At 36.6% G+C, this 72,089-nt stretch overlaps 1 long non-coding RNA gene across 1 annotated transcript; it reads right to left on the bottom strand.

Annotated features, from left to right (window-relative positions):
* LOC110260264 lies at positions 17,816 to 57,447 on the bottom strand. Its single transcript, XR_002343228.1, has 3 exons — positions 55,350 to 57,447; positions 54,348 to 54,546; positions 17,816 to 18,074 (listed from the first exon to the last, which is right to left on the bottom strand). It is a non-coding gene; the product is annotated as an uncharacterized LOC110260264 (long non-coding RNA).

Raw genomic sequence — 72,089 nt, 5'->3', positions numbered from 1 at the left:
TGATCAAAGGAGATATCAGAATCAGAGAGAGGTGGTTATGAATGAAGGAGAAGAATTTGAAAGGTGGAGCAAGAAGAATAGAGGGGAAGGTCTGGAGCAAAGGGTAAAGAAGGCCTGAATGTAAGGAATTTTGAACGACTTCCCATTACAGTGACAAAATTATTGAGGTCACACAAGATATTAAAATCAAAAGTGCCATTTTGGGGTGATTGAGAGCCATTATACAATGTGTATTGTGTCCAGTGGTATTATAAATTTAAAACACTTGGACCTATGTCTCCTCTTAGTCCAAGAGTATCTATTATTATTATTATTATTACTATTATTGATTTTTAGGGCCACAACTGCAGCATATGGATGTTCCCAGGCTAGGGGTCAAATCAGAGCTATAGCTGCCAGCCTACTCCACAGCCACAGCAACACAGGATCTGAGTCACATCTGCAACCTGCACCACAGCTCAGAGCAATGCTGGATCCTTAACCCACTGAGTGAGGCCAGAGATTGAAGCCATGTCCTCATGGATCCTAGTCAGGTTCATTAACCACTGAACCATGAAGAAAACTCCTGAGTATCTAATGTTTGTAAGAGGCAGCCAAGAGTTGTGTTCCCAGAGGAGAGGAGGAAGTGTTTTCCATGATGAGAAGGAAAGAAAGGACTAAGAGGGGATGGAGCATAAGTAAGGGGCCACCTTTAGGAGTGCCTCTCCTCAGTCAGGGCATCCCCAAGGTCTGAGAAGTAGACCTGAGAAGAGAGAGGTATGTCTCCATGTGGGTGTCCCCATGGAGTCTTCTGACCTAGTGCTAGGATTTGTCTGAGAGGGTTATGGTCTGATGTGTCAGAGGAATTGGGGCTTAGTGGTCATGCTGAAGAGACCCGGAAAAGTGATGATTACTCACCCAAGAATTAGGAGGCTGGTGTTGGATGTGGAGTGGGTAATGGAAAGGTGAAATTCCTGGTGTGGCATTCCTCCCTGGCTGGGCTCAAAAGCATTGGCTGGGAGGTGCCTAGATCAGAGGTCCAAACCTGGGTGGGATCCTGAGATTAGCCCAGGATGAGCTGCCCTGGCCTGCTGCTTTCTGAGTTGCAAACCCAGGAGCTTGTGGCACTACTGACTTGCTTCCTGTTCCTTCACCATTCCCTCCTGGATTTCAGCACCAAATGCTAGGTTTGCCAAGGGAGGAATGCACAAGGCCTAGTTGGTAAAGCAAAAGAGATTTATTAAGGCATCAGAGAGGCACAGGCTGAGCTCAATATGGCAGCAGCCTCCTCCTTTGTTTCTATAAAAATTATCAATGTATGAAGAAAACCAAAGAATTTTAGAGTAAATATTTATACACATGTTAATGTTAGGAGAGAGTAATTTATTTTCCATTTGGATAGATTAGTATTACATTTGATTCCATAAAAAAAGAAACTTGTTCACAGTAATATGAGAAAATAGAAGTTTTATGCTTCTGATGCTGCAAAAATTCCAGAGGTATGCAGTCTGGAACAATTGTAGCTATTTAAGAAAGTCATTAACTTTCCAGGCTCCACTTTCTTCTTGCTTTGCAACTTTTGGCATACAGTTTTGGGCTTTATGTTTGTAAATAAAAAGTATTGCCTGCCATATCAGTAAACAAAGGGATTTGCACTCATGAACTATCACATTGCAGTTGTCCAATACTGAGTACAGAGGAAACTGGATAGAAGCATAATGTCTGCTGCCTCTGCAGCCACTCCTGACCATGCACTCTGAGGAGACACAGGGTGAAAATCCACTGGCCCAAGAGAGCTGAGGTGCATATCAAAGGAATAATTTCTGTGAGCCCAGACATTGCATCTTCCCATACATAGAAAAACACTAAATTCCTTAACTTGAGATAGCTAGCTTTTTAAAATTAACTGTAAATCTTTTGATGTTCTGACTACCTGGCCTGTGGTGCAAAACTCCTATACATCCTGGCTTCCCTTTTGCCTAATTGGAGCAGACTCTCAGAGTTATCTCAAATGCTCTGTCCTGGGCTTAATTCCTCAGTTTTATCTACAAAATAAAATATAACTCGACTTTCATGTTGTGTATTTTTTCCCAGTTGACTTGTTCAAGATATGGCCATTCTAACTCTAGGCACTGCATCCAAGTTCCAAATAAGATGATAAGGAGAATAATGAAAGGCAAATGGTTGCTTCTAGCACTTTGATCAAAACAATAGTTGTTGTAAGATCTACTCATTTGACTTCAGCATATATGATCTATATAGCTCATTGGCCTGACTGAGTCAGATATTTGCTACCAGCTACATAGGAGACTGGGAGTTATTTTGACCTAGCATGTGTACATTCCATACAAAAATCAACATTAGAGAAAAGGGGGGATAGGTTGTGAGTACTCCCTAGTAGGGTCTACCTCATGATGAAGGCAATAAAATATATAGATTGGACAAGAATAGAATAAAAGGGGAGGGAATATTATGGAAGATTTAAAAAGAGGAAAGTAAAAAGATTGGGGAGGTATTGGCTGATGATGTCATTGTTTTATGGTAGAAACAAAGGTGGGACCTGTATGACTGATATAAAACCTAACAAAATATTAACCATACACTATTGTGCTTTGTTTATTTCATAATTTATCCTTCAAGAATGGGCGTATCACATTTTTAATAAAATAGTATAGAAAGACAAAGATTCATATACTACTGACTTGAATCATAATTGACTTTTAATACTTTGGAAAAAGATTCTAAAGTTTTTGAACATGAATTTTTCCCCACCTAGGGCATGTACAGTGTGGGTTTTATATATACACAAAAGGTGGGTATATATAACACTTGATTTTAAAAATATTTTGACTCATCATAGTAGATTTTACTCCCTGAATGCTCTGACCCAGTTAATGCTCTGACTTGTAGCAGAATTTTGTAAAAGTGTTGGGTTTCTCGTTAACTTTTAGAAAACATGGTCAATCAAGCATCAAATATAGAGTATTTCTGTAAGTCTTTTTTTTCTCATAGTCTGTTTTTTTTAGTGATTTTTATTTCTTCCATTATAACTGGTTTACAGTGTTCTGCCAATTTTCTCTTGTACAGGAATGTGATCCAGCCATACATACATATACACATTTGTTTTTCTCACATTATCATGATCCATTATAAGCAACCAGATTTAGTTCACAGTGTGATACAGCAGGATTTCATTGCTTATCCATTCCAAAGGCAATAGTTTGCATGTATTGCAAACCATCCCATGCCCTCCCCCTTGCCCTTGGCAAACACAGGTCTGTTCCCCATGTCCATGATTTTCTTTTCTGTAGAAATGTTAATTTGTGTCATATATTAGATTCAAGATATAAGTGATATCATACAGTATTTGTCTTTTTCTGACTACCATACTTAGTATAAGAGTCTCTAGTTCTATCCATGTTGCTAAAAATGGCATTATTTTGTTCTTTTTTATGGCTGAGTAGTATTCAGTGGTGTATATACACCACATCTTCCTAATCCAATCATCTGTCGATGGACATTTAGGTTGTTTCCATGTCTTGGCTATTGTGGATAGTGCTGCAATGAACATGCGAGTGCATGTGTCTCTTTTAAGTAGAGTTTTGTCCGGATATATGCCCAAGAGTGGGATTGCGGGGTCCTATGGAAGTTCTATGTATAGATTTCTAAGGTATCTCCAAACTGTTCTCCATAGTGACTGTACCAGTTTACATTCCCACCAGCAGTGCAGAAGGGTTCCCTTTTCTCCACACCCTCTCCAGCATTTGTTATTTGTGGCCTTATTAATGATGGCCATCCTGAGTGGTGTGAGGTGGTATCTCGTGGTAGTTTTGATTTGCATTTCTTGAATAATCAGGGATGTTGAGCATTTTTTCATGTGCTTATTGGCCATCTGTATGTCTTCCTTGGAGAAATGTCTATTCAGGTCTTTGGCCCATTTTTTCAATTGTGTTGTTGGCTTTTTTGCTGCTGAGTTGTACAAATTGCTTGTATATTTTAGAGATTAAGCCCTTGTCCATTGCATCACTTGAAACTATTTTCTCCCATTCTGTAAGTTGTCTTTTTGTTTTCTTTTTGGTTTCCTTTGTTGTGCAAAAGCTTGTCAGTTTGAGTAGGTCCCATTGGTTTGTTTTTGCCTTTATTTCTGTTGTTTTGGGAGACTGACCTGAGAAAACATTGGTAGGGTTGATGTCAGGGTATGTTTTGCCTATGTTCTCTTCCAGGAGTTTGATGGTGTCCTGTCTTATATTTAAGTCTTTCAGCCATTTTGAGTTTATTTTCATACATGGTGTGAGGGTGTATTCTAGTTTCATTGACTTGCATGCAGCTGTCCAGGTTTCCCAGCAATACTTGCTGAAAAGATTTTCTTTATTCCAATTTTATGTTCTTGCCTCCCTTGTCGAAGATTAATTGACCATAGGTGTCTGGGTTTATTTCTGGGTTTTCTAGTCTATTCCATTTGTGTGTATGTCTGTTTTGTACCAGTGCCACACTGTCTTGATTATTGTGGCTTTGTAATATTGTCTGAAGTCTGGGAGAGTTATGTCTTCAGCTTGGTTTTTGTTGCTCAGGATTGCTTTGGCAATTCTGGGTCTTTTGTGCTTCCATATAAATTTTTGGGTTGGTTTGTTCTAGTTCTGTGAAAAATGTCATGGGTAATTTGATAGGGATTGCATTGAATATGCAGATTACCTTGGGTAGTATGGCCGTTTTTACAATAATAATTTTTCCAACCCAGGAGCATGAATAACTTTCCATTTCTTTACTTCTTCTTTAATTTCCTTGATTGATGTTTTATAGTTATCAGCCTATAAGCACTTTACCTCCTTGGTCAGGTGTATTCCCAGGTATTCGTTTTGGGGTGGGGGTGAATTTTAAAAAGTATTTTATTTTTGTATTCCTTTTCTAATATTTCATTGTTGGTATACAGAAATGTGACTGATTTCTGAATGTTAATCTTATATCCTGCTACTTTGCTGAATTTGTTGCTCAATTCAAGTATTTTTTGGGTTGAGTCCTTAGGGTTTTCTATATATAGTACCATGTCATCTGCATACAGTGGCAATTTTACCTCTTCTCTTCCAATTTGGATAAGTTTTTTTCCTTTTGTTTGTTTGATTGCTGTGGCTAGGACTTTCAGTACTATGTTGAATAACAGTGGTGAGAGTAGGCATCCTTGTCTTGTTCCAGGTTTTAGTGGGAAGGCTTTCAGCTTTTCTCCATTGAGTGTTATATTTGCTGTGGGTTTTTCATAAATGACTTTGATTGTGTTAAGGGATGTTCCCTCTATACCCACTTCGGTAAGAGTTTTGATCATGAATGGATGTTGGACTTTGTCAAAGTCTTTCGCTGCATCTATTGTGATGATCATGTAGTTTTTGACTTTTATTAATGTGGTGTATGACATTGATTTTTGTATTTTGAACCATCCTTGTGAATCTGTGATGAATCACACTTGGTTTTGTTGTATGTTCTTTTTAATATATTGTTGGATTTGAATGGCTAAAATTTTGTTGAGAATTTTTGCATCTATTGTCATCAAAGATATTGGCCTATAGTATTCTTTTTTGGTGGTATCTTAGTCTCATTTTGGAATTAGGGTGAGGTTGGCATCATAGAATAGAAGAAGTGTTCCTTCTTCTTCACTCTTTTGAAAAATTTTAAGGAGGGTGGCTATAATTCCTCTTTGTATGTTTGGTAGAATTTGCCTGTGGAACCATCTGTCGTGGACTTTTGTATGTTGGGAGTGTTTTTGTGACATATTCAATTTCGTTTCTAATGATCAGTCTGTTCAGTTGATCTTTTTTTTTCTTGATTCAGCTTTCATAGTCTGTAAGTCTCTAGAAAGTTGTCCATTTCTTCCAGGTTGTCAAATTTGTTAGTGTACAATTTTTGATATTTTCTGTCATGGTTTTTTGTATTTCTGTAGTATCCCTAGAATTTCTCCTTTTTCATTTCTTATTTTGTTTATTTGGGTTTTTCTTTCTCCTCTTCTTGGTGAGTCTAACCAGAGGATTGTCAATTTTGTTTACATTTTCATAGAAAAAGCTCTTGGTTTATTGATTTCTTCTATTGTTTTTTGAATCTCTATTTTATTGATTTCCTCTTTGATCTTTATGATTTCCTTCCTTCTGCTGACTTTAGGTTTTGTTTGTTCTTTTTTCTAATTCATTTTTGTGGTGGGTTAAGTTGTTGATTTGAGATTTTTCTTCTCTTTTGAGGAAGGCCTGTATTGAAATGAATTTCCCTCTGAGCACTGTTTTGGCAGCATCCCAACGATTCTGAGTCTTATTTATCATTTGTCTCAAGGTATTTTTTAATTCCCTTCTTCATTTCCTCATTGACCCATTGGTTTTTTTAGTACTATGTTTATTAGTCTCCCTGTAGTCAGTTTATTCTCATTTATTTTTGTGTGGTTGATTTCTAATTTCATGCCATTGTGGTCAGAGATGATACTTGGAGTAATTTGTACACTCTTAAATTTTTTTGAGCTTAGCTTTGTGCCCCATGATGTGATCATTTCTTGGGAATGTTTCATGTGCACTTGACAAGAATGTATATTGTTTTTTGTTTTATGTTTTTTGGATGTAATGTCCTGAAAATGTCAGTTAAGTCTAACTTTTCTACTGTGTACTTTAGGATCTCTTTTGCTTTATTGAATTTCTGTCTGGAGGATCTGTCCATGGATGTGAGTGGGGTGTTAAATTCTCCTACTATGATTGTATTCCCATTGATTTCTCCTTTTCTGTCTTTTAGTTTTTGTTGTAGGTGTCTGGGTGCTCGTATATCACAGGCATATATATTGATGATTGTAATATCCTCTTCTCGAGTGGATCCTTTAACCATTAAATAGTGTCCTTCTTTGTCTTTCCTTATGGCCTACATTTTAAAGACAATTTGGTCTGATATGACTATTGCAACTCCTTTTCTGTATTGTCCATTGACCTGAAATATCTTTTCCCATCCCCTCCCTTTCAATCTATTTGTGTCCTTTGCCCCAAGTTGAGTCTCTTGTAAAGGGCAGATTGTAGGTTTTTGCTTTTTATCCAATCTGCCACTCCGTGTCTTTAGATCGGAGCCTTCAGTCCATTAACATTTAAGGTGATTATTGATAGATATGTATTTATTGCCATTTTAAACCTGTTTTCCAGTTGATTCTACATTTCCCTTTTCTTCCTTTCTTTTTTTTTGGGGGGGAGGGGTTGGATGATTTCCATTTATTTTATGCTTGAATACATTTCTTTTCAGTTTTTGTGAATGTAATGTTAGATTTTGATTTGTGGTGGCCCTGTTTTTTAAGTGTGTTAACCCATTCCTATATCTGCTTGCTTTAGCCTGATAGTCATATAGGCTCAAACACATCATAAAAAAATAAAAAATAATCTATATTTTCTTATTTTTTTCCCTACATTGTATAATTTTGATTTTTTTTGACATCTTCATGTTTAGATCTGTATGCTGGTTTATTTAAATGATTGCTTTCCAATTGTGGTTTCCTCCCTCCCTTTTCTTCTTACTTCTTTTTTTATTTAGAGAAGCCCTTTCAGTATTTCTTTTAGAATGGTTTTTGTATTGCTGTACTCTTTTAGCTTTTATTTGTTGAAGAAATTCTTTATTTCCCCTTCTATTTTAAATGATACTCTTGGTGGATAGAGTATTCCAGGTTACAAATTTTTTCCTTTCAGCTCTTTAAATATATCTTGCCACTCTCTCGTGGCCTGTAGTGTTTCTGTAGAGAAATCAACTGATAACCTTATGGGGGTTCCCTTATAATTAACACTTTGCTTTTCTCTTGCTGCTGTTAGAATCCTCTCTTTATCTTTAACTTTTGCCATTTTTATTATAATATGTCTTGGTGTGGGCCTATTTGGGTTCAACTTGTTTGGGGCCCTCTGTGCTCTCTGTATCTTAATATCAGTATCCTTTAGATTTGGAAGGTTTTCAGCCATAATTTCTTCCAATATATTTTCAATCCCCTTTCTTTTTCTTTTCCTTCTGAATTCCTATTATGCATAGATTGGCCTGCTTTATAATATTCAATAGGTCTCTTACAATTGCTTTCATGTTTTTTCATTTGGTTTTCTGTCTGCTGTCTTGATTGAGTGATTTCCATTATTCTGTCATCCATGTCACTAATTTGTTCCTCTGCATTATTCATTCTGGTTTTTATTGCCTTTAGCTCAGTTTGTATCTCTGCAAGTGAATTTTCTACTTTTTCTTGGCTCCTCCTTATATTTTCTGGTTTCTTTCTAAAGGAATCTGCATTACTGTTCATATCCCTTACTTAATTCCTTCAGTATTTTGCTATATCCCTTTTGAACTCAATGTCTGTCAGACTGCAGGGGTCTGTTTCATTTTTGACTGCTTTAAGTGAATTCTCCTGTTCCCTTAACTAGGAATCATTTATGAGCTGCTGCTTCTTGCTTATGTTTTTCTTTTTCTGTGAGTTTGGGGAAGGTGAACTGTAGTCTTGCAAGGCTACTTCTATGCAAGAATACCCCTTTGTATTTTTGTGGGGTTACTATTTATTTTTGGTGTGGGAGTTTGAATATTTGCTTTCTCTTTATTTTGTGTGAGCAGGCTGTTATTCCCAGGATGCTCAGTGTATTTTTAGGGAGAAGGAGGCAATGGGTAGGGCCAGCAGTCAGTGCCTGGTCATTGGGCTCTCAACAGCAGCAAGGACCTGCAGGAAGGTGGCACAGGCTGCTCCTAGTTGCAGGGCCCTCGGAAGTGGTAATAATCTCTAGGAAGATCTTCAAAGTGACAGAGCATTTGGCAGAAGCAGCAGCTGGGTTCATGAGTTCCCAGGGTAGTGAGAGCAACAACAGCTTGTGTTTGAAGCAATGCCCTCCTCTGAAGTGATTGGAACTGAAGGTGGTGCCTCTTTAGGGAGTCTACCTCTAGAGTCAGCGATATCTGTGGTGGTGTGCCCCCACCAACTGTAGGCCATGCATGCAACAACCATCTCACTTAGCCCACATAGGAGGTGCTGTACTGGATCCTGGGAAGTGACAGAGATCAGACATGTGGGTACTGCCCGGAATGTTTGGCAATGGCAGCAGCAGGGTGGTTGTGTTTCCAGGGGTGCTAGAGCACCAACAGGTGATGTTCACTCACAGTGCCCTCCCCTGTTGTGCTCTTGAAGTGAATGGGGCTGTAAGTGGTGTCTGTTCACAGACCCCTAGTGGTGGTGGTGAGCCTCTCCCACCTCTGGACCCATAGATAACTGTGGTGGTTTTCCCCCACCTCCTGTAGACCATGCAAGAAGCACCTTGTCCTGCTTAGCCCCTACAGGAGGTGGTGTACAAGCTGCTCCTAGTTTCAGGTTCCTGGGAATGGAGTTATTAAGCATCTGGACACTGCCCAGAGTGTTTGGCAGTGGCAGCAGCAAGGCAGGTGTGCTCCAAGGGGAGCAAGAGCAACAACAGGTGGTGTTCTATTGCAATATCCTTATATGTGGTACCCTCTGAGGTGGTTGGGGCTGCAAGCAATTTTTGCTCAGGTATCCTCAGTGGTGATGGGCCACGCTCACCTCTGGAATCAGGGGTAACTGCAGCTGTTTTTCCCACACACCTGCAGACCACATAGGAAGCACCCTGTCCCATTTAACCCACACAGGAGGTGCCACACCAGCTGCTCCTAGTTGTAGGGTCTTGGGAAGATATAGTGACCAAGTGTCTGGGCACTGCCCAGAGCATTTGGCCATGGCAGTTGCAAGGCAGGTGTGTTCCCAGAGGATTGGGAGCAACAGTGTATGGTGCTTGGTTGTAGTGCCCTCTTTTTTCTTTTTTGCCAACACCTGAGGTGACTGGGGTTGCAGGTGCAGCTCATACACAGGCTACCAGTGGTGGCAAGCCATGCCTCCCTCTGCCTCTGAGATGACTTCCACAGTCTGTCCTTGCCACCTGTAGATCATGCAAGAGGCACCACATCACACTTAGCCCCCGATGCCCTTAAGCCCACATAAGAGGTGCCTGGCCACCTGTAGCCTGCACAAGGAGTGCCCAATCTCCCCTAAATGAGCAAGAGGCTTTTCACCACCCATAGCCTGCACCAGAGCTGCCCTGCCCTCTGAGAGCCTGTGGGCATGTGCGTGCTCTGGTGCAGGGGATTTCCTATGGAGTCCACCCCTCCTCTTCTTTCCCTCCCCAACAATAGCACCTTGCCTCTCCTGTGGGTCCAGACCTTCTCCCAGGTACCCTCTGTTGTGGCATTCGCCTCCTCAGCCAGTGGCATGCCACACCCCTGCCAGTGGTGCACTGTTCCTTAGCCCCTCAGGCTGTCCACACACAGCCAGCCCCAGTCCTCTCCCTGGGATGGACCACTGGAACCTAAGTCTCAGTGCCCAGCCCTCACCTGAGCATCTCAAGCTGTGGTGTCCAGGCTGGTGGTTCAGATGATCTGTGCGGCTCTCACTCTACTTTGCTGTCACCAGTCCAGCTGCTGCACTTTTCTTGGTGACTTTGGGTCCCACTGACTCAGCTAATCTTTCTGTCAGGTGGCTTCCCAGGATGTGGGTTCCTTTTCTCCTTCACAGCTCCCTCTTGGGAATGCTAGTTATGTCCTGATTCCTTTTTTCTCTCTCTCTTTTTCTTCTTTTGTTCTACCCAGTTGTGTCAAGAGTTTCTTGCCCTTTTTGGAGGTTTAAGTTCTTCTGCCAGCATTCAACTGATGTTCTGTGTGAGTCATTTTACATGTAGATATGTTTTATTATGTGTTTGTGGGAGAAAGTGAATGTGACCTCTTACTCCTCTGCCATCTTGCCCCACCCCTCTATATCCATTTCTCTTTGAATTAGAGCAGGTTTGTGACTTGCTTGTGACCAGAGAATTAGGCAAAAAATAATTTGTGTGATTTCTAAAGCTAGGTCAGCAAGGGCAATGTAACCACAATCTCATTTGCCTGAACATTTGAAACACTTTGTTTCATTGAGCCTTGCCGATAAGTAATCTAACTGCTCTAAGGCTACCATTTTAAAAGGCTACCATGTAGAAAAGTGTAGGAGCACTTCTATGTACTTCTATGTACAAATACTAGCCTTTAAATTCTTCTAGTCCCTTAGTCAAATACAGGAGTGAATGAGACTTCATCTTCCAATGATTGAGTCTCTCTTGACATTTGAGTCATTTCAGCAAACATCATGGAGCTGTCCTCACACAGACCTGTCTAAACTCATGATCTACAGAATTTGTTAGCAAAATAAACAGAACTTGTAGTGAAACCAAGCAGGGACCTGTGGGCCCCTGGGCACACAAGCTTTTCTGTGTCCCCCATTTCTTGTTTTTAGGGAATTAACTTCAGCCTCCAAGACCTTCCCTGAAGTTCCAAAGGGCAGGTTCAAAAAGTTGCTAATCAGGGAAGAGAGGGGATGTTGGGATCAGAGAGGAGTAATCAAGAGACAATGTGCAACTTTTGGGGCAAGATCCTGGTTCCCCCTCAAGTAATGTAGATAACAATATCTTTAAGTTCTTCTACAGAACTAAAACCCCCAACAAATTGAAGATGTTAGTGAAGCATTCTTTATTCCAGAAAGAAGACCACTAGACCACTGAACACCATTTTTGAAAACAATGCAAGCTGGCCTCTACCCTAATCCTTATCTATTTTTTGGTGCCCTATTTTTCAGTCCCCAAACTATAAAACTTTCCAATCTTTCCCAAAGGGGTCACAGTGTTTGAAGCATTAGCCTGCCATAACACTCCTTTACCTGGCAAAGAAATAAATCTATTTTTTTCCTTCACCCAAAACTCTGTCTCTGCATATCTATTCAGCAACAGTGAGCACACACTGAGTTCTAGCAAAAGTAGCCACAGCACTGGAGAAAGCCATTCCCCATATATTTTGGAATATGTGAAGAGAGAAAAGCTTTGAGTGCAATGACACATTCAAATGAAATGGTTGGAATCCAAATGAATGGAATGACACATAGTAATGACAGAAATGTTATCCAAGAAGATTGCAGAAATAATAAAAAACAATATGTTACATTCAGATGGTATTTTTGAGTCCATGACATTCAGGACCCATTATAAACTTGGCTCCCTAACAATGAAATACATACAAATATTGTTGTGTGTCTAGGTGTACTGAAATTCACAACAAGAATGACAGTGAGTGAAAATGAGACAGAATACTAACTCAGGTAGTCAGTGGAGAAATATGGGCTCCAATACATTCTTTTGATATGGATATTGATTAACATTTGTGACTTAAAGGGAGTAATACCTCCTCAGACCTTGTTTTATTATAGGAAAGGCACATTCCCCACAGACTTTATTTACTATAGGAAATGCAAATCTCTAGCCCACTCCTCAGCTGAGAGAAAAGTAATGAGAGGAATGGTGACTTAATCTAAGGGAAAAAAAGGACAAAGAAACCATAAAACTGGACATTTCCAACCCTAAAACACCTGTTGGACCAGGACTGATACAGGTAATTGAGCAAGGCCAATGGGAGAAAAAGACATCTTTCTGGACCCATGTTGGTACCCCTCCCCAACTTTAAGAGATAAAAATCCCTATAGGGCAATAAAGAAGGGTGCTCTTCTCTCCCCTCCCAGCAGTCCTGGGAGTTATTTGCTTTCCTTTAATAAAGACTTTGCTTGCTTGCTGCCTGTGTGTTTGGGAGTTCATTCTTTGACTACTGTGAACAAGAACCTGGATTCTGGTATCGTCTTTCTGGTATCACAAATAATCAGAAGTAAAGATCTAAAATTATCAGATAATGTTGAACTTTCAAAGCACACTCAAACTATAGTTGGGTTAACAGTATTCTTTTCCATGATATATGATATTTTTACTCCTCTTCTCTCCTCCCATTTAAAAACAGCAATATCATTCTCATCATGATCATGTTTACCTCAACTCTTCAACCCAAATGCTGAGGGCATAGACAGTAAAATATCATAGATTTCTGTATTGTGCTATATGTTTCTTTTATTTTCCATGTTTAATGATGCTTAATTCCATCTTTCCCTTTAACCTTAGCAAAAGCAAAACAAATATTATAAAAGCTTAATCTATCAGTAAAATGTTACCCTTAGCTAGACTATAATGATCTACATTGAAAATACAATTAACGAAATTGGTTCAAATGAGTTTGAACCAGTTTCATTATTCTTTTTAAATGGTTAAGGCATAGTGTCTAAATATCTTATTCTTTGAAAGATTTCCCTATGCTATTCATTGTTATAGCAGCAGGATCATTTCTACAAGATCCTTGCAAAAAATGACTTTGTGTATTTTTGTCTATAGTTGTCTTCCTCTTCTGCATAATTTTTAAATTGAGGGATGATTAAAAATACAATTAATTATACCACTATTTTTTATTGTTTAGATGTTAAATTTCACAAATATTCTTGGCAAAATGAAAAGGACAACACTGATTACTTTCCAGAGTAGCACTATTTGTTTCCACATTGCTCTTCAGTGTTTTTTGTTTGTTTGTTTGCTTTTTGCTTTTTAGGGCTACACCTGCAGAATTAGAAGTTTCCCAGCTAGGAGTCAAATTAGAGCTGCAGCTGCTGGCCTATGCTACAGCCACAGCAATGCAAGATCCAAGATATGTCTGTGACCTACACCACAGCTTATGGAAATGCCAGATCCCTAATCCATTGAGTGAGGGTGGGATCAAACCCACATTCTCATGGATTGTTTTTTGGATTTGTTTCCACTGCTCCATGATGGGAACTCCAAAGGTTCTTTTTAAAAAGACATTGTGAGTCAACTTGAGAATCATAGTGAAAATAATAAATTAGACCTCTACAACTGTTACAGTAAAGGCTAATCTCAAATATAAATGCTGGCCATGAAATAAAGTCAATGGGATCTTACCATAAAGTCAGCAGAATTTAAAAAATATAGGTTTCAGATTAACTCAGACTTACCTGATCTTCTCAAACTGCAAAAAGGGATACAAATGCTCTGCTGATATAATTTCAGGATGTGGCTTAAATTTTACCAGCTATTACATTATTCAATTCATTCCATGAAAATAAGGTCTATGCAATGTCACAATAGTTAATGTTCCCTAATATTAATTTTTGTTTTATTCATATATAATTGACTTACAATGTGATAATTTCTGCTGTACAACAGTGATTCACTTATACATATACATATATCTATTATTTTTCAGATTCTTTATCCATATAGATTATCACAGAATATTGGGCAGAGTTACCTGTGCTATACAGCAGGATAAGAAAAAAGTTAATGCATGAATGCTTAGAATTTCTCCTCATTCATCTAAATAAAAATATTTCTGGAATGGCCCATTCTATCTGTTTTTCTCCTCACCTCTTTTCTCCCAGATCAACACTTTCTGGCTTTCCATACAAAGGTGGACAGAAACAAGGATGGATAGAGTAAGTATGGGAGTTTTTGTTTTTGTTTTCATAGGGTAAATAGAAAGGAAAGCATTTTTTTTCTAAGTATTACTATAATCTTCTTAATCTTCCTCACCCTGCCTCCTCCCCTGATTTGAAAATGCAATAAAGAACTCTGAGGTTTGAAGGACTCTGAAGCTCATATTTTAAGGATTACATTGCACGACAAGAAAGCTCAGAGGCTTTACATATTCAGGATTCAGCAAGACTCCTCAGGATATAGCAGATCCTTCAAGACTTCTGAAGAGGCAAGGTTACATTATGAGAAGAAATTCATTATATGGATTCAAATAAACTTAAGTTTGATACATGTTTCTCCCACTTACTCACTTTATAAACCTTGATCATGTTACTCTCCTCTGATAAGAACTGACAAGGAGAGAGTATATAGAAAGAGTTCAGCACCTGGTATGTAATTAGATGGTTGTTGTAAATGAATGTTCATTCTAATTGTGAGGTATCAGTTGTCTATAAAATACCCTTTTGCTACTTTCATACAATGTTTCATCAGTTACTGAAAACAATGTGTTCTTCAGAAATATAAATAATAATGCAACATATAGCATTTGCAACTTATAAAGCACTTTCTACAAATTTTTAATATAATCCTTACCACAGCTCTGTTAGCTGTTCCTCATTATTAATAGACCCAAAAGATAGATAAATTGAGCCTCAAAGAAGTACAAAGCCAGCCAGCCAGCAAGTGATAGAGTTGAATCTTGAATCCAGATCATCTGGACCCAATTTCTGTTCTATTTAAGCTATATCTCTATCATTACAACAAGGCCATATCATGCAAAATGTAGTGAATGACAGAGCACAAATTCCTTGATAAGAAGATTATCTACTGCATGGGAATCTACACCCAAGATACTCATATCAACAGAAAAGCCCCACTTCAAGAAATTGACAAAATCACTGTCATATTCCCTGAGATTAAAGGCAGTGTCATTTCATTTGTAGAGAGGAGATATGAAACTTCATGGAGCAGAAGCTTTTGCTTTAAGGAGGTAAAAATCAGAGAACTCATTACTGCTTCTGTGCTTAACTCAAGCCCCTTAATCTCTTCTCTTCCCAGCTAAAATTGTTTCATCCTGGAAGCTTTTCCTCATTCTCTGCCCCACCCCAGGCTGAGTTAGAGGTCCCATCTATATCATCCCATTTTTTTTTCACACCTTCATCACAGCACATACATGTACCAGAATGGAAGCTCAATGAGGGCCTTTTGTCTATTTCACTATTGTATTCCTACCAATGAATATGCATAGAATAAACGAATTCACAGCTTTTGAATTGTTCAGTGTCTAAGTCACCAATATAAACATTCTTCGAGAATAGAGATTCTTCCACATGTACAAACTTAGTCCTGGTATAGATTCTGGCATATATAAACACTTCATATGGATTTGCTTAATAATACATATTTAATACCAGGCATTAAGCCCTTATGAATATTCATTCATATATTTCTCATCATACTCTAGGACATAAGTACTATTATTCTGTCCATTTCACAAATGAGGAAACTCGGGAACAGAACACATTAAGTAACTGCACAAATTCACACAGTCGGAAAGTGGCAGTGGCAGAACTACAATCCAGGTAGTCTAGCTCAGGAGTACAAGTCCTTAACCACTGAACTCTATTAAATAAATGCATAAATATATAAATGAAATAAAGATACCATGATAATACAGTAATAGAAGACTTTAGTAGTGCTATGAACACAGATGAGGGAGTAATTAATTTGACCTGGGGATGATGGAAGCCTTCACATTATAGGTAACATTTGAGTCCATTATTGAAGGGTGAAGTTCTCCAGACAGAGGATGAAAATACTTCATGCTGCTTACATATCACTTATTACAAAAAAAAAAATATTGCTTATCTGTGATCTAAAATTTTAAATATTTTTATTTAGCAACTATACTAACTTCACATTATTTTTTTAGTTCCTTGGTCACATCTATTATGAAACATCTCAATCTTTTTTCTCTTTTCTTTGGTAAAAACAATATTTTGGAAAATATGGGCTTTTATCTTTGTGAAGTAGATTGTTTTTGCTGATGCACATGAAATGAACTAGAACTGAGCTGGAAAATATGAAGTAATTTTTCTTCTCTATTTCATAAGATTTGCTTTGGCTTTCAATTTAGAGGAACTTGACACTGTAAACCAATTACCCCAGGGACCACCAATCCATCTTACAAGATTTATGTCTGGTTTTGCCAAACTTCCATTTGAGACCATGCTCAGACCTCAAAGGAGTCATAAGAAGGGAATAATAGGTATGGGGTGATGGAAATGTGGCCTTAACATGTCCATAGATTATGATAGGAAAATGAGAGTCATAGGGATGATGTGGAGATGAGCTGATGCCACAATGGCAACAACAGGTATCAAGTTCCCCAAAACATTCCTACTGGAGATTAGGCTGGCTAGCACTGATTCTGCCCCTGCATCCCTTTGGCACATTCAGGCAAACAAGGCTTAGCTTGCAAGCGTACAGCTGCTGAGCTTGCAAAGGAGCCAAAAATCAAATGTGAAAAACATCTGCAAGTATGTCACTCAAAAAAATTGGGGGATAAGTTCACTCTAAATGTGTCAAAGTCAGGACTAAATGGACAAATAAATTTCATGTAAATTTACAAAGTTTCTGACTTGTGTGAGGAAAAAATAATATACCCAACTTTATAGCTTTGAAAAATTAGAAAGTTTCCACTCTGAAAAATTAGAAATTATGTTGAATATTTCTGACAAAGAAGTTTCAAACCAAATCTCCATGAAACAAAGCTACTGAATTTCAGTTTGATATCCTAAAAGAAGACATTTTTATCCCCTATTGAATACAGCATCAGTCTATATTCTCCTAGAATCAAGTAAGATCATACATTTATGCCCTAAATATCTGCAGAAACAGTAAATAAAACACACAGAGAGATCATTTCTAGATTACTTATAATACCTAATGCAATGTAAATGCTGTGTAAACAGTTGTATGTGAAAAACACAAATTTTGCTTCTGGAACTTTCTAGAATTCTTTTAAAATCTTTAAGATCCATGGTTGGTTAAATCTGTGGATGTAGAACCTGCTGATTGAGAGAGCCAAATGTATAGCACATATAGTACATACAGTATAAGAACCTAGAAAGAAAAGAGTAAACCAAGAAAAACTTGTCAAACTGCTCAGGTTCAGAAATGAATATTTCAGTATGATAATCTTCCTATTGGGGAAGAAAATCAGAGATTTCAGTAATATTCACCATTAAAAACCTGTAGAGTTCAAGACCATTTGTTTTCAAACAGACATCAACCCATATATCTTTGTGAATATAATAATAATTTGCAATATTTTATAGTCTTCAAAGATATCTTATCTCATTCTCACTAGTCAATAAGACAGATGAAAACATCCTGAATTACAGTTGATAAAGTGACAATTAAAATTATTCTATTCATTTATTCTTTTATTTGGCATATATTAATAAAGCCCCTGCTAAGTTCCAAGTGCTGGTTGGTACAGGTGATAATGGGTGATAAACAGGCTACATCCTTGTTCTCATGGAGCTTATGTTCTAGATCATTTCATATAATGATAAGTGAAAAAAACAGCTGAAGCACAGTGCAACTTCACAGAGGACAAGAGTAGGTGTCATGGGAATTTTCTTTGCAGAGACAGTGGTGAGAAGGAACCATAGGTGTGAAGATCTAGAAAAGAGGATTTCAGGGAAAAATAATTATAATGTGAATAATTTCACATAATTGTTAAATAAAGAAAATTAAACTCAATGTTCTCTTTCCATGATATCATTCTCTCTGTTTTTACTTGGTAAATGACAAACTGTGACAATAGGTAATAAAGTACTCATAAAGTCACATTAAGGCTACCATAATAAAATATTTATTTATATTTTTTTATTTGATGTGAGAAAAAGAATTATATATATGTATGACTGGGTCACTTTTCTATACAGGATAAATTGGCTCAGAATTGTAAGTCAACTGCACTTTAATTTTTTAATTTGAAAAATAATAATAATCATGCAAAACAAAAAAAAATAAAAATCACTATTGAAATTGTTCATGTGTTTCAGGCAAAATATAAACATCCTTAATTTTATCAACATAAAATCATTATCATTGAAAAAAAATCACTGTGTTTAAGGTACATATTTGATATTTAAATATAATTTCTTTTCTCTTAAAGAATTTTTATCAGTTTAATCTTTATTTTTTGTTCAGTAACCCAAGAGTGAATATACAAAACTCAGATAAAATATAGCTACTTTGCTGTGAACCTAAAATTTCTCTAAAAAATAAAATTTATGGTAAAAATTAACATATATAATATTACCAATAAAAATATTCCAATTCCTAAAAAATCTTAATGTATATTCTAGAGAATCTCAGATTCTATAGCCAAAAACCTTTACCCAACTGCTAAAATTGAAAGATTTGACAAACACTTAAAGAAGAAATCCCAAACTACACATTATTTTTTTCACCTTTAAATACTTTTAAAAACATTTAAACTAAAGAATATTTAATTTAAATAAAAAACTTCATTTCCCTGTTTGAATTCTATGGATTCAGATCATAACTTGTCCTCAAAGATAAAAGGGATTCCAGAGAAGGTGGTGGATTTAGAAGGACTTGAGCTCAACTCCTGTCACAAAAACACCAAAATCACTACTATCTGCTGAACAACCATGAACAAAATAGACTGGAAGCTACAAAAAAGTTATCCTACAACTACAGACAAAGAGGAAACCACATCAAGATGGCAGAAAGTATTCTTTCATGATATAAGCAATCCCACACCACTGGGTGGGCAACATACAGACTAGAAAATAACTATATTGAGAGGCTCTCCCACAGGAATGAGTTCCAAACCCCACATCAGTTTCCTCAGCTGGGGGGTCTGGCATTTGGAGGAAGAGCCCCTGGAGCATTTGGCATTGAAGGCCAGCAGGATTGTGTGCAGGAACTCCACAGGACTTGGAGAAACAGAGACTCTACTCTTGGAGAGTACACACAAGATTTCATGTGCACTAGGTCTCAAGGCAAAGCAAAGACTCCATAAGAGTCTGGATCAGACATACCAAGAGTCTCAGAGGGTCTCCTGGGAAAGCAGGAGTCAGCTGTTGCTCACTTGGGGACAAGATATTGCAAGCAGAAGTCCCAGGGAATAAGCAACACCATGAGTTCCCTGGAAGTCACCATTTTGGAAAAACCTGGCTCCACCTATCAGGGCAGATAAGCCTCAAACAGGTCAAACAACAAACAGGGTGGGAACATGGTCCCACCAATCAGTACACATCCTGCCTAAAATCCTTGCACATACACAGCCACTTCTAACCACACCCAGAGACAAAACCCCAGCTACCAAAGGGACAAGACTCAGCTCCACCCACAGTGGGCAGACACCAGTCCCTCCCATAAAAAAGCATGCCACGAGCCATTGTATCTTCCACACCACAAGAAGGCAGACACCAGAAGCAAGAGAAGATACAATCCTGTAGCCTGTAAAAAGGAGACCACAAAGGAAGCTAGACAAAATGAAATGATAGAGAAATTTGAGCTAGATGAAGGAAAAATACAAAACTCAGGAAGAACAACTAAGTGAAGTGGAGATGAGCACCCCACATAAAAAAGGCTTTATAGTAATGATAGTAAGCATGATTGGATCTCAGGAAAAAAAAACTAGAAGCAAAGATCAATAAATTACAAAAAAATATTTAACATAGAAATAGATCTAAAGAGTAAACAAGCAAGATAAAATATAATAAACAAAATGAAAATTTCACTAGATGGAATCAATAGCAGAATACAGGAAGCAGAAGAACAAATAAGCAAGGTGGAAGATAGACTGGTGGAAATCACTAAAACAGAACAGCATAAAGAAAAAAGAATGAAATAAATATGATGACAGTCTAAGAACTCTAGAAATATAAATGCACCAACATTTGCATTATGAGGATGCGAGAAGCAGAAGAAAGAGAGAAATGACTGAAGAAAATATTTGAAGAGATAATAGCTGAAAACTTCCCTAAAGTAAGAGAAGAATCACTCACTCAAAGTCCAGAAGCACAATGAATACCATAAAGAATAAACTCAAGGAGGAGCACTGAAAGACACATATTAATCAAACAGACCAAAATTAAAGACAAAAAGTAAATACTGAAAGAAGCTAGGAAAAAGCAAGAAGAAGCACGTAAGTGAAACCTGAGAAGTTATTAGCTGATGTTTCAGTAGAAACTCTGCAGGCCAGAAGGGAGTGGCCTGGTGTATTTATGGTGATGAAAGGGGGAAAAAAAAACATAATCAAGAAAACTGTACCCAGCAAGGCTCTCATTCAGATTTGATGGAGAAATCAAAAATCTTACAAACAAGCAAAAGCTAAGAGAATTCAGCACCACCAAACCAGCATTACAACAAATACAAAAGGAATTAGAAACAGGAAAATTACAAATGAGAAGGCTTACCAGTAAAGCAAACATATAGCAAAGTAGGAAATTATCCACACACAAATATAATATTAAAACAACCAATCATGAGAAGAGGGGGGTACAAATGCAACGTTCTGGAAATGCATTTGCAATTAAGAGAACAGCAACATAAAGCAACCTTGTGTGTGTGTGTGTGTGTGTGTGTGTGTGTGTGTGTATATATACACATATATACATACTCTTATATCAAAACCGCATGGTAACTGCCAACAAAAATCTACAATAGATATACAAACGAATAAGAAAAAATAAAGCCAAACGTGGCACTAAATATAGTCAACAAACCAAAAAAGAAGAAAACAACAGAATAAAAGAAAAAAGACCAACAAAGCAAATTTAAACAATTAACAAAATTATAATAACATAAATATTGTGCAATTTTGAAAATAAAGAGCAACAGTAATAATAAAAAACATACATATCAATAATTACCTTAAATGTAATGGGCTAATTGCTCCAACCAGAGATAGACTGGCTGAATGAATACAAAAATAAGAACCATACATATGCTATCTACAAGAGACCCACTTCAGTTCCAGAGACACATACAGACTGAAAGTAGAGGATGGAAAAACATTCCAAGCAAAAAGAAATCAAAAGAAAGCTGGTGTAGCAATACTCATATCATACAAAATAGACTTTAAAATAAATACATTTATAAGAGACAAAGTCAGATATTACATAATGATTAAAGGATCAATCCAAGAAAAAGATATAATAATTGTAAATATATATGTACCCAACATAAGAGCACCTCACTATATAAGCCAAATGCTAACAGCCATAAAAGGAAAAATAAACAATAACACAATTATAGTGGGGGACTTCAGCATCCCATTTACAGTAATGGACACATCATCCAGGTAGAATATCAATAAGGAAACACAAGTCTTAAATGATGCATTAGACCAGATGGACTTAATAAATGTTTATATAATATTCCATCCAAAAGCAGGAGAATACACATTCTTTTCAAGGGTATACAAAACATTCTCCAGAACATGATAGATCATACTTTGGGCCACAAATAAAGCCTCAGTAAATTTTAGAAAATTGAAATCATACCAAGCATCTTTTCCAAGCACAGTGCAATAAAACTAGAAATTTACTAAAATAAAAAAAGCTGCAAAAAAACACTAACACATGGAGACTAAACAATATGCTACTAAACAATCAATGGAACACTGAAGAAATCCAAGAAATTGAAAAATACCTAGAGTAAATGAAAAAAAAGACACAACAACCCCAAACCTATGGGATACAGCAAAAGAAGTTCTAAGAGGGAAGTTTAGAGCAATACAATCTTACCTTAGAAAACAATAAAAATCTCAAACAAACAACCTAATTTTACACCTAACACAACTAGATAAAGAACAAACAAAACACAAAGTGAGCAGACAAAAAGAAATCAAAAAAATCAGAGCAGAAATAAATGAGATAGGAGTTCCCATCATGGCTCAGGGGTTAACAAATCCAACTAGGAACCATGAGGTTGTGGGTTTGATCCCTGGCCTTGCTCAGTGGGTTAAGGATCCGGCATTGCTGTGAGCTGTGGTGTAGGCTGCAGATGCAGCTTGGATCCCACATTGCTGTGGCTCCGGTGTAGGCTGGGGGCTACAGCTCCAATTAGACCCCTAGCCTGGGAACCTCCATATGCTGCAGTTGTGGCCTTAGAAAAGGCAAAAGAAAAAAGAAAAGAAAGAAATGAGATAGAGACAAAGAAAATAATGGAAAACATCAATGAAACAAAAAGCTGGTATTTTGAAAAGATGAACAAAATTGATTAACCTTTAGCCAGATTCATCAAGAAAAAAAAGAGAAAGGGCTCAAATCAATAAAATTAGGAAAAAAATAAAAAGAACAGAAATAGAAAAAAATCAGAAGACTACTACAGCTAAATATATGCCAACCTAGAAGAAATGGACAAATACTTAGGAAGCTATAATCTTAAAAGTCTGAACCAGGAAGAAATAGAAAAGATGAGCAGAGCAATCACAAGTATTGAAATTGAAACAGTGATTTAAAAACTTCCAAAAAACAAAAGTCCAGGACCAGATGAATTCACAGGAGAATTCTATCACACTTTAGAGAAAAGGTAACACCAATCATTCTGAAACTATCAAAAAAAGTTGCAGAGGAACACTCTCAAACTCATTCTATGAGGATACCATCACCCTCATACCAAAACAAAGACACCACTAAAAAAGAAAATTATAGATCAATATCATTGGTGAGTATAGATGCAAAAATCCTCAAGAAAATGCTATTAAACAAAATCCAACAATACATTAAAAGGTTTATACACCATGATCAAGTGGGATTTATACCAAAGATGCAAGGATATTAAATATCCATGAAGCAATCATTGTGATACACCACACTAATAAAAGAATAAAAACAACATGATCTTTTCAATAGATGCAGAAAAATCTTTTGACAAAATCCAACACCCTTTTCAGAGAAAAAATAAAACACTCCAGAATACAGATAGAGGGAACCTACCTCAACATAATGAAGGCCATATATGATAAACCCAGGGCTAACATCATTCTCAACAGTAAAAAGCTGAAAGAATTCCCACTAGGATCAGGAAAATACAAGAATGTCCACTCTTGCCACTTTTATTCAACATAGTTTTGGAAGTCCTAGCCATGGCAATCAGAGAAGAAAAAGAAATAAAAGGAATCCAAACTGGAAGAGAAGTAAAAATGTTGCTGTTTGCCGATGGCATAATACTGTACACAGAAAATCATAGAAGTGCTACTAGGAAACTACTAGAGTTGATCAATGTATTTGGTAAATTTTCAGGTAAAAAAATAATACACAGAAATCTCTCACATTTCTATATGCTAACTTCAAAAGATCATAAAGAAAAAAGAATAAAATATCTAGAAATATACCTAGCTAAGGAGGCTTACTCTGAAAATTATAAGACACTGCTGAAAGAAATCAAAGATTACACAGACAGATGGAAAGATATGCCATGCTCTTGGATTGGAAGAATCAATTTGTCAAAATGATTATCCCAGCCAATGGTAACAGAGTTACTGATGGTCGACTAATCTATGACAAAGTAGGAATATACAGTGGAGAAAAGAAATTCTCTTCAATAAGTGGTGTTGGGAAAACTTTACAGCTACATCCAAAAAAAAAAATGAAATTAGAATACTAAGACCATACATAAACATAAACTCAAAATGGATTAAAGACCTAAATATAAGAGTAGGTATTATAAAACTCCTAGGGGAAAACATAAGCCAAACCTTCTCTGACATAAACCACAGCCATATTTTCTCAGACCCACCTCCTAGAGTAATAAAAATAAAAACAGAAATAAACAAATGGAACCTAAGTAAACATAAAAGTTTTTACACAGCAAAAGAAACAGCAATCAAAAAGACAACCACAGAATGGGATAAAATATTGCAAATAAAGCAAATAAATATAAGAGATTAATCTCCAAAATATACAAACATCTCCTATAACTCAATATCAAAAAATCAAACAACATAATCAAAAAATAGGCAGAAGGTATAAATAGACATTCCTCTAAAGGAGACATACAGATGGCTAAAAAACATATGAAAAGATGCTCAATATTGCTAATTTTTAAAGAAAAGCAAATCAAAACTACACCAATAAGTATAATCATCATCAAAAATTCTACAAATAATAAAAGCTGGAGAGGGTGTAGAGAAAAGGAAACCCCTTCTTACACTGTTGGGATTGTAAATTAGTATAATCACTGTGGAAAACTGGGAGTTTCTATCGTGGCTCAGTGGTTAACAAATCCAACTAGGAACTATGAGGTTGTGGGTTTGATCCCTGGCCTTGCTCAGTGGGTTAAGGATCCAGCATCGCTGTGAGCTGTGGTGTAGGTCACAGACGTGACTCGGATCCCACATTGCTGTAGCTGTGGTGTAGGCCGGCAGCTATAGCTCTAATTGGACCCCTAGCCTGGGAACTCCATATGCCACAGGTGCAGCCCTAGAAAAGACAAAAAAAAGAACAAAAAAAGGAAAACAGCATGGAGGTTCCTCAGAAAACTAAAAACAGAACTACCATATGATCCAGCAATTCCACTCCTGGGCAGCTATCTAGAGAAAAACATAGTTTACGAAGATACATACACCCAAGTGCTCATTGCAGCACTATTTTACAATGGCCAAGACATAGAATCAACCTAAATTTCCATCAAGAGAGAAATGGACAAAGGTGTGGTACATGTATATAATGGAATACTACCTCAGCCATAAAAAATAATGAAATAATACCATTTGCAGCAACATGGATAGTTCTAGAGATGATCAAAATAAGTGAAGTTAGATAGTGAAAAACAAACATCATATGGTATCACTCATATGTGAAGTCTTTTTTTTTTTTTTTTTTTTCCCACTGTACAGCAAAGGGGTCAGGTTATCCTTAGATGTATACATTGCAGTTACAGTTTTTTCCCCCACCCTTTCTTCTGTTGCGACATGAGTATCTAGACATAGTTCTCAATGCTATTCAGCAGGATCTCCTTGTAAATCTATTCTAGGTTGTGTCTGATAAGCCCAAGCTCCCGATCCCTCCCACTCCCTCCCCCTCCCATCAGGCAGCCACAAGTCTCATCTCCAAGTCCATGATTTTCTTTTCTGAGGAGATGTTCATTTGTGCTGGATATTAGATTCCAGTTATAAGTGATATCATATGGTATTTGTCTTTGTCTTTCTGGCTCATTTCACTCAGTATGAGATTCTCTAGTTCCATCCATGTTGCTGCAAATGGCATTATGTCATTCTTTTTTATGGCTGAGTAGTATTCCATTGTGTATGTATACCACATCTTCCCATCCAATCCTCTGTCGATGGACATTTGGATTGTTTCCATGTCCTGGCTATTGTGAATAGTGCTGCAATGAACATGCGGGTGCACGTGTCTCTTTTAAGTAGAGTTTTGTCCGGATAGATGCCCAGAGTGGGATTGCTCATATGTGAAGTCTTAAAAAGGATATAGATGAACTTATTTGCTGAAAAGAAAGAGTCTCACCATTTTGAAAACAAACTTATAGGGGACAGTTTTGGGGTGAGTGATGAAGTGAGGGTTTGGGATTGGCGTATGCACATGTGGTGTATGGAATGACTGGCCAATGGGGTCCTGAAGTACAGCATGAGACTTTCTCCAATATTCTGTGATAATCTCTATGGAAAAATATTCTGAAAAAGAATGAATGTGCATATATGTATAACTGAGTCATTTTGTTGTACAGCAGAAATTATCACAACATTGTAAATCAATGGATAAAATTTTTTAAAAATGAAAAAAACAAAAACAGAAAACAGTTCCCATCCACACATATAAACAAAAAGTCAACACATGATTATATACAAAATTTAAAGTTTCAAAAACACATAGGAATATCAAAATCAGTGGCTCTACCAGGATAAAAATAGTAAGACAGCACTCTACTAGGTAGAAATCTAGACTAGGAGGAAGTATATTTGGCTTCTCATTTGACTTTGTGATAGCCAAACATGATAACTTGGAAAGAAATTAGCTTCCTTAAATCTCAGTTTTCTCATCTGTACAATGGATCCAAAAATATTTGTTCAGTCTGAATAGTTGTTGTGTGAAGCAAGTGAAATAATGTAAATCAAAAGATTTTCAAAATAGAGTATTACTCAGTTTAAATAAAGAAAAAATGATAACCTTCAACCACACATACATACATCCTTCTCCTATTTACATTACCTGAAACCTGGGCTTTAATGCTGGACACACTACCAATTGAAAAAGAAAATATATCGACCCATTTTTTAAGTTCATCTATAAAAATCAGTCATTGACCACTAAATTATAAAGTTAAGCATTTATATTTTGTGATGCATGTTTAAAGTTCTTCACTAATTAAAGAAAAATAATTGGTGAATTTACTTCATTTGCAATTCCAAACTGTTGTATTTAAAAAAAAAAAACTTTAAAAGATTTTCAGCATTCTGTATATTTTTAGAAAAAGAATTTTGTTATTTACTCTATGCAATTATTATTAAGAATGAAACTCCTTGTTTTATTATTTTATTCTCCTCCACATTCTATGTGCTTATCAGTCACTCTCATGACTCATTACCTAGAAAGAAGGGCCTCAGAATACATAATGAAGCATCTCTGAGAGGTTCCTAACTTCAGCAAGCAGCAAGTCACTGTTTTCTCTGTGTCAAATAGAAATCAGTGTTACTTTTAGAAGGCTGAACAATACTTCCAGTTGTTATCAGTCTTTCATGGACAGCATTCAAAACCAAATTAGAATTTGCCTTGCCTGGCTAGTCTAACATTTATTGTAGAAAATTCATTTAAGAAAATAATGCTTGGGGTTAATAGATGCAGACTATTGCCTTTGGAATGGATTAGCAATGAGATCCTGCTATTTAGCACTGGGAACTATGTCTGGTCACTCATGATGGAGCATAATAATGTGAGAAAAAAGAATGTATACATGTATGTGTAACTGGGTCAACATGCTGCACAGTAGAAAATTGACAGAACACTGTAAACCAGCTATAATGGAAAAAAATAAAAATCATTATATATATATATATAAAAAGAAAAAATGCTGAAGTTTGGGACTTGTTAGTCACATAAAATTTTTTATTTTGAAACATTGGTTAGCAGTAGGCTATGTTTTGCAGAAGTATCTGCTTTGTAGACTAATTGTCATAGCTTTAACAGTAGATTTTTTTTCCTTGAATCCTTGGCATCCCATAATCTTAAGCACCATTTGAATAAATTATGAGGTCCTTAAAAGCAAAAAACATATTTCATTAAACTTTTTATCCCAAACATCTAATGCAATGCTTATCACATCAGCAGGCATCCTATAATCAGATTTTATGAAATTTTTAATATTACTGAAGTTACCTACTTCTAAAAAGCCTAAACTTCTGCAATGTTCTACCTTCTCATTTTTGGATTAATATATTTCAAGAACTGGATTCATCACTTTTAATCCACTCTCATTAAAACTACACCGTTACCATTACATGATTCCATTTTTAAAAAACAAAATGGTCTGAATGAGGTTAAAATTTCCAATTAAAGTGTATGCTGGGAGTGAATATATAAATTCTTTGTACTGTACATTTGTCTTTGAGAAATATTGAGAAAATGTGGCCCTATCTTCACTAGATGTGAATTTTCTGGAAAAGACCTGTATAGTTCCCAAGTACCAATCCTCTTTTCTGCAGGGAGGAAAACCTATTTATGTCTATTTGATGATTTATTACTTATGTCAGTTACCAGATTTTTTTCTTTTCTTTACATGCTTAAAAGAGTTTTCTTGGGTGTTCCCGTTGTGGCACAGTGGAAACAAATCCGACTGAGAAACATGGGGGTGGGGATTCGATCCCTGGCCTTGATGCATCAGTGAGTTAAGAAACTGGCATTGCTGTGAGCTATGGTGTGGGTCATAGACGTGGCTTGGATCTGGCATTGCTGTGGCTCTGGCATAGGCTGGTGGCAACAGCTCTGATTGGACCCCTAGACTGGGAACTTCCATATGCCACGTGTGTGGCCCTAAAAAGACAGAAAAAAAAAAAAAGAATTGTTCTAGCCCCTTGGTTTTTAAAATAGATATTACTATTTTACTTATTTATTTATTTTGCTTTTTTTAAGGGCTGCCCCCAAAGCATAAGGAAGTTCCCAGGCTAGGGGTCCAATCCGAGCTGTAGCCTCCAGCCTACACCACAGCACAGCAGTGCAGTATCCAAGCCTCATCTGCCACCTACACCACAGCTCATGCCAATGCTGAATCCCTGACCATCTAAGCCAGGCCAGGGATCAAATGTTCATCCTCATGGATAGTAGTTGGATTTGTTTCCACTGTGCCACAATGGGAACTCCAAGATATTACTATTTTAAGTGACAGTTTCATTAATAGAAAACAATTCAATTTATTGTTCTAGGTAACATAGGGAGTTGGATGGACTGGGAGTCTGGGGTTAATAGATGCAAACTACATTGTTTGGCTGGATCCTACTATACAGCACAAGGAGCTATATCCAGTCACTTGTGATGGAAAATAATGGAGGATAATGTGAGAAAATTGACAGAACACTGTAAATCAACTATAATGGAAAAATAAAAATCCTAAAATTAAAAAATTTTAAAAAGATGAGTTAAGGCTATGTTCAACTCTGATTTTCTTCTCACTCACCTCTAAGGTAAAGACAAAACACTAGAATTGCAAGGTATTTTTTGCAAATTTTACAATTAAATAAATCAAAATTCCTGAAAAAACAAGTATAGAAGAATTGTCCATAAGGGAATATTTTGCTAGCTGAAGCCTAAAATCAACTTGTAAGGTACTGTATAAAAATATAAAATAGTCAGCAATTACTTCTTAACTATACATTTCCTGCTGAGGCATTAGATACATCTCTAACTTCAACTTTTGTTTTTGAGGATGAGGTTACCATCAGTATTGCATCCTGATTCCTGATGGAGCACTATGATTCTCATGAGTTATATCATTAAAGTTTCATCTCGGTTAAGGTGATTGACCAAGATGACAGAAAGCTAAATTGGAACCTGGCAATAAATATTTGTACTAAAATGTTTTAGAAACAATAATATAACACAAATAAGTAAAATTATAGCTTCATCCAAATGTGAAATACACACTTGTATGTTCTTTGATATTGTTATATAAACAAAAAGTCCTATTCATTTGTATTCATCCTTTAACTCATGTTCATTCACATGTAACACCTGATAGACTAAGACAGATTCAGAAAAGCAACTTCCCACAACTGCATTAACTGAGGTTTACAAATCCCCTGGATAGAGCACAAACATGTATATATATTTAGGACCACACTATCCCAGCATACATTCATACAAACATACTACAACTATGCCACTGCTAGTATTCAGAATTCCTCAGCCATGTGCAAGGTACATTCTCTGTCATATGTGCTTATATGCAATGCAATTCTGTAATGTGATCAGTTTTTTTCCTTAAATATTTTGTCTCTATTCACTGATTAACAGTTAAGTTCCCATAGAATGTTATTTTGACAATCTTATTGATGAAAGATTCATAAGAAGAAATAAAAACTGAAGCACACTTCAAATTGCTGAGTGTGAAATACTTAATCATCTTTTACTACCAAGAAATTTCAAAGTTACAATTTAGTCTTCTTCTAGTACTCTTCTGAGAGTTAAATGTCTGGAGTACTTTTAAAACAGAGTAGTCATTTGAATAGTAGTATTTTTCCCTTTGCCTTAAACTATGGTTTTCATAAAGGGGCTTTGAAAGCTGGGAAATATTTATACTCTAATTAAAGTGTACAAACACTCCAGGCTAAATGTAGGCATGTGAAATTGCTGTTCGATTTTAGGAAAAGAGTACCTTGGAGAAGAACTAAACTCTTGTGGCATTAAACAGCATATTATTGAAAAAGAAAAGGGAAAAATGTCAACACAAAACAAAATATATGTTGGAAGTTTAGGAAAAGTCCACAAACTTGCAGAAATAAAGACCTTTGATTTATTGAGAATGTTGACATTGTTAGCTATGACATAACACAGTGTTTATCCAAAGGTCCTTTGTAGAGTTCATTCTAGGTTTTGCTTTTATTAGGATTTGGAATTTCATATATGTTAATTATACTATTCCCCTGCTGTTTGTAGTTCTAATGCAAATGCATAAGGTTTGATGTCCTTTCAAAGTAATTGGGATTTCAAACTTTAGTTCATCTATTGATGTCACTATGTCTCTTGAAGAAGAACAAAAAAAAAAAAAAAGGACAAAATTAACCTCAAAATCCAAGGCACAAATATTAATTTCATATACTAATCAGCACCTACATGAGAGTTCATTTGATTATAAATTATAAGGCTCCCTCTTGCATATTTTCATATTAAGTCCCTCTTATAAACATGTCAAAGTTCATGGTTGGAAAGCTATGCATTTTAGGACAGTCAGTGGACCATAAACTTCCTGTTAGACAAATTGTTTGCACACTGATAAAAAGCAAGATTTGTGTCTAAAGCAAAGGTCCTGTTCAGTCAGTAGTGTTCTAAAGATATCAAGAGTAGCAAAGAGACTAAAAGTTCAGGTAAACAATGCAAAGTAAGTTAGCTTTCCATTTTGTGATCAACCCAATTTAGAAAAACTAGGATTGTAATAATTACTATATATATATATATTTTTTTTTGTCTTTTTGCTATTTCTTGGACCGCTCCCACGGCATATGGAGGTTCCCAGGCTAGGGGTCGAATTGAAGCTGTAGCTGCCAGCCTACGCCAGAGCCACAGCAACTCGGGACCGAGCCGCGTCTGCAACCTACACCACAGCTCACGGCAATGCCGGATTGTTAACCCACTGAGCAAGGGCAGGGACCGAACCCGCAACCTCATGGTTCCTAGTCGGATTCGTTAACCACTGCGCCACGATGGGAACTCCAGTTACTATATATTTTTATTATTAAATTAATTTATTACATTTATAGTTGTACAATGATAATTATAATCCAACTTTATAGGGTTTATATCCCACAACCCAAGCACATCCCCCCGAACTGTCTCCTTTGGAAACCATAAATTTTTCAGAGTCTGTGAGTCAGTATCTCTTCTGCAAATAAGTTCAGTCTGTCCTTTTTTCAGATTCCACATGTCAGTGAAAGCATTTGATGTTGGTATCTCATTGTATGGCTGAATTCACTTAGCATGATAATTTCTAGGTCTATCCATGTTGCTAAAAATGCTGGTAATTCATTCCATTTAATGGCTTACTAATATTCCATTGTGTATATGTACCACTTCTTCTTGATCCACTCCTCTGTCGATGGACATCTAGGTTGCTTCCATGTCTTGGTTATTGAAAAGAGCGTTGCAATGAATATCAGAGTACATGTGTCTTTTTGAGTCATGGTTTTCTCTGGATAGATGCCCAGGAGTGGGATTGCTGGATCAAATGGGAGTTCTGTGCTGTGAGGAATCTCCGTACTGCTTTCCACAGTGGTTGCACCAATTTATAACCCCACCAACAGTGTACTAGTGTTCCTTTTTCTCCATACCCTCTCCAGCACTTATTGTTGGTAGACTTTTTGATGATGGCCATTCTGGCTGATGTAGGGTGGTACCTCAGAGTGGTTTTGATTTGCATTTCTCTAAGAATGAGTGATGTTGAACATCTTTTCATGTGTTTCTTGGCCATCTGTATGTCTTCTTTGGAGAACTGTCTGTTGAGATCTTCTGCCCATTTTTCAATGTGGTTGTTTGTTTTTGGCATAGAGCCATAACTTTTGGAGATTAATCCCTTGTCAATTGATTCATTTGCAAAGATTTTCTCCCATTTTGTGGGCTGTCTTTTCATTTGTTTTGTTTAGGGTTTCCTTTGCTGTGCAGAAACTTTGAAGTTTGATTAGGTCCCATTGTTTATTTTTTATTGTCATTATTCTAAGAGGTGGATCTGAGAAGATGTTGCTGTCGTTTATGTCAGAGAGTGTTTGGCCTGTTTTCCTCTAAGAGTTTTAGAGTGTCTGGTCCTAATCTAGGTCTTTAAATCATTTCGAGTTTGTTTTTGTGTATGGTGATAAGGAGTGTTCTAATTTCATTCTTTTCCATGTGGCTGTCCAGTTTTCCCAGCACCACTTAGTGAACAAGCTGTCCTTTCTCCATTGTATATTCTTGCCTCCTATGTCATATATTAGTTGACTCTAGGTGTGTGGGTTTAATTCTGGGCTTTCTCTCCTGTTCCACTGATCTATATTTTTGTCTTTGTGCCAGTACCATATGGTTTTGATGATTGCTGCTTTGTAGTATAGACTGAAGTCTGGGAGCCTGATTCCTCCAGCTCCATTTTTCTTTTTCAGGATGTATTTGGCTAGTCTGGGTCCTTTGTGCTTCCAAACAAACTTTAAAATATTTTGTTCAAGTTCTGTGAAAAATGTCCTTGGTAATTTGATAGGGATTGCATTGAATCTGTAGATTGCCTTTGGTAGTATAGTCATTTTGATAATATTAACTCTTCCAACCCAAGAGCATGGTAAATCCTTCCATCTATTTGTGTCATCTTTGATTTCTTTCATCAGTGTCTTATAGTTTTCAGAGTGCAGGTCTTTTGTCTCTTTAGGTATGTTTACTCCAGATATTTTATTCTTTAGGATGTGATGGGAAACAGGATTGCTTCCCTAATTTCTCTTCTGATTTTTCATTGTTAGTATATAGAAATGCTATCAATTTCTTGTATTCATGTCATATCCTGTGACTTTGCCAAATTCATGGATAAGCTCTCACAATTTTCTGGTAGAGTCCTTAGGTCTATCAAGGTATAATATCATGTCATCTGCAAATAGTGATAGTTTTACTTCTTCCTTTCCAATTTGGATTCCTTTTATCTCTTTTACTTCTCTGATTGCCATGGCTAGGATTTCCAAAACTATGTTGAAGAGTAGTGGCGAGAGTGGACATCCTTGTCTTGTTCCTGATCTCAGTGAGCAGGAATTCTTTCAGCTTTTCACCATTGAGAATGATGTTCGCTGTGGGTTTGTCATATACGGCCTCTATTATGTTGAGGTAGGTTCCCACTATGCCCACTTTCTGAAGGGTTTTTATCAGAAAAGGATGTTGGATTTGTCAAAGGTTTTTTCTCCATCTATTGAGAGATCATCTGGCTTTTATTCTCCAGTTTGTTAATGTGGTGTATCACACTGTTGATTTGAGGATATTGAAAAACCCTTGCATCCTTAGGACAAACCCCACTTGATCATGATGTACAATCCTTTTCATGTATTGTTGGATGCAGTTTGCTAGGATTTTGTTGAGGATTTGCATCAATGTTCATCAGTGAAATAGGCCTGTAGTTTTCTTTTTTTGTGGTATCTTTGTCTGGTTTTGGTATCAAGGTGATGGTGGCCTCATAAAGTGAGTGTTGGAATATCCCTTCCTCTCCAATGTTTTGAAATAGTTTCAGAAGGAGAGATATTAGCTCATCTCAAAATGTTTGATAGAATTCGCCTGTGAAGCCATCTGGTCCTGGACTTTTGTTCATTGGGAGTTTTTTAATCACAGTTTCAATTTCAGTACTTGTGATTGGTCCATTCACCTTTTCTATTTAATCATGGTTTAGTCTTGGAAGATTGTAGATAAATGAGAATCAAAAGAAATCTGGAGTATCAATATTCATAACAGACAAAATAGACTTTAAAATGATAAATATTTTAAGGGACAGGGAAGGTCACTACATAATGATGAAAGGATCAATCCAAGATGAAGATATTACAATTTTAAATATCTATGCACCCATTACATAGGTTCACCACAATATATAAGGCAACTGCTAACACCCTTAAAAGGAGAAATTGACAATAACACAATCAGAGTGGGGGACTGTAACACCCCACTTACAGCAATGGACAAGTCATCCAGACAGAACATCAATAAGGAAACACAGGCCCTGAATGAAGCATTAGACCAGATGGACTTAATAGATATTTATAGGACATTCCCTCCAAAAGCAACAGAATGCACATTCTTCTCAAGTGCACACGGGACATTCTCCAAGATTGATCACATCCTGGGCTGCAAATCAAGCCTCAGTAAATTTAAGGAAATTGAAATCTTATCAAGCATGTTTTCCAACCACAGTGCTGTACAACTGGAAATCATCAAGAAGAAAAAAACTGCAAAAAACACAAACACATGAAACTAAACAACAAGCTACTAAACAACCAATGGATCACTGAAGAAATCAAAGGGAAATTAAAAAATGCCTAGAAGCAAATGACAATAAAGATACGACACTCCAAAACCTATGGGATGCAGCAAAGGCAGTGCTGAGGGAAGTATACAACAATACAAGCCCACCTTAGGAAACAAGAAAAAGCTCAAGTAAACAAGCTAACTTTACATCTAAAGCAGCTCAAGAGAGAAGAACAGACAAGACCTAAAGTTAGTAGAAGGAAAGCAATCATAAAGATCAGATCAGAAATTAATAAAATAGAAACATAGAAAACCATAGAAAAGATCAAGCAAACAAAAATCTGGTTCTTTGAAAAGATCAACAAAATTGATAAACCCTTAGCCAGACTTATCAATAAAAAAAGTGAGAAGACTCAAATCAAAAAATTAGAATTTGTCCATTTGTTCTAGTTTTCCATTTTATTGGTGTATAGTTGCATATAGTAGTGTCTTAAGATCCTTTGCATTTCTGCGATATCCGTTGCTACTTCTTTTTTTTTCTAATTTTTTTATTTGAGTCTTCCCACTTTTTTTATTTATAAGTCTGGCTAAGTGTTTATCAATTTTGTTGATCTATTTAGAAAGATCTTTTTTTTAGAAAGATACAATCTTCCAAGACTAATTATTATATGTTTAATAACAATATAGCCTTTTCTGGAATGGCTTACCCATCTTCCGTTCTCTCCCCCTTCTACCTGAGAAACTGGAAAAACTAAAATTTATATTCCCCAGCCTCCCTTGTAACTATGAGTTCTATTATCAAGTCAAATTCAACAATGCAAATCAATTTATATATGGAAAATAGAATGGAGGCAAATACCATCTTCTTAGAGGTTGGTTATGGAAACATTATACTTCCCTGCAGAAATTCTACATTATTTATTCTCCAGTTTCCTACTAGCCAGAATCAATGGAGGTACCAATGGATTCCCAATTTAATTTCCCTGCATAACAATTTTGTTTATCCATTTTCCAGATACCTTGGACATATAAAAAAAAAAAACAGAGACTGCAGTTCTTGCTCTGATATATCTATAATAGTGGCTTCAAAGCACTAGCTCTTCTAGTAGATCACCTCTGTATGGTTCTGGAACTCATCTAAGAGGGCTCATCCTAAAACTCCTCCATACAAGTTTCTAATAGATTTGTATGCTCTAAAATCCCTGAATTAAATCCTTAACTGCTAAAAAAAATACCTAGAGTGGTTTCTGTTTCATGTTATGAACCCTAACACCTTACATTTTTGTAGCTATGTATGATTTATAAAATAAGCTGTGTGATGTAGTCAAAGATTGGGTTCTGATTCTGGTCTCACCATGAACTCTCTATGAGATCATTTAAATTTTCTTGTCCTTAGTTTTATTATTTCCAAAGTAGGGAAAAGTAACTGCCTCTTAAGGTTAAATATATTAAATTAGATCATATAAAGTGCCTTTCTCAGCATCAAACACAGAATTGGTGCTTTGAAATTTAGTCCCCTACTCTTACAAACACATTATGTCATTTGTCCCATACAATGAGTGTTAGATACTCAGAAAAATTTACTCCTTTCCTCATTCACAAATGTAATCTGACTTATCTTTTATCTCAAAAAATAAACAGTAGTTCTCCTATCAATCTACGAATCTAAGAACCTATCAGACACATGTTGGATTATGAATAAATGAACTTGATTAATCTATACCCAAACTTATGGAAAAAAATTATCAGTTTATAAATGTTTACCTATGCACTCTTTTATGTGCTATGTAGAGAATGTCAAGGGAAAACACTATTCACAAATCCAAGGTTTATAAACCAGACACCAGCAAGCATGCAAAGTTAAGCTGACTAAACACTGGGCTATTGTATATTGTGAAAAGTTAAAAGCTAGTGCTTGCCTTTTTCTCCAAATTTCTTTTAACATTTTAAACCTCATGATAACCCTTGAGGTTGTTTCTATTACATAATTAAGAGTACAGTGGGGTACAAACACTTCTAATCACATGACCATAGACACATTTCTAGCCTTTCAGAACCTCAGTCACAATACCTATGCATAAGGATACCAAAATTTACTATATGATAGGATGTCATGAGAATTAAATAAGTCATTTGGTCTTCTTGTTTATTTTGACATTCTATACCCTGGCATTTCTGGTTTCTAGCCCTAAGATATAATATTCCCATACAATACTCAGCTTTCCTAAACTCCTTTGTCTCTTGTACTTCAGTCAAATCCTTCTTAGTTACGCTGTGAATCTGGAAAAATATGACTGCTTTCCTTAACTTTCTCTTGTCTACCCACCTTCTCTTAGGATTTTGGCTTTAATGACATTGTGATTGCTTCTATACAAGATACCCATCTGCCTTAAGATTCCCCCACTCTTCACCAGACACAAAACCAAACAAAGGGGCATTTGTCCTAGGAGGTTTTGCTTGCTTTCTGCATCAGGGATTGCCCCTGAGTGATGCACTAGGAAACACATTAGGGAATGCCTCCAGGGGATACATCCTGCTGGATGATCTGTCCTCCTTTGTCAGCCAGCTGGGTCAACTTTTCCATTAGCAATTTTAAGCATTCAGCCTATTAAAAAAAAGATCCAGATGAACATTCTTCCTGATAAACTGACCTTGTTCATTCTCTTCTCCTGATAGACAAACCTGTTATAATTCACTCATAACTGCAACAAAAGTTTATGAGTACTCCCTCTGCAATGGGATTGAGCTATGTTCTAGTTATAAAAGAATGAATAAGATACTCTCCCCAGTCTCAAGGGTGTCATAATTTACTATGGTCAGTCTTCATGAAACAAAGCCCTATCTGGATGTCTCTCATTGGAAGCAACACACTCTTCACTTTGGTTTTTTGGCCTCATATATACTTAAACATGGAGTTCCCATTGTGGCTCAGTGGTTAACAAATCTGACTAGCATCCATGAAGATGCAGGTTTGATCCCTGGCCTTGCTCAGTGGGTTAATTATCTGGCATTGCTCTGAGCTATGGTGTAAGTTGCAGATGCAGCTCAGAACCTTCATTGCTGTGGCTGTGGTATAGGCTGGCAGCTACAGGTCCAATTTGACCCCAGCCCTGGAGCCTCCATAAGCTGCGGGTGCAGCCCTACAAAGCAAAACAAAACAAAAATAAATGTCTAAACACAAATGATACACATAGGTGGACCACAGTTTTGATATAAATTTTGACACATAGGTAACTTACAATGTTGTGTTAGTTTTAGGTGTACAGCAAAGTGAATTAGCCTTACATATCCTTATATGTCCATTCTTGTTCAGGTTCTTTCCCTACATAGGCCATCACAGATTATTGAATAGATTTCCCTGAGTTATATAATAGGTCCTTGTTACCAATCAATTTTGTGTATAATTGAGATCACATTTTTTTAACTCTGTTTTTATTTTGACCAGGATTTTTCTAGAACAATACTTACCTGATGGCTGTTATTCCACTAAAAATCTGAATTCTAAAAGCTAAAACCTTTTTTTTCTATTCTTTACTCAAATTTCTTGCATTTATTTATACAATATTTACCAGAGTTATCAGTTACTATATTTTATTATCCCAAATTAGAGCTCCCCAAACTTATTCTGGAACTTTAGCCTCTCACAAATCAGTACAAACTCTATTTGCTTTTGAATCTGATAGTTTTAGTTTTACTAGGGCAAATGTTGCTTAAAGGAAAAGCATGCTGAGATCAACAAGGAATGATCTAGGAGTTACCAGGATGATTCAAAGTGCACAAAAATATGTTTCCCATCCAGATGTTGTGGTATCTGACATTTCACTACTAGAGATTCATCCCTTTGGACTGTGTTCCTTACCATCTGCTTTCAGTGCTAACATCATGCTAATTCACACTGAAGAATCAAAGGGTTATATTCCAGTAAGGACTTTATTGCTATGGATACAGTAGTGAATATTTTTCTTCATTATTTTTAGTAATACATTTAACCATTTATTGATTACCTAATGCATACTAAGGTACTAGACATTTCACAGTGCTATTATTTAATCTGTACAACAACCCGGTAGGAAAAGTGTATTATCCTCCACATTTTACAGATAAGAGGAATTTTAGTAGAGTAGTTAAGGAGCACTGGCTTTGAGGAGATATAGACATGGTAAAAGTTTCAAATTCATTACTTACTAGAAATGTGTCCTTGGAAAATTTATGATTTCTACACCTACAAAAACAGTGGCAATGGTACTTTTCCCCTGAGCTTGCTATAAAAAGTAAATATGCCTAATACAGAGTCTAAGATATAGAGGTTGTATAAAAGTAGATAAGGAAACCATGATCAGAGGATAAGCAAGCTGTACAAGTCACCAGTTGACAAGATCCCCATATCCTGGAGTACTTCCATTATAGTAAAGTGGTTTTTACAAAGAGTACATAGGTCTACCTATCTCTGAGTCCTTCATCTAAATCAATTTAGATAAATAAATGTAAAAGAGGAAGACAATAGTCTTTACAATAACAGCAGCAACAAACACACCACAAAATTAACTCTCCTCCTCAGAGTAGGCCATCATTTCTAGCCTGGATTGTTAAAGTCAGCTGTGAATTCAATGATGGCAGCCTAATTTCTCATCCCTGGGACTGGTCTGCCAGTCAGTCTGTGATACCAGCTCTCATCTATTAGGAGCTCTGTGAGTCAGTGCCAATGTCAAGACTGAGTCATGTCGAGTAAGTGATGATGCAGTCCTGAAACTGGAGATAGCAATTAAAAATGACCTTTGTAGGTGAATTAGGTATCTGCACACCCCAGCTTCCTGCCTTCAAATTAGCATCAGTAAAGAAGGTACTGCCAGGTACAGGAGAACAAAATGTAATTATTGAGAAAGATGTGATTATATAAGTGAAGAGAAGAAAGAGAAAAAGATTCTTGCTTGAGCTGTGATGGGTACTGTACAAAAACCATCTATTTTCTTTTTATTTTGTTCAACTTAGCACATGAGAGAGCTGTTTATTTAAAACTCAAACTTTTTAAGTGCTCATAATAGAGTCCCTTTTTTATTGATATCCTTTTTCACATTTAGCCATTTATATTGCCCCAGATCTAGTCTTTTGTGTCTGACTCTGCTAGAATTATCAAAGTAAGCAAACATAAATTCTAAGAAAAAAACTCACTTTCTCTCTTTTTTTTAGAAAACTTTGCAAAGGAAACTATATTTGATATTTTGTTATAACCAATATGAGGAAAGAATCTGAAAAAAATATGTTTATATGTGTATATGTGTGTGTGTGTGTGTGTATAACTGAATCACTATGCTGTACACCTGAAATTAATACATTTTAAATCAAATATACTTCAGTATAAATTAAATAAATAAATAAATATCACTGGCAAAAAGAAAACACCTCACTTTCTCGTACTCTATTACTTCCTTTAGAAACACAAGGAATCATTGATCTCTTCATCAGCAATTCAAGGTATTTTAACAAGATCTTTTTCCTTTTAAAACTAAGCCTGTTATAATATTCCCTAATGTTAATCTTCACGTCTGAACAAGACTGATAACTCAGATTTCAAAGTAGAACAAGAAAGTAGAAATCATCAACCAGATTTCTCATTACTGAACGTTCTGTTTTTTGAAGAAGCAAAACTTTTCCTTTGGTAGAAAATGCCAGTTGGTTCTGACAAACACTTGTGAAACTTATGCCTTCTTGAAAATAGCAAATATCTAAAAATTCACAAACCTTTTCACAGATTATAAGAAATTAGTTGGAATAGGTGTGCTGGCAAAGGCCAAACTTCCTGCATTCCAGCCCTGATTTTCTAACTGTCTCTCTGGCATTATCATGTGGAAGTCCTGCCAAAAACTTACACTTAACTTATTCAAAACTGAAATCACCCTATCCTCCAACCTTCCTCTCACAGAAAAGGGCATCTTTTACTTCCTTTTCAGATGTCTTCAGATTATCCCTCCCCTTTTCTACTTATACTCAGTTCATCAAAAAACTGTTGTTATCTCTTTATGTCAATAGTTCTTACCTGTCTCCTCCTTTACATTCTCACTCTTGCCATCTCTCAAATGACTTAATGCAGAAGCCTCATCAGTGGTCTTCATGACTCCTCTAATATCCTTCACACAGCCATGGTCACAAGCATTAGCTTTCTAAAACATAGAATAGCTTCTAGCTGCCTACAGAATGTAGTCAAGTCACAGCCTAGCATCCACCTTCCTCTCTGATCCCATCTTATTCCATCCTCCCCACATGTCAGATGATCCACCCACACTGGAAAACTGTTACACAAACATGCTTCATACTTCCTAAACATTTTCCATTTGATCATGGTACTCTCTTTTCCTGGAATACACAATTAGCCCATCTCACTTGTCAGTGTGCCCCTAGTTTTCAATTCCTTTCCTGACTTTTTCAAAGTAATTTTACATTTTCTGTGCTTAGTGCCAGGGTGAACACTACAGTTCTTAAACCAGGGTGATCATTTTTTTTTTTTTTTGAAGTCAAATACTATCACTTCCATTCTTAGATATTTAGGGGCTTCCACTAAACTCAGAGTAATTAATTAGGCACTTCTAACCATGATGTATAAAGCTATGTATTTTTGGCTCCTCCTTATATCTCCAGATCTCATGTTACCCTGCTTTGTTTCCCCATCTCTCTTTGCTCCTGCTACACAGTCTCATTTTTATTCCTTAAAATTCCAAATTCATCCTAACATTGTTGTTTTTGCACTTGTCATTCTCTCTGCCTGGGATACTATTTCCACATATCTTAATATGACTGATTTAAGGACTTAAGAAGGCCTTTAAGCACATAGCAAATACCAACTCAGTTTCACCAAACTCTACATTTCCTTTCTAGCAAGTGTTGCTAACAATAGCTAAAATTATCTTAAGGGTGTATATTTGCTTTGTATTTTCTGTCTCTTTCCAACAAAATATAAGCCCCATGAGGAGAGGTTTCTCATTCTTTTGTTTACAACTAAAAACTCTGTACCTGATACAGAGCTCAACACATGCAGTAAATAATTATTAAAAAGAAATAAATGAGGAGTTCCCACTGTGGCACAAAGGGATCAGCAGTGTATTAGGGAGTGCTAGGATGAAGATTTAATCCCTACCCTGGCACAGTGGGTTAGGGATCCAGTTGCAACTGCAGCTCAGATCTGATGCCTGGCCCAGAACTCCATATGCTGTGGGAAGGCCAAAAAAGAAGAGAGAAGGAGAAGTAAATTAACAATACAGCTTTTATTATATATTATATTTTATTTCACTAGGTTGTATACATGTCTATATTTGTCCCTAGAATGTAAGCTTCTTGAAACCAGGGATATTTCACTATACCATCTACTATATCATACTGTCATAGTAAGTATGTAATAAAATGTTCTGATTGGAATTGAAGTGAGTAATTCTATCCTTCACTGAGCTATGCTTATTTCCCAAATGTAAAAAGCACTGGGTTCAGGAAAACTGGCCCCGGCCTCAACTCTGCCAATTAAGAGCTATGTAACCATTGTTAAGTTGCTTAACTTCTCTGAGTCACAGAGTGCTCATATGAAAAATAGGAATGATAAAAATCCATCTATGGAGTTCTCATAATGGCTCAGTGGTTAGTGAATCTGACTAGGAACCACGAGGTTGTGGGTTTGATCCCTGGCCTTGCTCAGTGGGTTGAAGATCCAGCATTGCCATGAGCTCTGTTGTAGGTCACAGATGCAGCTCAGATCCCATGTTGCTGTGGCTCTGGCATAGGCTGGTGGCTACAGCTCTGATTAGACCCCTAGCCTGGGAACCTCCATATGCCACAGGTACGGCCCTAGAAAAAGGCAAAAAAACAAAAAAAAAATCCCTCCACATAACATAAAAGATAGTTGTGAAGATTAATTGCATGTGTGCTTTTCTCTCAGATTAAACTACAAATTGTTCAAGGGCAATTATAATAGTTACTACTCCATTGCCTGATCTATATAGAGTATCTTCATACCATGTGCACACATATCGATCAATAAAACTATCATTTATTGAACACCTACTAGGGAACAGACAATATAATAGGCATATTTAATATGATACCTTATGAATTTAAAACTTAAAACCACAATATAAAAATAAATATTAGTATCCCCATTTTATAGAGGAAAAAAATTGACACTTGCAGAGATAAAAAATTTGCATAAGGCCATAGAGTTATTCACTGTCAGTCTGATAGCAAGTCAGTGTGAATAACTATTTATAAGTGCTAATACTTAGCATTTTTTCAACCTTCCCTGAGAGTTTCCCAACTCCCTTGATAAATCCTAATATCTGCTGAAAGCCCAAGGAATCCCTGGAGGATTTTTCTTCAGTCCCTCACACTCATGATTCTAGGACAGTTAATGAGCTCATGGCCTGAATTTGGTCATTTCTTCCAAGCCACCAGGTCTTGATCAAGGTAAGAGTGATTCTTTTTTTTTTTTTTTTTAGGGCTGAAGGTGTGGCATTTGGAAGTTCCCAGGCTAGGGGTTAAATCAGAGCTACAGCTGTCAACCTACAACACAGCCACAGCAACACCAGATCCAACCTGCTTCTGCAACCAAAGCTTGGGGCAACACTGGATCCTTAACCCACTGAGCTGGGCCAAAGATCAAACCTGCATCCTCATGAATATTAATTGGGTTCATTTCTGCTGAGTCACAATGGCAACTCAATTTCATTCTGATCAGCAATTGTTCATATGCAACACTGTTCTAAAGTCCCCTGACATCAACAACTTCTGGGGCTGCTTCTCTTCTGTTCCAAGCCTGGTTGTCCATTCTATTGCCCTATGCAATGCATTCCCTGATAGCCATTGGATAAGTTGCATTTGTCTTCAAATTCAGTAGTGTCTGTTATTAGCATAAACAGAACTCCAAGACCCATATATATGCTTCAGCATAAACAGAACTCCAAGACCTATATATATGCCATCTTCAAGAGACCCACTTCACTTTAGGGACACATACAAACTGAAAGTGAGAGGATGGAAGAAAATATTTCATGAAAATGGGAATCAAAAGAAATCTGGAGTAGCAATACTCATATCAGACAAAATAGACTTTAAAATGATAAATATTTTAAGGGACAGGGAAGGTCACTACATAATGATGAAACAATCAATGCAAGAAGAAGATACAACAATTTTAAATATCTATGCACCCATCTACATAGGTTCACCACAATATATAAGGCAACTGCTAACAACCTTAAAAGGACAAATCGACAATAACACAATCAGAATGGGGGACTGTAACACCCCACTTACAGCAATGGACAGGTCATCCAGAAAATCAATAAGGAAACACAGGCCCTGAATGAAGCATTAGACCAGATGGACTTAATAGATATTTATAGGGCATTCCATCCAAAAGCAACAGAATACACAAACTTCTCAAGTGCACATGGAACATTCTCCAAGATTGATCACATCCTGGGCTACAAATCAAGTCTCAGTAACTTCAAGTAAATTGAAATCATAGCAAGCATCTTTCCGACCATGACACTATATGACTGCAAATCAACAATAAGAAAAAACCTGAAAAAACACAAACATGTGGAAACTAAACAACAAGCTACTAAACAACCAATGGATCACTGAAGAAATCAAAGAGGAAATTGAAAAATACCTAAAAGCAAATGACAACAAAGATACAACACTCCAAAATCTATGGGATGCAGCAAAAGCTGTTCTAAGAGGAAAGTTTACAACAATACAAGCCTACCTCAGGAAACAAGAAAAACCTCAAATAATCAAGCTAACTTGACATCTAAAGCAGCTGAGAGAGAAGAACAGACAAGACCTAAAGTTAGTAGAAGGAAAGAAATCATAAAGATCAGAGCAGAGGAGTTTCCATTTTGGCTCAGAGGTTAATGAGTCCAACTAGGAACAATGAGGTTGCGGGTTCAATCCCTGGCCTCACTCAGTGAGTTAAGGACCCAGTGTTGCCATGAGCTGTGGTGTAGGTCACAGATGTGGCTCAGAACCTGCATTGCTGTGGCTCTGATGTAGGCCAGTGGCTACAGCTCTGATTAGACCCCTAGCCTGGGAACTTCCATATGCCATGAGTGCAGCCCTAGAAAAGACACAAAGACCAAAAAAAAAAAAAAAAAAGCAGAAATAAATGAAATAGAAACATAGAAAACCATAAAAAAGATCAATGAAACTAAAAGCTGCTTCTTTGAAAAGATCAATGAAATTGATAAATCCTTAGCAGACTTATCAAGAAAAAAAAGACAGGACTCAAATCAATAAAATTAGAAATGAAAAAGTAACAACAGACATCACAGAAATACAAAGGATCTTAGGAGACTACCATATGCAACTATAGGCCAATAAAACAGAAAGCCTAGAAGAAATGGACAAATTCTTAGAAAAGTACAATCTTCCAAGACTAAACCAAGATAAAATAGAAAAGATGAACGGACCAATCACAAGTACTGAAATTGAAACTGTGATTTAAAAACTTCCAACGAACAAAAGTCCAGGACCAGATGGCTTCACAGGTGAATTCTATCAAATATTTAGAGAAGAGAGAACACCTGTCCTTCTGAAACTATTTCAAAAAAATTGCAGAGGAACACTCCAAAACTCATTCTATGAGGCCACCATCACCTTTTTAGCAAAACCAAAGATACCACAAAAAAAAAGAACTCCAACAAATATGTTATTCAAAAAGAAAATGATATGAATTATAATATATTCTCAAAAAACATAATGAAAAAATAATAAATATGCTTAAGAATGAATGTCCTTATTTACATGTAAGCATGTAAAATATTAAATATTAGACTAAACACTACATAAAAGTACATCAGAAAAAAAAAGGATGCCAACATCTTCTCAGATCCACCTCTTAGAGTAATGATGGTAAAAACAAAAATAAACAATGGGACCTAATTAAACTTAAAAGTTTCTATACAGCAAAAGAAACCCTAAACAAAACAAATGAAAAGACAACCCACAGAATGGGAGAAAATCTTTTCAAATGAATTTTGGAGGGATTAATCTCTAAAATTTATAAACACCTCCTACCAGTCAATACCAAAAAAACAACCCCATCAAAAAATGGGCAGAAGATCGAAACAGACAGTTCTCCAAAGAAGACATACAGATGGCCAAGAAACACATGAAAAGATGTTCAACATCACTCATTATTAGAGAAATGCAAATCAAAACTACTCTGAGATACCACCTTACACCTGCCAGAATGGCCATCATCAAAAATCTACCAACAATAAGTGCTGGAGAAGGTGTGGAGAAAAAGGAACCCTAGTACACTGTTGGTGGGATTGTAAATTGGTGCAAACACTGTGGAAAACAGTATGGAGATTCCTCAGAACACTAAACACAGAACTCCCATTTGATCCAGCAATCCCACTCCTGGGCATCTATCCAGAGAAAACCATGACTTGCAGACACATGTACTCTGATGTTCATTGCAGCAGTCTTTGCAATAGCCAAGACATAGAAACAACCTAAATGTCCATGGACAGAGGAATGGATCAAGAAGTGGTACATATATACCATGGAATATTATTCAGCCATTAAAAGGAAAGAAATAATGGCATTTTGCAGCAACATGGATGGACCTAGAAATTATCATGCTAAGTGAAATCAGTCAGACAAGGAGACAGCAACATCAAATGCTATCATTTACACATGGAACCTAAAAAGAAGGACAGACTGAACTTTGCAGAACAGATACTGACTCACAGGCTTTGAAAAATTTATGGTTTCCAAATGAGACAGGTTTGGGGGTAGGGGTATGTACTGAAGGTTTGGGATGGACATGCTGTAAGGTTCGGTTGTGATAATTGTTGTACACCTGTAAATGTAATAAAATTCATTAAGAATTTTTAAAAAATTGTTTAACTCCTAAAAAAGGGGGATGCCACAAGATCCCATGATTAATACCTCAGGCTATAAATGTTGTAGGAGATCAGAGGAGAAAATGAACACAGCAAGTTTACATGATTGGAGCACTCTTCCTTGCTAAATAAATGCTTATTAAATGAAGTCTGAATATCATTTCCTAAGATTAACCTGAGGAAACCAAGAATGCATTCTGCTCTCAGAGGCACAAAGGGTGGGATGTTGGAAGGATTCAATACTTAATCATTCAAACTATTTTTCAGGACTATGCAATTCAACAAAGGCCTGTTACAGAAAGTCAAGCTTTAGCCACAATGCTTTCAGTCAACAAACCTTTATTAAGCAAGCAGTGTCTGAGACATCAGATAAAGTGCTAGAAACTCATAGGAGGAATCAAATTCAGACATCCACATGTGCACCATTAAGTGAGGAATAGAGACAAAAAGAATACTATGAAAACAATGCATAATTGGACATAAAGAACTGTCTAGAAATTGAGGAAGCTCTCAGATATAGTACTTTACTCAATGGGAGTGCAGTACAGTAATGTTGAGAGGAGATTGCCTAGCTGGGTCTTCAATAATGGATAGAATTTAAAAAGGAAAAGGCAGAAGCAAAGACATAAAAATAAAAATATATGTATATATATGCAAAAATTCAGAAACAAAAGACACCAATGTGTGTACAGGTATAGTATGAAGGAAGCAGTGGCAAGAGGTTAAATCCAAGTAGAGAGCAGGAGAGGGCTCTTGGAGTGTCTTGTATGAGATGACAATGTAAACACGAGGGTATAAAACCCTCTTTGACCAGACCTGAGTCTTACAATTGCCTTTGGAGTCACTGTCACTCAAACTACATGAACTGAAAGTGAAAGGGAATGATATCTTGGAGGATCATCAGGGAGCTATTATCTGAAGAGTAAATAGAAGTACGTGGGAAAAAGCTGATAATATCTATTACTATTTCTCCTAAAAGGATTAAAATTATTTCATTGATATGTAAGGCCTAAGAATTTAATAATTACACCTCCTACTTATGAATAGTAATTTAAGCTTCACAATGTGTAGAAATCTATATAAATCTGCTAGACTGCAAGCACCATCAGGGCAAAAACATTGTCTATCTTGTAACTACTCTGTCTAGTGCATAGTAGCTGCTCAGCTAAATGTGTTTAATAATGAATGAATAAATGTATTACCTTATTTCATGTTTATCATCAATTCTATAAGGTGGGTATTTTTATTTTTACTTTATAAATAGATAAATTATTTAGGCAATTCATAAATGTTTTTGTGAGAAAATATGTAATCAGATGATTTATTTTTCTGGACATTGAATAAAAATAAGTGATTCAAAATTAGGAAGATGGAACTTCAACAGTTTCTCTTATAATGCTGCAGTGTTTCCCAGAAGGGGAGAAAAGGTTATTTTATTTTATTTTATTTTATTTTTAATTGAGATCCCATTTAATATCACCATTATTCAATAAATTCCTACTATTATTTCCTCACAGCTCAGGTCACTCTTTAGAGCTGTCATTCATGCTGCTTTGGTAGAGTGGTGACAGAAAACATTAAGTCTCCATATTTTAACAAATATTTATATCAGTAATAGAAACATGCATATAAATATATCTGCCACTATTCAAAGTATTTTCCTAAAAATGTTCATTTTAAATGGCTGGTTTCTTTTGCTATAGTGACACCTACTGTTATCACAGATACTTAATTTTTAGAAAAATATTTGGAAAATAATGTTTAAGCCCTAATAAAAAGTCTGTTACTATGATTTTGATTTTAGCATTTAAAATAAATTATAAAATTTAGAAAGGTTAAAAGGTTTATAATTTATATACCTTTGAAATATTTATTAAATATCAAATACTATTAAGTAATTGGCTTAATAAAATTATCTTTACCAGATATATCCACATGTTTACACATACATATATTCATATTACACATGCATATATAAAGTGTTTTAAAGAATAATTCCAATATGTGCAGTACTAAGCCTAGAAAACAAGATATTTTGTCAGTTTAGTAAGCCTTGTTCATTTAGTAAGCCTTGTGTAGTAAAACAGTAGAAAGTTTACTCTAAGATGTTCAAAATAATACTAAAATGTATATTTTGAACATCATTAAGATAGCCTATGTTCTCACTTCATTTAATAAATTTTTTTCTCTTTTTCATAACTAGAAATACATGCAAGAGGAACTAGGCTCATTTCACAGAGTCTAAGATACTTGCATTTAAATTCACTTCAGGGATGTAAGTAACTCTATTTCCATAGTGCTCTGGAATTGAAAGTTATCTTCCTCACATTGTAAATGTCAGTATTTTTTTTTTTTTTTTTTTGTCTTTTGTCTGTTGTTGTTGTTGCTATTTCTTGGGCTGCTCTCACGGAATATGGAGGTTCCCAGGCTAGGGGTCGAATCGGAGCTGCAGCCACCGGCCCACGCCAGAGCCACAGCAACGCGGGATCCGAGCCGCGTCTGCAACCTACACCACAGCTCAGGGCAATGCTGGATCGTTAACCCACTGAGCAAGGGCAGGGACCGAACCCGCAACCTCATGGTTCCTAGTCGGATTCGTTAACCACTGAGCCACGACGGGAACTCCTGTAAATGTCAGTATTTTAAAGACATCTTCTTTGGTTTTCATTTTGGTGGAATACATACAATAATTTACCTAAAGTTGTTTAGGTTAGGTGTCAGCTAACATTATTAACTAAAGTTTATTAACTGCAGCCAGGCCATACCAACTGCTTTACAAACATTATCTTGCATAATGTCCATAATTAAAATTCTGAAGTCCTACTTCTCTATATTGTAAAAAAGAAAACTGAGGCACAGATTTATCAAGTTACTTGCCCAAGATAGAAGAGTTAGTAAGTGGCAGATGGAAATATTAAACACAGGACTTTCAAACTCTAGAGGCCAGAGTGCAACTTCAAAACTCTTGCATGTATTTTGACACATTAAAAAAAAAAACACACACACAATCTAATAATAGAAAGGGAGAAATTTGAGGGAAGGTAAAGTCATGTGTAAGGGAAAAGGTCTCGGTATACCTATGTTCTCCCTCTGTAATCCTTGCCCCAATACTCCCAGCAGGATATAACTGAGTGGGGAAAGCTGAGCATAAAATGATTAATGCCATATATCTGATTGATCCTATAGCACAATTTTTACTTGAACAAAAATATGTTTTTAGAAAACATACATAGGTACAAAAATCAAGTAGTGTGGAAATAAAATATCAGATAGAAACTTAAGTATTCATATAAAATAAAAAACTAATCACTGTGATCATAAGAGTATACAGAGTATACTAACTGTAAATATCTTAACATAGTTAAAAAGTAGGCTATAAAGACTAACAAATCCTAGCATTATTAGAACTAAAATGGAAAAGAATCTCAGAGTTGAAGATATTTTTTAACATCTTATGAATGTAATGTTAAAATTAGAGTCAAGTAAATTTCCTGAAAAGACAGATTACATAGCTATTGGCACTCTTATTCATTTGAAGTCATTTCTTTTTTACGTAGATATGCGTATAGACATAAATTAATATATATGAAGACATCTAACATATATATGGACATCTATATCTAAGTTTAGCCTTCCTACCTGATCTTCTACACTATCTCAAAACTATAATAATAAGAATATGCATATTTTGAGGAAAACATGAAGCAGGCACTAAGAAGGACAGAAAGAAATGAAAGAATGGTAAAAAAGTGCAAGCAAGTTGGCAGAGATATTCTTCACATATGAAAATGTAATTAACAATATCAAACATAAAGAAGAGTTTCATATATTAGTGAATTGAATTTTGAAAATAATGGAAACTACAAATATGGACTGTTACAGAAGATGCAAAATAGATAGGGAATATAAACTGGATTTTTTAATTGATTAATAGGTGCAGAGAAGAACAGGGGAACTTTCATGAGTGGGGAGGAGGAATATCAAGTTTAGAAACAGAAATGTGAGTTCAAAAGTGTTCAATATGCATTCAGAGACAGCACTGGATTAGTTTGCCTAGAGAACAAAGACCCTAGAGAGGCTGCAGGATTATTGTTAGGAAAGATAGATTCATAACTTGCTATAAACTATGCTGAATGTGAGGCTAAGAAGTTGGTACTTCATTCTACTCAATTAGATTTTGGATATTATGAAAGGATGACATTATGAAAGTAGTATTTTAGAAGAGTATTGGTAGAAATGTAAAAGCAAGGATAGAAATAGACATGACCTGGTGAAGCTTGCTACATTACTTCAGATATTAGATTGTAAGAGTATGAATTATGTTGGTCATGTTTAAAGCAGTAAGAAAGAAACATAGGTGATAACCAAGGGGGATGGGGAGGGAACAGGATGTGGTGGGAATTTGGGGTTAATAGGTGCAAACTATTGCCTTTGGAATGGATGAGCAATGAGATCCTGCTCTATAGCACTAGGAAGTATTTCTAGTCACTTATGATGGAGCATGATAATGTGAGAAAAAAAGAATGTATACATGTATGTGTAACTGGGTCACCTTGCTGTACAGTAGAAAATTGACTGAACACTGTAAACCAGCTATAATAGAAAATATAAAAATCACTATAAAAATGATAAATAAATAAATAATTTGGCAAACAGCAAGGATCCTGGTAATAGGTTTTAGTGTGAGTGTAGGCTACAAAGAGCAAGAAGAAAACAAAATAGAATAATGGCTCTGATAGATCAGCTGTGCTGCAGCCTCAGACTTTCAGGATGTCACCCCATCAGGTAGGGGGTAAATACCTCTAGAAGAGAAAAATAGAATAATAGAAAAATTTTTAAGTACAGAAGAGCTGAAAACTACACAGAATGTGCCATGATTGGGAGATTTGTTATATAAAATGAGAAGATATTCTGCAAATAGTTAGTAATGACTATAAGAGCCAAGCCAGTTTGTGCAAAATCTAAGTTCTCTGGACCAAGCAAAAGAAAAAGTTACAGGAAAAAGAAGAAATGAGAAAAATAAGTAAATGGCAAGCAGTCAAGGAGACAAGCAAAAGAAGTGGCAAAGGAGAATAGAGGCAATTAGATATGACAAACAGTTGTCACACTGACAAAAGAGAAGAATAGAGGTGCTAGTGTAACTCTGAAGTCTAGCATGACTACAAAATTAAATATTCATCCTTTAATCATCATTTCAGTGACTATTTCTGGGGGGAAAATTAAGAACCCATGTAGTAACTGGTCCATATTTATTTATAAAGGCAATGGTTAAAATGCTAGATATTTGATACCTTAGGGGTTAAGGAGAGAAATTAAGTGAAAACAGAATCCAAGCCATATAAATTACCTCGCAAGGTCCTTGGAATCTTCCTATAGCATCCAACCTCTCTTCATTCCCCATTCAGTCCCTGCAAAAATGTCATATTCCCAATCTCTAGCTAAATGAACCACTCAGCCAGCTCGGTCACTCCTTAACTACCTTATATATTTTGTTTTCATTATAGAACTTTCCACTATCTGAAATTATGCTTTTATTTTTGAGTAATTTACTTCCTGCATTTACCTTGCAGTACATCATATTTCCTGTTCATCACTGCATTCCATAGCTTTTAAAAGTACCTAAATATTTGTCAACTGAATGGATAACCATTTTCACATTTATGGGTTTTTTTGTTTTTGTTTTTGTTTTTGGTGTTTTTTTTTTTTTTTGTCTTTTTGCCATTTCTTGGGCCGCTCCCACAGCATATGGAGGTTCCCAGGCTAGGGGTTGAATCAGAGCTGTAGCCACAGGCCTATACCAGAGCCACAGCAATGCAGGATCCGAGCAGTGTCTACGACCTACCCCACAGCTCACGGCAACACCAGATCGTTAACCCACTGAGAAAGGCCAAGGATGGAACCTGCAACCTCATGGTTCCTAGTTGGATTCACTAACCACTGTGCCACAACGGGAACTCCCGCACATTTATGTTCTAATTCACACAAACCTATGTCGAAACACTGACTTGGCCAGCTAAAGGTTTGTGGCATATTTTGGAGAACCTCTCATCCCTAATCACAGTCCAAGTGTTCCAGGAAACTGGCCTTACCTTCTAGCTCCTAGGGTGGCAACAAACACAGGATGGTTCACTCAGGGAACATAATCACCCTAGCCACAATGCTATATATTAACATGGCATCCAAATTAAGTCAATTCAGACTAATTCCCAGGGCTTTTTTTTCTGGAGCTATCCAATCCACATATTCTCTTGGATCACTTACAAATAAAATGTAAACTTAGGGACATTAACAACCATTTTTGTTACTGCATGGAAAGTAGCTGCCAGAAAATAAATCCAACATGAAGGTAAATCTAAAGAGATGTGAAAAAAAGAGGCAAAATTCCAATGATGTGGTTTGAATCTCTGGATCCAATGATGGTTACAATTCACCTGTTCAACTTTCTAGGAATGGGAGAAAAAAACTCTTGTTTAAGCTAATTTAAGTTGAATTTCTCTCAATTATAATTGAAAGAGTCCTGACTTGTGAAAATTTGGTCAAGTCTCAATTTAGTCATTTGTAAAGCAGAGATAATAACACCCACGGGGTGTGGAGAAAATCAATAACAGTTTAACTTATGAAAAATAAAATAAAGTGGTCTCCTGTGGCTTAGCAGGAAAAAAACCTGACTAGTATACATAAGGATGCAGGTTTGACCCCTGGCTTTGCTCAGTGGGTTAAAAGGTCCAGTGTTGCCATAAGCTGCAGCATAGGTCACACATATGGCTTGGATCTGGCATTGCTGTGGCTGTGGCATATGCCAGCAGCAGCTCTGATTTGACCCCTAGCCTGGGAACTTCCATGTGCAACGAGGGCAGCCCTAAAAAAAGTAAAAATAAATAAATAAGTAAATACTTCACATATAGTAGATACTATATGGGAAAAGTGGCTCATGAATTTTTATAAAAGACACATTAGCAAGAGCAGCAGCAGAGTTCACAGCTTGTGGGACATAATTGCTGGCATTCCAAATAAGCTATAGAAAAACACTTTTAATGTCAAATCTGTCCATAGGAAGAAGGGCTGACCTGAGCTAAATTTGACAATTAGTATGTGAGAAATTGAAAAAGACAGCAGGAAAAAACAAAAGGTAAAGACTATCCATCAGGTCAGCAAATTAGGAACATAGATTGATAAGAAGTTAGAAGAGAAGTGAGTTTTATATACTAAAGACCAAAAAATGCATATATTGAGATATGGGTAAGGAAGGAATGATTAAGATAATATTGCAACTATATGCACTGATCCTATCATGGAGACCTTGACCTGATTCACTAGACCAATGACATATTGAAATGTCAGAAATTTTGCCTGATGTATCTCGAATTAACGTATCCACTTAATTAATCAAATCTAGTTGCAGACATCCTTTTGAAATGTGAATTTCATTCTTTAGCAAACCAAAAGCAAAGCTTTTAAATGGTTATCCTCACTCTGAAAGAGAAAATGACTATCTGTACATGACTTAAGAGGAGCTAGCCCTGGAACTGGCTAGTGGAATAGCACAACGTGCAATCCTCTACATTATTTGACATCAAAAGGAGAGCTTGTCGCGGTATTTTTAATTTTTTAATCAAATTAAATATTATTGAGGATTATTGTACAAGGAAACATGTGAGAAGTTCTTAGTGAGAAGATAAATATATTTCCTTACCATGTGTTCAAATTTAATTAAAAATAAACATAAATGTGTATATGAGCAACTGCAATTAACTGACAATTATTTTCTGAAGAGTAATTTGATATTTTGAAATAAGAAATATCTGAGAAGACTAGCAACAGCAGTGTGAGACTCAAAGCCAAAGAAATATAGAGCATTTTCCAGTGAATCCAGATTTAAGTCAAAATTTACTCACCTTCTAAAATCCAATCCAAATGTCACTTCCTCCAGGAGGCTTTTTGGTACTTTCCCCAGAAGAGCTGACCTCTTTCTCAACTGTGTTTCAGAACAGCAGTCTCCACCATAAAGTAATTCTTTGTTTACTTTTGTTTTTACATCCATATCCTTTAAGACAGTCCCAAAACTGACCTCCTTAAAACCACATTCTTGTAAACCTAGAACATAATACAAAGCCTGGCATCAAGCAGGTGAACAATAAGAGAAATCACAACTAAATAAATGAGTGCAGCCAATTTGTAGTGTTTTACTTTGCTGTTCAAATGAACCGGTTTTAGTGAACCTAACTATTATCCTGACAGCTGCAGTGAATAAAGTTCACTTGATTTTAAAAGAGTAAGAGTGAATTGATTGTTTTGACATTGCTAATCTTGAAATTTCTCATAAGCTAGAAAATAGGAATTTTCAAAAATATTTTTTCCTTATTACTTACACAGGACAAGCTAATTCATGGATGAATGAAAAACGTTTTTTGTGTTTTTGTCATCTTTTCATATGTTTAGTGAAAGTTAATTTCAGAACTATATGCTTAGCTGCAGATAGCAAAGCTATTCTACTGCTGTAATATTGAAGAACTCACTGCGAGGAAGCAGGGGTTACTGTCTGTTAATATTTTTAGTATTTCCCTGCTCTCCATTGTTACCTCATTGATTCAACTAATGTACCAGAGTGTTTTTCAAAATATGAAATGCTATTAAACAGAGTTCTGAAGAAAGTTGATTCATCTGAAAGAATAGCATAAGAATTCTGAGTATATTACAATATTAAAGGGGCAATTTTTGTGATATCAATTATATTTAGAATTGAGTGAGAGGTGATGGAAAACTTAAGGAAAAAGTGTGACCTGATGTCAATATGCAGAATTTTTAATACAGATAATGACTGGTTAAGAGCACAAGTTTTTGAAGCTGGTGTGCCTGAGTTTGAATCCACTACTTGTAGATGAGGAACTTGAACTTACTTTATCTCTCTCAACAGCTTCATCATCTGTAAAGTGAAAATAACAATAATAATGTCCATCCATACATTGAATTACATAATCCAGGTAAAATAGAGCTTTTAGTATATTTTAGCTATTATTATTTGCCATGACAAGCTCAGCAGGATGGGGCTGAAAAACAGATATGGTGGAACTTAAGGAAAAAACCAACACAAAACAAAATGCCAACACAAAACAAAACACAGAGATAGTAAATGTGGGAACCCGGGGGACTCAAGTTCTCTAGGACCAAGAGCCCACCTCAAAAAACCACACTGCTTTTATTTTACTCTTTTGATGAGATCACATGAGGAGGGGCTATGGGTGGATAATCAAGCAAGAAGATTGGAAAAACATGTCTCACGACATCTTTTTGTTTTTCAAGAGGACAAAAACAGATCTTACAACTTCTTTTCTTCATTACTTCTTAAATCTCTCACTTCATGCATCTATAGACAGAACATGAGTCAAAGTTAAGTCTCAGAGTCCAAGTTAAGTCTCACATAGAACTCCTCGGGCTTCTACCATGCATAGACTGACCAGCTTCCAGGGGTGACCAGAGCAGGGCTTAGCGTTCTCTGACAATGGTGAAGGAAGTCTCTGGAACTTGACCATGAGGGGATTCTTGAGGCACTGCACAGCCTCCCAGGTGTCCATGTCATCCGTGGATGCAGACTTCTTGACTATGATGTGGTAGCAGAGGATGGTTCCACAGGGTAATAACTGTAACTTTATAGCAGTTGGGGTTCTATGCGACCTTTAATTTACAAATGTTAATCAACAGCCTCATCAAAGAATGTATCAAAGCCCATATCCTCAATCCCCACCCCCAAGTTGGAGACTCTAACTGTAGGAAAAGGGGTGACGACTGCTCTAACTTCTTCCTGCTGAAAGGGGGCATTGTTAGGGAAAGCAGTTAGGTCTCCACTCATGGGCCAGTCAAGTGGGCCTTGATGCATTACTTTGGATGCCCCTTCTATCAACATTTGAACATTGATAGCTCTTAATCAAGATGTAATGAAGCAAGAAATACAATTAATTATACAGGGTCTGAATAAAAAGATCAAGATTACAATGAATATGGTAAAAGAAACATTTTCACCAGGAAGAGGAGGTCAGCTGGTTCCACAAAGCAGCTCCAAAAGCTAGAGCTGGATAGGACAGCTCATGAATCTACTGTTGAAGCTCTAACAGGGAATGAGACACATTCTGTGAACAATTAGGAATACAACATTTAGATTCTATAATAACAAGGCCTTAGTTAAGGAAATGCAGAAACCTTGATTAGTCTCCATTGTCATATATTTCCCCCTCTCTCTTTTTTTTATTTTTTTTATTTTATTATTTTTTATTTTGGGGGGCATGCTATTAATCATGGTCTGTGAAATAACAGATTGTGAACTGAAAGGAAATAATATATTATTCAGATTAGCCTGATACTTTCCATGAGCCTCTGCCTTAATCACTAGGTTTTAATACTAATAAAAGAAAAGCTTTATATTTGACTGACATACACTATCATTTTGCTCATAGTTAACATACTTCACAAAAATAAAATGTGAGGGATTGCCAAGTAGTTACGTTGGGAACCACATGGGAAGTCCTCCATTGCCATGTGAATTGAGGCTTTAACCTCTTACAAAATATCTCTTTCTAAAAGAGGAGTTGGACTCTGGAACAATCAGAAAGGCATTGAGAAAAGAAAATGGATTCCCAGTCACAACTCAAAGGTTGTGTAAAAATTTTGTAACTGGCTTGCCAGAAACATGAATATGGCAGATTCATGAGGGAGGGGCCCAAGATTGGAGAGGAAGACTGAAAAGTGGTTCCATATTCAGGAGGAAGTCATTAGGCTGTCTTCCTACATTTAGAGTCACCCAGGGCTCCTGAGTGGTGATAAGGACAGGAGCCATTATGGAAATGTCCCATCAGTCTTGATCCTGGGCCTGAGGGGTCCACCACAGAGACCTTTGTCTTCAGGGGCAGTCCCTCTTCCAGTGATCTCCCCAACATATGGGGCACAGCTGAGTCTAAGGGCATTCCCATTTAAAGGATCCCTCTTTTCCACAGAGGAAACAGGCTCCGGGCATAGGTCTCTGCCCTAGTCCTCTCACCTTGGAAACTCCCAGGTTGACTCCCTGTAGCACCATAACTAGAGCCTCAGACTTTTCTGTGTCTCTCTTCTTGTTCTCCTTTCATTCTTCCTGGCTCCAATTATAACATATTTGAGTTGCTACTCTGAGGAGGTGCTCCAGGTTCTGATCAGGGCCAAAAGCCAATTTTTGGAGTTTTCTCCATATACCTGGCACCAATTGAGCTATGAATTTATCCTTAAGAATTATTTTGCCCTCCATTGTTTCTGGGTTCCTTGGTATATGTTTTCTTAATGCCTGAGTCTTTCTAAGAAAGTTGATAGACTCTCTTGTTCCCCTGGTAAACCTCCAATAGTTTTTAATGGGCTTTACTCATGAGGCTTTTAATCCCTCAACTATAAAAATAATAAAATGATTTCTATGCCAATTGTGGTTATCTCCCTCATCAACAAACCAACTGGGATCACTCATAGAAACTACCTGACACCCTGTGGGGAATCTTGTTCTATCTCTTCTAATTTGCCTCTGGCATTTATAGCATCATTCTCTTCATCTTCCCCAGCTTTGATTTGAAGACTTTATGTATATTTTTTTCACAAGTCAATTTGAAGCTTTTTATTATCAAATTCAGGATAGGGAGGCATAAGGCCTGAATCTTCCCAACTTATGGGGCTTTTGGCTTTAGTTATTATTTTTGTTGTTGTTGTTGTAGGCCCTCATTAACAGAACATAGAGGCTAATAGCCCAGACAGACAGGAATTGGCTTAGGGGACAAAATCCCATACAGTTTCATAGGAATCATTAAGCAGTATGATTCCATTGTTTCTGGGTTCCTTGGTATATCCCTCTGTACAGGATCCCTCTGTAGCCCTGCATATATTCTAATGAATTTGATTTTTCATTCTCTTGAAGGTACATAAAGTCCTGTCAGGCATCCCCATATTAACTGGTTCCACCTGGCAGTAAGTGAAACTCCAGCCTGTAATTATTTGGAGTGAGAGGCTTTCTTTAAATTAGCCATTGCTCATTGAGGTCTTAAAGGACTCCATCCCCACTCCCTGACAGTCTTTAATATATTCAGCAATTTTGGCTTTTCCTTTTAAAAATCCTATGGTCTTTTTGCAATCACTATTTGCATTTTCATATGCTAACAATTGAAAAATAGTATCAGACACCTCAGAGTTAGTAATTTGTCATTTTAATGCCTCTTGTAAATGAGCTAGAAATTCAGTATCCTTAGGGCCTTGTAGGATCTTTTGAAAAGAACTACTTATTTGACCCTTAGATTCAATTTTATCCCATGCCATCAAGCAACATTACCTAATCTGTTCAACAGCTAAATCATTCGTTCTCATTTGATCTTGAGGATTACTCCAAGGACCAATCCCTAACAATTGTTCTATTGTAATTGGAAGATTTTGAGCCTGATTATAATTAGCAGTAGTTTGGGCATGGTCTTGCCACCAAGACTTAAATTGTAAATATTCACTAGGTGAGAGCACAGCACGGGTTAAGTTATGCCAATCAGCAGGAATCATACAATTTCCTGCAGCTATTTCCTGCATGATTCCTTTTGTAAAGGGTGAATTAACACCATAGTTTTGAATGGCTTGTTTTAATTCTTTAAGAATTTTAAAAGGAAAGGACTCATGAATGAACTCATAAACTCCATTAGGGTTGGTGGGATCAATGCCTGGAGCCATTGTCTCCCTGACAGTTACTATAAAGGCTAAAATGTATGGCTTCCAAGTCACCTTGCCTGTAATATCCCCTGTTGAATGGTATTCAGGGATAATGCTCATTTTCTTTGCAACCCTAGAAGTAGAGGCTTGATGAATCCTCATCACCTTACTCCTAATAGGAGGCAATTGAGGAATATCAGAATCAACAGTTGGAGCCAAAGATTCTCTCTGATAATTTTGTTCAGGGACTGCATATTTAGGTTCCTTCAATGAAGATGTAAACTCCCCTTCTTCCTCCTATAAGTCCTCTGTGGTCTGTGGAGGTTCTAAAACTGATTTAATTAAGCTCCAAGTACTCCAAATAGACTCAGGAATTGGAACACCCTCATCATGCAATATCCTAAGTTCCATTCCTATGCTTTCCCATATCTTTAAATCTAATGTTTCTAATGTAAGAAACCAATCACAATGTCTCTCAATAGTCCAAAAAAGTTCCAAAAGCTTATTTTCACTTATTTTTGTACCCACTTTTTAAAGGAGTTGTCCTAACAAACAAATGTAAGGACTATAGTTTCCTGCAATTACCTTAGTTCCCATTTTACCCCGTAAATATCTGAGAGAGGGAATGTATCCGCAGGATTTCCTCAGCGTGGCTATGCAAAATTCCTACCTTCTTTTCAGGGCTCCACAGCACTTACAATGAATAAAAATTCCCACTGTAGTCACAGTCCTTCGTTCTTCATTCCTGCCTGTTTGCCTGCCCCATGTTGGGTGCCACTTGCTGAGGCCAGCTCAGCAGGATGGGGCTGAAGAACAAGTGCTGTGGAACTTAAGGAAAAAGCCAACACAAAACAAAACACAGAGATAGTAAATGTGGGAACCCAGGGGACTCAAGGTCTCTAGGACCAAGAGCCCATCTCAAAAAACCATACTGCTTTTATTTTACTCTTTTGATGAGATCACATGAGGAGGGGCTATGGGTGGATAATCAAGCAAGAAGATTGGAAAAACATGTCTCGTGACAATTATTATTATTATTACTATTTCTTTTTCTTTTGTGTCTTTTTTTTGCTATTTCTTTGGGCCGCTCCCGCAGCATATGGAGGTTCCCAGGCTAGGGGTCTAATCAGAGCTGTAGCCGCTAGCCTACGCCAGAGCCACAGCAACACTGGATCCGAGCCGTGTCTGAAACCTACACCACAGCTCACAGCAACGCCGGATCCTTAACCCACTGAGCAAGGGCAGGGACCGAACCCGCAACCTCATGGTTCCTAGTCGGATTCGTTAACCACTGCGCCACAACGGGAACTCCTATTATTATTATTATTATTATCCTATGATTATGAAGACATTTTAGGCCTGAGATTTAATCTAGTCTTTCTAAAGCATCTCGATATACACGTTGAAATAATGGTTATCCCTCTTTCACACTCAACAAACTCCTATTGAAATAGATGTATAGTTCCTGAGTCAAGAATAAATAATATAGAACTGGGTAATATTAACAGATGAAAGGATATTGTATCTATACAGAGGAGGAGAAAAAGAGGCTTTTCCAGAAGGTAAAAGAACAACTTGGTAGAAGATTTTTTAGCTCAGAAATGCAGAACATAATGCCGAGTTAGTACTAACTCCAAATGTTTCCTTGGAACCTACTTTCTGGAAAGATTAACTAGTGTGGGACTGTGTGTGAGTGTGCATGCACATGCATGTGCATGCATGCATGTGTGCTCCCATGTGTATTTAATAATTTCATCTTTTTTCATAAAGGAAATATGGAATGCACAGAAACAGGACCCCCAGAAAATTTTGTCAGATTTAGTAAATAAAAATACAGCACACCCAGATGAATTTGAATATCAGATAAACACTAGATAATTTTTAGTAAAAATATGTCCCATACATGCCCCTGGGTTGACATTCTGGAAGGTGGCAGTACTCAATATCAAATTATGGTTAGCTCTGCCTCAGAACCAGTGGTAGAGGGAGGATGAACTTTCTGAAAACACCCAACTAAATGAGACTTCCCAGGGGAGGTCAGAAGAAGTTAGGGACATAATCACCATAACATCCTCAGTTGAAAAGAGGTTGATAATGCTATAAAATTGGGTTGTGAGGATTGTTGTACACCTATAAATGTAATAAAATTCATTAAGTAATTTAAAAAAAGAGGTTGCATAGAGGTTCTCAATCATTATTTCTTTTTTTTTTTTTTTGTCTTTTTTTTGCTATTTCTTGGGCCGCTCCCGCGGCATATGGAAGTTCCCAGGCTAGGGGTCCAATCGGAGCTGTAGCTGCCAAGCCTACGCCAGAGCCACAGCAACGCGGGATCCGAGCCGCATCTGCAACCTACACCACAGCTCACAGCAATGCCGGATCGTTAACCCACTGAGCAAGGGCAGGGACCGAACCCGCAACCTCATGGTTCCTAGTCGGATTCGTTAACCATTGCGCCACGACGGGAACTCCCTCAATAATTATTTCTTGATTTCATAGATTATAAGACACTACAGAACTTTAATATTTAAGTTCTTGGCACATAATGGGCCTCAATAAATATATTTTATTCAATAATTAGAAACAAAAGTATCATCAGATATTTTTTATTAATTCTTTTCTCAAAGTAAATGGCAATATGGTTTTCTGTTCAGGTGGTATTGAAATGTTGGCAGATATTAAAGAAAGATACTTTAATTCACTGCCTGTTTTCATATCTTTGAATAAAGCTTTTACAAATAATTCTCCTATCTATACCTAAGCTTTTTTGTGTCTCTGCTATTACATGACTAGAATCTTTTAGAACAATTTTCCCCAGTCTTTTAATATTCTAAGTGTCTGTGCAGAAGTCAAACTTACACATTTGGAATTAAAATTAAATTTCCTAAATGCTTTTGGCATTGCTGAGTGCTGTCATTCTCATCACTGTTCAGCAACAATGCCATTGGATAAAGTAGAAAAAAAAGGTAAAAATATTGCAGCAACTGAGTGATATGTGGAACACAAGCTGTAATAGCGACAGAGCGTGAAGCATAGTCTCACTGGATATGACAGAGCATGTAATGCACCTGAAATTGGGCCCCATGTAGTGACGAAGAGTTTCAATTTTCTGAGTTTTAGAGAATTCTGTATTATGTTTGACAGCTCTGATTCACACCAATGGCTGGTTCCATAATGCTTACATAGTACAAAGATGAGAAAATGTCACTTAACAAAAAAGAATGCAAAAAGTATATGCAAGGTTCATTCCATAAAATCTAATTTCCTATGGGAAATTATCATTTTCATATGATGACATTTTCAGAGTATGCACCTGCAAAATTTGGCTCCTTCTCATGCATATATTGAAAACTCATTCAAAGGTATGAATTGAGGGTGGGAAAGAGTGAGGCAAGGTGTTTCTGGACCTATCTGTGATCTCCCCCAGTGCATTTTTCTACTCCTTAGCTTACTCCACAGTCGCCATATCTGCTTTTTTTTTTTTTTTTTTTTTTGCTTTATTTTATTTGGCTTTTTAGGGCTGCACCTACAGCATATGGAGGTTCCAAGGCGAGGGGTCCAATCAGAGCTACAGCTGCCAGCCTACACCACAGCCACAGCAACACAAGATCTGAGCAATGTCTGTGATCTACACCACAGCTCATGGCAATGCCAGATCCTTAACCCATTAAGCGAGGCCAGGGATCAAACCCATGACCTCATGGTTCCTAGTTGGATTCCTTTCTGCTGTGCCACAACAGAAACTCCTCCATATCTGCTCTTAAGACTCAGAATTGTTACATTCACTGAAGACATTTTTCCCCTAATTAGATGAAAACATAAAATTAGGTTCTAACAAGACTGTAAAAATCTCAGTGGTCATAATTTCTACCTACCCCTGGCAATATTCACAGGTGGTGAGAAATTGAGTTGTGTTACTCTGCATATAAAAATGAGAATCCAGGCCACTCTCTATTGGCTTGTCTATCTCCAGTGTGGTTCTTGCTTTCCCCCTGCCCTACACTCTGTCCCAGTTAAGTTATACAAGAGATGCTTTTCTATCTTACCCAGCTACTGGTGGTGCAGAAGGTCCAGCACTCTTATGTCTCCACAGCATGAATCTTCCCTAGGACATGAAAAAAAATAACAGGAAGCAGAATCTTGTAGCCTAGAGCAGAAACTTGTAGCCTAATCCACACTGCCTTGTCTTCTGTTTCTTTTCCAACTTCTTCCAATTCAAGCAAATCTACATTGATGTTGTGGGTCCCTCTGATTTTCTAGCCTCTGAATTGGTTTCCCTTTCTTTGTGCAGCTATTTGTCAGACTAATTATCTGGTAGCTGCTCCTCTGACTGGGCCTCAGGGCCCTGCTTTGTGAGCTGTTCCCAGAGGCAGTCCTGGGGAGAGTTTTCTGTCATTTTCTGGGTCTCACCTTCCTGATTCTGGCCCCAGTGGTTTGGAGATGGACATCTGTTCTCAATTTCATAACAAAAATGACTTGTAATTTAAAAACTCTTGGAGTTCCCATTGTGGCTCAGCAGAAACAAACCCAACCAGTATCCATGAGGATGCAGGTTCAATCCCTGGCCTTGCTTAATAGGTTAAGGATCCAGCATTGCCATGAGATGCAATATAGGTCACAGATTCAGCTTGGATCTGGTGTTGCTGTGGCTGTGGTGTAGGCCAGCGGCTACAGCTCTGATTCAACCCCTAGCCTGGGAACTTCCCTATGCTGCATGTGGGGCCCTTAAAAGCAAAAAAAAAAAAAAAAAAAAAAAAGCAACTCTTTATAATAAGGTAGTATATCATGTTGGACAGAATTCAGCATCAGACAATCAAGAGTTTGAAATCCTGACTCAAGCCCTAATTAGTCACATGACTTTGGCCAATTTGCTTAACATTCCTGATCCTCAGTTTATGCATCTAAAAAATGGAAGTACAGTACTGATGCTGTGCCGATAAGAATAGAGAAATGAGATTCATAGAGTACATATTGGAACTATGCCCCAAAACTAGGATTTCTGGTTACAAAATACATTTTATTTTACATTTTATTACCTTTCACATTTCTTCCTGAAAGAATGAGGGCTTAGAAAGTTCCTATTGTCCACCCATTCATCTTCTGTTCTGCAATTTTGTATTCAGATGAACATTTTTTGCAAGATTGTTGAAGTACTTAGCACAACTCTGTGGGAAAAAAAAATATGTATTATATAACATTGCCACAATGGGAATATTTGTGCTTATGAATACATTAGTCTCCTAGGTTTCCTGTTTTTATATTATTATTAAAAGCAATTGAAACCTACCTGTAAGAAAAGTTATTCATTATTAAAAGGCAAGATATTTTATTTAAAAACTGCAGACTGGTTGCTGCCTGTGTGTTTATAAGATCTTCTGAAGTTATTAAATTCAGATGTGTTACAGCAATTTGCATTCTTATACTGCTATTTGCATCCCCATTTTTGCTACTAAAGGGGTACAGAGGTAAAGTCATTTGGTAAGCCATGTTTCTGCAGAAATCCAGGCCAAAAATATATCAACCATGGCATGTAATAATGATACAGAGATTGGTTACACTGCTCAGCTGCCAAAAATTATATTCCTTTAGTGGTTGCAGATGCTTAAGAGAATCCCCTGTGTCTAGGTCCAAGGCACTTGTCACCAATAACAGTCAATACCCCCAGGAATTGAGACAGTGTGGTCAGAAACCATATACTACATTCCTGCTGAAAAGTCATTTTCAAAAACACTTCTTAGAAAGTGGGTTTCTGAAAATGGAAGTAATACAAAGTATATTACCATCATTTATAGGTGTTAATAACTGTAATGACTACATATGCTATAAATGTTTACTTTTATAAAAGTATATCCATTAGCTTTCTATCATAACCATGAATTTTTGAAAGCTTACTTGATAGGGCTATAAAAGTTAGGGCAACATTTGTAACAACTTTGATTACTTAATGTACAATATATACCAGACATCTTTTAATTTAATCCCTACAACAACTTCAATAAGTAAGATTTACTCTTATAAATATTACAAATAAGAAAAATGATCTTTATTTTACTTTTCTTTATTTGTTCTTATTATACTCTCATTTCTTATAAATAAGCAACTGAAGGCTCACAGAAAATAAGTAATCTTCAGAGCTACTGCTAACTTCAAAGTAAACTTCAGGTGTTAATTCTATAGTAGAACTGTTAATCAAAACACAAGTATCATTTGGGTCATTTAGACAGCCAGTTCATCCTTACTACCCAAAGCAAGAGTCAAATATGGAATACCTTGAGAGTTAGGCAGATAAATAAGAGATTCCATTGTTAAGAAGATAGGAAATTATAGGGTCTGTGGCAGAACTGGAGAGTATGGGTCCCCTCTGAAGACATTAAAATTCAACATTTTTATAACATTGTATCAAGCAAACTAAACACATCTAGTGATCAGCTTCAATCCACAGGCAATGTATTTAATACTGTCAATGTCTAGACTGATTTTAAGGGAAAATGAAGACATGTTTTGGCCATGGAGAAATTTCGGAACATTCTTTACTATGTACAAATACTGACTCTATGGCCAGTAGAAATAAAGCAGATATGAAAATAGAAGAGGATGAAATGTTAGCTTTCAAGAAAGAGATGATTATAAAAGAATATCAGTATGCTTAGAATAACTTCTATAATTTAATTAACAGAAAAATCAATAGTAACCAAGGGTATTAAAGAATACCATTATAGAGAATAAAAGTTATTCCCTTATTTGAAAATAATTACAATGAAATAAGCAATTCATCATATTTCCAACTACCATAAAAGAGCTTAGGAGTCAAAAGAGGGGGAGAAGGTAAATTATTGAGGAAGCAAGGAATATGTATTAAGTACTCTTGGCATGTGCCATGCTTTGTACTAGAGGTTTCATCCATTTTAAGAATACCAGGAAAAAAAGAGTAAGAATCCTAACAAATATTTATGAAATCCCACAGTATCAAAAAAGATCATTGTTATAAATTAGGAACACATACAATAATAAAAATATAATTAATTTTTAACCTTTTATAATATCAAAGCACATAACTAAAGAAAAATTCAACAAAACTTTCTACAGAAATTTGGGAACAACATATTTACATAACTATGTTGCTACTGCAGATATTTAAAAAAAAATACTCCATTAACCAATGCTAAAATGTAGTTTATAAATTTAGAAATAACTGCTATGTTAACAGCTGCATTTTAATGTCACAGTACTAATACTTCAAGTTTTTTAAAGTATTGGCTAGTAACAGACCTAATATCTTTATCTTACATTATCTCTGCATAAATCACATTTTTTCCATAAAAATAGAAGTCAACAGAGGTCCTGGCATGTTTCCTGAGGTTATTAGCTGTTGACATCAAAATCATGAAAAGCAAACTAGGTTTGAGAGTTTGCCAAACTAAATAAATTTGTAAGACCTCCTGGACACTCACTACAACTAAAAGTGATAACAATTTTTTAAAAAGGGACTTCTGGAGAAGGTACCCAGAGTCACTAGGTAAAAAGCTTAGGTTTTCCAATGTCTAAAGAGAAAGATTAACAAGGTAAAAAGTAGAATGCTATTACAGAAAATTAGATCTATGAGAAATAATCTTCAAGGGGAAACTCTCTTTTTAAGTGATTAATTTTTCCAGGAAAAAAAAAAGAATTGTGTAACAAACCCTAATCCCATTAGGGTAAGAAATAGAATCAGATCATTTATCTGTTTGTCTGTCTTTTTTTTTTAGGGTCACACCATGGAATATTGAAGTTTCCAGGTGAGGTGTGGAATTGGAGCTGTGGCTGCCAGCCTACACCACAGCCACAGCAACACAGGATCTAAGACACACCTGCAACCTACACCATAGTTCATGGCAATGCCAGATCGTTAACCCACTGAGCAAGGCAAGGGGTGGAACCTGTGTTCTCATGAATACTAGTTGGGTTACTGAGCCATGAGCATAACTCCCAGATTTGTTTTTAATTGTTCCTGTCAATATTCTTTATAATTGCATATCTGAAAACAATGCTATACATTTGATTAGCAGTTTAATTAGCAACTTGAAGCTAGATGTCAATGGCCAAGATGCAGGTTTTTAAAAAGCAAAACATTACAGAAAATAGAGCCCTTTATTCTTTTCTCTGAACAGAAATAATATATTTTATCTTGAATTAAACAAATCAAAGCAAATCAAACAAACCTTGTCTTGAGTCCTAACTCTACTACTTGCAAACTATATGACTCTAGACTTAAACACTCAGCTTTTAAAGTTCCTTTTTAATAAAATGGAAATGGTAATAGTTATACAGTCACATGGACTAAGGGAGAAAACAGAACTCTCTATCATAATGCTCAGAATAATCAGTCTATAAATTCACATGTGCATTCATTAATGTAATAAATGTTTATTGAGACCCTCTATGGGCCAGATTGTATCCTTGGTGCTGGAATATAGCAACGAACAGTTCAGAAAAAGTCCCTGCCCACATGGAATTTACTTTCTAGTTGAGGAGGTAGGCAATAAATAAGTAAAATATGTAATATAATTTCAGGCAATTATAAAGATTTGAAAAAAATAAAGCACAGTAAAAGGATAGAGAATGGAATGAGAGGAGTAGGAGAAAGCTGTATTATTTTAGATGGGGTCTTGAGGGAAGACTTTGCTGAAGGGTGATATTTGAGTATGAATCTGAATTATGTAAAGGAGAGAGCCTGCAAGATATGAGGGAGGGCATTCCAGACAGAGGGGAGAGAAAACATAAAGTCTTTGGATTCTAAATGAAATTGGTAAGAACTAAAAGAAAACATGTGGGGCAGGAGCAGAGAGGGAGATGAGAGGGAGATTTTTAAGAAACTGATTTAGAGAGAGGATGGGATTAAGATGGTGGAATAAAAGGACTGGAACTCAACTTCTCTTCTAAAAACAACAAAATTCACAACTAAAGGCTGAGCATTCTTCAACCAAACGGACTGGAAACCTTAAAAAAGATATAATAATCCAGAAGAAAATAGGAGGACACATCAAGAGGTAGGAGGGGTGATTTCATGATATAAACAACCCCATACCTCCTGGGTGGGAAGCCCCACAGACTGGAAAATAACTGGTTCACAGAGACTCACCTACAGGAGTGAGAGTTCTGAGCCCCACATCAAACTCTCACATGTGGGGATCTGGCACAGGGAGAAAGAGCCCCTGCAGTATCTGGCATTGAAGGCCAGTGGGGCTTCTGCACAGGAGTTCCATGGGACTGGGGGAAATGGAAAACCCATTCTTAAAAGGTGCACACAGACTTTCACATGCACTGGGTCCCAGGGCAAAGCAAAGTCTCCATGGGAATCTGGATCAAAACTGACTGCAGTTCCTAGAGGACATCCTGGGGAAACAGGAGTGGCTTATTGTGAGGGAAGGACACTGAAAGCAAAGCTCTGGGAATATTCAGTAACCATGGCTTTCTCTAGAGGTGGCCCTTTTAGGAAAATCTGGCCCCAACCATCAGTCAGCTGCTGAGATGCCCCAGGGCAAACAACAACCCAGGTGGGATCACAGCCCCACCCTTCAATAAACAGGTTACCTAAATACCCCTCAGGGACACAGCCCTCTAATCCCATCCAGAGACAAAGCCTCACCCATCAGAGGGATAGGAATCAGCTCCACCTACCAGTGGGCAGGCACCAGTCTCTCCCATCAGGAAACCTATAGCAAGCCCCCCATACTGACTTCAGCCAGAAGGGGGCAGACATCAGAAGTAAGAGAGGCTACAACTCTATTCTCTGTAAAGAGGTCACCACACCAAAAACCTATAAAAATGAAAAGACAGAGAACTATAACTCAGATGAGGGAGAAAGGAAAAACCCCAGAAAATCAGCTAAGCGATGAAGAGATTCTCAGCCTCCAGGAAACACTTTAGACTATTGATGCTGAAGATGATGCAAGACATTGGAAATAAACTGGAGGCAAAGATGGATAACTTACAGGAAACACTGAGCAAAGAGATACAAGTTATAAAACTTAAACAAGAAGAGATGCAAAATATAATAACTGAAATAAAAAAATTCACTAGAAGCAGCCAACGGCAGAATAAAGGAGGCATAAGAACTAATAAGCAAGGTGAAGGACAGATTAGAAGAAATTATGGATGAGGAACAGAAAAGAGAAAAAAGACTGAAAACAAATGAAGAGAGTCTCAGAGAACTCTGGGACAACGTTAAACTCACCAGCATCCGTATTAAAGGGGTGCCAGAAGGAGAAGAGAGAAGGGGACAGAAAAAAATATTCCAGAAGATAATAGCCAAAAACTTCCCTTGCATGAGAAAGGAACCACACCCTCAAATCCAAGAAGCACAACAAGTACCATGTAAAATAAACCCAAGGAGGAACAACACGAGACACATAGTAATCAAACTGGCCAAAATGAAAGACAAAGAGAAAATCTTGAAAGCAGCTAGGGAAAAGAAACAGATAACACACAAGGGAACCCCAATAAGGTTATTCAGCAGAAACTCTGCAGGACAGAAGGGAGTGGCATGATATACTTAAATTGATGAAAGGGAAAAACCTCCAACCAAGATTACTCTTCCCAGCAGGGTTCTCATTCAGATTTGAAGGAGAAATCAAAAACTTCACAGATAAGCAAAAGCTAAGAGAACTCAGCGACACTAAACCAGCCTTACAAAAAATACTAAAGGAACTTCTATAGGCAGAAAAGAACAAGAGAAGAAGGAAAGGAAAAAGAGCAGCAAAAGCAAATCCAAAGCAATTAATAAAATGGCAATAAGAACATACATATCAATAATTACCTTAAGGTTAATGGACTAAACACCCCAACCAAAAAACATAAACTGGTTGAATGGATGCAAAAACAAGACCCATATATATGCTGTCTTCAAGAGACCCACTTCACTTCTAGGGACACATACAAATTGAAAGTGAGAGGCTGGAAGAAAATATTTCATGCAAACGGGGAACAAAAGAAAGCTAGAGTAGCAATACTCATATCAGACAAAATAGACTTTAAAATGAAGAATATTTTAAGGGACAGGGAAGGTAACTGTATAATGATGAAAGCATCAATCCAAGATGAAGATATAACAATTTTAAATATCTATGCACCCATCTACATAGGTTCACCACAATATATAAGGCAACTGCTAACACCCTTAAAAGGAGAAATTGACAATAACACAATCAGAGTGGGGGACATAACACCCCACTTACAGCAATGGACAGATCAACCAGACAGAAAATCAATAAGGATACACAGGCCCTGAATGAAGCATTAGACCAGATGGACGTAATAGATATGTCTAGGACATACCATCCAAAAGCAACGAATACACATTCCTCTCAAGTGCACATGGAACATTCTGTAAGATTGATCATAACTTCGGCTACAAATCCAACCCTTCTAACTTTAAGAAAATTGAAATCATACCCAGTGTATTTTCCAACCACAATGCTATACGACTGGAAATCAACAACAACAAATAAACTGCAAAAAACACAAACACATAGAGACTCAACAACATGCTACTAAACATCCAATGATCACTGAAAAAATCAAAGAGGAAATTAAAAAATACCTAGAAGGAAATGACAAGGAAATTGTGACACTCCAAAACCTATGGGATGCAGCAGAAGCCATTCTACGAGGAACTTTATGGCAATACAAGCCCACCTCAGGAAACAAGAAAAAGCTCAAATAAACAAGCTAACTTTACATCTAATGCAGCTCAAGAAAGAAGAACAGACAAGACCTAAAGTTAGTAGAAGGAAAGAAATCATAAAGATCAGAGCAGAAATCAATGAAATAGAAACATAGAAAACCATAGAAAAGATCAATGAAACGAAAAGGTGGTTCTTTGAAAAGTTCAACAAAATCAATAAATCCTTAGCCAGACTTATCAAGGAAAAAAGAGAGGAGACTCAAATCAATAAAATTAGAAATGAAAAAGGAGAAGTAACAACAGACATCACAGAAATACAAAGGATCATAAGAGACTACTATATGCAACTATAGGCCAATAAAACAGAAAGCCTAGAAGAAATGGACAAATTCTTAGAAAAGTACAATCTTCCAAGACTAAACCAAGATGAAATAGAAAAGATGAACGGACCAATCACAAGTACTGAAATTGAAACTGTGATTAAAAAACTTCCAACGAACAAAAGTCCAGGACCAGATGGCTTCACAGGCGAATTCTATCAAACATTTCGAGAAGAGCGAACACCTCTCCTTCTGAAACCATTCCAAAAGATTGCAGAGAAAGGGATACTCCCACACTCACTTTATGAGGCCACCATCACCTTGATACCAAAACCAGACAAAGATACCACCAAAGAAGAAAACTACAGGCCTATTTCACTGATGAACATTGATGCAAAAATCCTCAACAAAATCCTAGCAAACCGCATCCAACAATACATGAAAAGGATTGTACATCATGATCAAGTGGGGTTTGTCCCAGGGATGCAAGGGTACTTCAATATCCTCAAATCACACAGTGTGATACACCACATTAACAAAATGAAGAATAAAAACCAGATGATCCTCTCAAGAGATGCAGAAAAAGCCTTTGACAAAATCCAACACCCGTTTCTGATCAAAACCCTTCAGAAAGTGGGCATAGAGAGAAACTCCCTCAACATCATAAAGGCCATATATGACAAACCCACAGCGAACATCATTCTCAATGGTGAAAAGCTGAAAGAATTCCCACTGAGATCAGGAACAAGACAAGGATGTCTGCTCTCACCACTACTCTTCAACATAGTTCTGGAAGTCCTAGCCACAGCAATCAGAGAAGTAAAAGAGATCAAAGGAATCCAAATTGGAAAGGAAGAAGTAAACTATCACTATTTGCAGATGACATGATACTATACCTAGAGAATCCTAAAGACTCTACCACTAAACTGTTAGAGCTCATCCACAAAATTGGCAAAGTCACATGACAC

Source organism: Sus scrofa, chromosome 4, assembly GCF_000003025.6.
Source record: "Sus scrofa isolate TJ Tabasco breed Duroc chromosome 4, Sscrofa11.1, whole genome shotgun sequence".
NCBI lineage: Eukaryota > Metazoa > Chordata > Mammalia > Artiodactyla > Suidae > Sus > Sus scrofa.
The sequence above is the reverse complement of the archived record's forward strand: the minus strand, read 5'-3'. Positions and strand labels throughout refer to the sequence as shown.